General features: G+C 41.3%; 3 protein-coding genes and 7 long non-coding RNA genes across 11 annotated transcripts in view; 7 read left to right on the top strand and 3 right to left on the bottom strand.

Annotated features, from left to right (window-relative positions):
- Positions 1-17,082: 17,082 nt before the first annotated feature.
- LOC306715568 (glycerol kinase-like) lies at positions 17,083-23,729 on the top strand. Of its 2 annotated transcripts, XM_079185977.1 has the most exons (21): positions 17,083-17,215; positions 17,766-17,839; positions 17,939-18,045; positions 18,130-18,207; positions 18,300-18,379; positions 18,470-18,607; positions 18,706-18,815; positions 18,912-18,978; positions 19,189-19,206; positions 20,148-20,183; positions 20,272-20,339; positions 20,420-20,462; positions 20,546-20,626; positions 20,720-20,798; positions 21,026-21,122; positions 21,209-21,293; positions 21,503-21,623; positions 22,004-22,147; positions 22,239-22,325; positions 22,886-22,972; positions 23,145-23,729. In XM_079185977.1, exons 1-21 carry the CDS (start codon positions 17,123-17,125, stop codon positions 23,153-23,155), a joined length of 1,704 nt encoding a protein of 567 aa, XP_079042103.1. In that variant the 5' UTR covers positions 17,083-17,122; the 3' UTR covers positions 23,156-23,729. The 2 variants fall into 2 exon arrangements, with proteins under 2 accessions (XP_079042103.1, XP_079042104.1); XM_079185978.1 differs by lacking the exon at positions 19,189-19,206.
- A 2,764-nt stretch (positions 23,730-26,493) lies between these two features.
- LOC306715274 (nucleotide-binding oligomerization domain-containing protein 1-like) lies at positions 26,494-33,831 on the top strand (the record flags this gene model as incomplete). Its single annotated transcript, XM_079185589.1, has 7 exons — positions 26,494-26,602; positions 27,829-27,897; positions 28,857-29,294; positions 29,930-31,580; positions 31,845-32,108; positions 32,238-32,666; positions 33,393-33,831. The coding sequence occupies exons 3-7, from the start codon at positions 28,904-28,906 to the stop codon at positions 33,829-33,831; spliced, it is 3,174 nt and encodes a 1,057-aa protein (XP_079041715.1). The 5' UTR covers positions 26,494-26,602; positions 27,829-27,897; positions 28,857-28,903.
- A 1,292-nt stretch (positions 33,832-35,123) lies between these two features.
- LOC306715195 lies at positions 35,124-38,764 on the top strand. Its single transcript, XR_013767663.1, has 3 exons — positions 35,124-35,549; positions 36,778-37,206; positions 38,435-38,764. It is a non-coding gene; the product is annotated as an uncharacterized lncRNA (long non-coding RNA).
- A 1,336-nt stretch (positions 38,765-40,100) lies between these two features.
- LOC306715186 (uncharacterized protein) lies at positions 40,101-44,425 on the top strand. Its single transcript, XM_079185469.1, has 10 exons — positions 40,101-40,506; positions 40,637-41,065; positions 41,286-41,549; positions 41,649-41,903; positions 41,981-42,229; positions 42,326-42,583; positions 42,745-43,038; positions 43,125-43,394; positions 43,541-43,624; positions 43,707-44,425. The coding sequence occupies exons 1-10, from the start codon at positions 40,175-40,177 to the stop codon at positions 43,771-43,773; spliced, it is 2,502 nt and encodes an 833-aa protein (XP_079041595.1). The 5' UTR covers positions 40,101-40,174; the 3' UTR covers positions 43,774-44,425.
- A 3,175-nt stretch (positions 44,426-47,600) lies between these two features.
- On the top strand, positions 47,601-48,560 carry LOC306715520. Its single transcript, XR_013767683.1, has 3 exons — positions 47,601-47,705; positions 48,279-48,338; positions 48,471-48,560. It is a non-coding gene; the product is annotated as an uncharacterized lncRNA (long non-coding RNA).
- A 3,699-nt stretch (positions 48,561-52,259) lies between these two features.
- LOC306715168 lies at positions 52,260-53,204 on the top strand. The gene is made up of 3 exons (XR_013767661.1): positions 52,260-52,352; positions 52,923-52,982; positions 53,115-53,204. It is a non-coding gene; the product is annotated as an uncharacterized lncRNA (long non-coding RNA).
- Positions 53,205-56,917: 3,713 nt separating this feature from the next.
- On the top strand, positions 56,918-57,850 carry LOC306715557. Its single transcript, XR_013767690.1, has 3 exons — positions 56,918-57,010; positions 57,581-57,640; positions 57,773-57,850. It is a non-coding gene; the product is annotated as an uncharacterized lncRNA (long non-coding RNA).
- A 3,591-nt stretch (positions 57,851-61,441) lies between these two features.
- LOC306715541 lies at positions 61,442-62,964 on the bottom strand. Its single transcript, XR_013767687.1, has 4 exons — positions 62,872-62,964; positions 62,242-62,301; positions 62,021-62,109; positions 61,442-61,453 (listed from the first exon to the last, which is right to left on the bottom strand). It is a non-coding gene; the product is annotated as an uncharacterized lncRNA (long non-coding RNA).
- A 3,135-nt stretch (positions 62,965-66,099) lies between these two features.
- Positions 66,100-67,622, bottom strand: LOC306715136. Its single transcript, XR_013767657.1, has 4 exons — positions 67,530-67,622; positions 66,900-66,959; positions 66,679-66,767; positions 66,100-66,111 (listed from the first exon to the last, which is right to left on the bottom strand). It is a non-coding gene; the product is annotated as an uncharacterized lncRNA (long non-coding RNA).
- Positions 67,623-70,757: 3,135 nt separating this feature from the next.
- The window catches only part of LOC306715167, a 1,523-nt gene continuing 1,400 nt past the window's right edge, over positions 70,758-70,880 (bottom strand). Inside the window, exon 4 of the long non-coding RNA XR_013767660.1 lies at positions 70,758-70,769. This is a non-coding gene — a long non-coding RNA (uncharacterized lncRNA). The remainder of the gene's footprint in view (positions 70,770-70,880) is intronic.

Raw genomic sequence — 70,880 nt, 5'->3', positions numbered from 1 at the left:
GAGTTGAGCATCGTCGTGGAAACCTCTGAGGGAAAAAGGCCTGGAAGCCCCTTCTGTCAGCTGGGCTCTGCAGCGCTTCCCCTCGACTGCCTTCACACACACACACACACACACACACATTCTCTCGCGCACACACACACACACACACACACACACACACACGCACAGGTCCCTCTGGAGCACCAGATTAAGGTCTGAGTGAGTGTGAGCAGAACAATACCCCAGTGTGTGTTTGTGGAGCCGTGGTTAATTGTGTTCATTTGCTGCTCAAGTTGAGACAGCTAGGACACTGAAAGGGTGTGTGTGTGTGTGTGTGCACGTGTGTGTGTGTGTGTGTGTGGCAGATAGAGACAGAAAACAAGGATGAGAACAAGAAAGAGTGATAGGGGGAGGATATGGAACAAGGACAGATGAGCAACTGCACAAGTGTGTGTGTGTTTGCAATCGGATGAGAAGTGCAATGTGAGGCCATGCAGGTAATCCTCATTACGATGTGGAAGTGTTCACTTTTGCGAGGTGTGTTTGTGTTTGTGTGTGTGTGTGTGTGTTGATATGTGTGAGGTGAGGTGAGTATTTAAGAGAGCTCTGATTTCTCCCCGTACATCTGCCTGCCCTCGCACGCATCACACAGTAAGATGCACTCGCTTAGGTTCTTGGTAACACGCACATTTACAAACACATGCTCGCTGGCGTTTCGCATGACTTCACTGCTCATGCTTGCATACCACTTTGAGAAATTAAACCCCTATTTGCCTTAATCTTTGAACAACACGTACTCAACACGTGCCAACAAACAGAGAAGTTACTTTCTGTTGAGAGGCCTGTGTGGAAGCCAGTTAGACCAACTGAAAGGCTCTGAGACGTGCATGTATGTGCATGATGGAAAGCTGCAGATCTGTTCTCAAACATCCCTTTTTTATTGACTGGACAGAAAGAGGAGAAAGTTCTGATGTTGTAAATTGAGATGGCCGATGACAGTCACTAGGCAGCCGTTTTGGAAAGGAGAATCAGCACCTCGGACAGATCCAGGAGAGGCGAAGGCCGGGTGTCATATGATGCCTTCAGTACGCAACATAGTCACACAAGCCAAAAAACGTTTGATCATATTAGACACCTAAGACCAAAGGATCAAGATCTCAGGAGCACAACTCAACTCTAACTCAAATCTCACTATTTCTGACATTTTAAATAAATCTGCAATGTTGTAATGCCGGCTGTAGCCGAACAGCAGGACTCAAACACAAAACGATAAACTTGGAACATCACGTTGGAGTGTCCACACCAGCTTCCAACTTCCAATGACTTCCACCTTTATCATCCAAGTCATAATTATAACGAGGAAAGCTCGAACATTCTCTAGAAACTGGAAATGTATCCAACTTTGCGCAAAACAATACACAAGCTATTGTTCAAGGTGTTTAAATACTAATTCAGGATAAAGTGCAATTTTAAGTGTTTTTTCATTGTCACACAACAATCTCCAGTGAACGGGAGCAAGACATGACATTAACATGGTGGCTGCTCATACATTATTAACATGTCGGAGCGTTCGGAGCTCGTGAAGTACATTGTTCTAATTTGGGGGTTGAGTTTGAACAACAACACTTGGCCTTTGGTTTGGGTCAGCTTTAAATTCTCCACTGTTTCACCTTTTCCATGAGGGGACGTAGAGTCGCTGTTTGTCTTTAAAAACAGAACAATGGAGGGCGATTGTTGGCGCAGTAGTCCCAGTGAGACAAAATACGAAACAGAGGCAAATCAATGGCAAATAATGTCATCTTAGAAGGTCATACCTGGACCTTTCGGCTTCGTCGATACAAACACACGCACGTGCAAACACACTATAATTACAACAACATCATCAAATGCACACTAGCCCTCGGACATCTTTATAACATTTCTAATGATGAAATGACACACACGCTGCGACGCACACATAATAAACTTGCACACACTTGCACTTTGTCTTTCTGTGCCTCCCTCACATGTAAACTCTGCAGGCTACTAAGCAGCATTAAACCTCCCTGCCTGGCCGCGCTGTGGTTTCTCCAACGCTAAGTGTCCCTCTCTCCTCCCTGCCCGGGGCGAGCGAAGGAGAAAATAAACAACTAAAGAGACAAACAGCGAGAGCCACTTAGAGCCACTTAAAGCCAAGGCTCCTTCCCACAGCGAAGCACTTCCCTAGGGCTACTGATGTGCGCCTGGCACGCTGGGACACAGAGCGGCAGAGAGAGAAACAGGACTCAGGGAAAGAAGTGAAAGAGAGAGAGAGCAGCGTGGAGAAAAGGTAGCGAGGAAGTTTCAGTGCCGCATGAGACGCAAGGGAGAGGGAACGCTGCGTCGAGCTCAAAGAGGGGATCTGTCACTTTTGTTCTGCTCTAACATTACCACACGGAGCCTCCGGTAAGGCGAGGAGAGTCCGCCTTATGAGCAGTGGCAGTTACCTGTGGAGAGGAGACATTGATCTGAATACAGCCACGCTGACGAGTGAAGACACACAGCCGTCCCCGCTGTGGGCAGATGGCGCACATAATGCAACAAACTTTCTGCTTTACAGGTCTCTTCAAGAATTAGATTTTTTTATTTGCGTGCATTTTTTGTAAAGAGAGTTATGGATATCTCTTTGTATCACTCCATAAATCAGAAAGTACCATCAACAGCTAAATATAGATCTATTTTCACCATGTTTTCAGGAATAAAATGTTGTATAAATCAGACTATGAATGATATATGAGCAAACCCATCTGTAAAAATCTTCAAACTATAGAATAGAATGAAACTGGAAAGTTTGGCGTATGTAAGAGCAACTAAAGTAATGTTATGGAAGCAAAATAGCCCAAATATTCCAAAATTGACCAGTCAAAGAAATATTAAAAATCGTTTATTGTTTGTGAATCGTGAAGGATGTGAATCCCGGCTCACGCGTGTACATGTGCGTCCTTGTGAACATGCACAACACGAACAAAACACCTCTTCTTTCCTCCATCTCACCATCTTTCTCCTCATATTTCCTCTTCCTCTCCCTCTTCCTCTCTTCTTGTTCTATGCTTTTTCATTCCTCTACTATCGCTGCACTCAACCTCGTTCTCTCCCCTCGGCCTCCCCCTTCCCTCCCCCTTCCCTCTCCCTCCCCCCCTTTTTTCCCCCCTGACTGCGAACCCAAAGGTCACCTCTCCCCTGAGAGCCCTGTTTACCTGAACCGCTCCCTTTCTTTTTGACATTCGCCTACTTGGGGAAAAGGTAAGAACACATTTAGCTGCTCTCGGCCTGGAGGTCGGTCCCTCTACAAACCTTTACAGGCACAGAAAACAAAATGTCAGTTTTCTGCACAAAGCTTTAATCAGAGACACTTGACAAGTTCACAATGGATCTTAAAAAATGTCTCTTTTTCTTCCTCTTTTGCACCAATGTCAAGTAGTTACACAAGAAGAATCCACCACTTCACATGCTCCCACATGTTTAGGCTTCAGCCAAAATGCAGAAAAGTTCAAGTAAATTCTCTGGAACCTTTTTTTAGGCGTCTACAATACGTCCACATCAGTCCATCGCTCTGCTGCTGTGCTGCTACTACTGTCTGTTTCTACAAACTCCATCTACTGTCGGTAAAACACTGACTGTGGAGAAGTGCCTCATACAAACCCACTTCATAAAATTCAAACTATCCTTTTCATGATTTGAAAACACAAGTTTGAAATGTCCCGGTCCTTGAAATGCATTCACACCAAGCTAATTGATTCTCCTTTACACATAAGGAATTCAATTCAGACAATTTGCACTTGACGCATTTAGCTCTTTGTTCTGTTCTCTTGCAAACGGCTCCTGGGAGAGATAAATGCCATGACCACTTTAAAAAGGATGTAGTGGGTAAACCTACGAGATTGTATTTCATTCGTTTCCGTTTCCGTCACACGTTCAACAAGTCAAGTCTCTTTTTTTCCTTTTATAGAGGTGAGAAAAGTGGTTTCATCCTTTTTCTTTGAATCCACCACAGGTTTGAAGGAATAGAGTGTATAAAACGCTTTATCAATATGAAGTACTGCCACGTAGATATGTTCTGCTTAAAAATCATCATCATCATCATCATCATCATCATCATACTTTGCTTTTGTTAGCATGCGGTGTGTGAGATGTGAGCCTGCGTGCCTTCGCTGTCACTTACACTGCGAGCAGTGTGTGTTTATGTTGCGTGTTATGCATGCTGATGGTGACCCAGACCCCCACAGGGCCTCCCACCCCTCAGGCCCTCCCCTCCCCCAGGGTGAGGGCAGCAGGATGGGGGTCAAACAGACAAATCTACCCCCCTGCTCCATGGAGGCCTGCCCAGGGCCATTAGTATCCATTACCAGGAGGCACGGACAACCACAGCCTGTGGCGCTTAATTTCCACACGCAGACACTCTTGCATGAGCGGACTTGCAATAAAGACAGAAGTCCACATAATGCACATTAAGTGCGAGTGAAATTCCTGCTTTTACACTCATGTGGCTTCATAAGAAATGCATGCAATTAACCGCTCAGACAGTCATCAATATAGAAAAAGATATCTGCATAGGTATTTAGAAATCTACACACAGACAAACACACTTGACAGGCCTCCAGCAGCTCGCGACAGAGGTCCTTAGTTCAAACAGACATTCTCAGAGGGGATGACCTTCTGGGACGTGTGCGTGTGTGTGTCTATGGGTGTGGGTGTGTGGGTGATGAAGGTTTGAGTCGAGTACAATCAGCTCCTTCTGACGTGTCTCAGTCACACACAAACACACACACACCTTCCTAGCAAACAGGTGCGGGGCTAAATGGTTATGAATGGGCTGCTGGACGATGCAGCGCAAGTTTATACGGTCGGTAATGTCATTTTAATAGAAACGTCAGGAGCAGCAGGACGACCCATCTGTCTGAGAGAGAGACATGGAAGTGATAAAGTCCAACAAAACAAAAAAAAAGAAAGTGAAATAGGGACGAGAAGATGAAGAGAAAGCGATCAAATGTCGGAAAAGGAGGACGAAAGAAAGAGCCTGAGGAAAAAAGATTCAGTTATCACTGCATCCTTAGTTGCTGTGTGTGTGTGTGTGTGTGTGTGTGTGGTACGTCAGCTGTGTCTGGCTAACAAGCTGTACCCTCAACAGCCTATTATCTAGAGCATGGCAACTGGCCCATACCTGCAAGGTGTGTGTGTGTGTGTGTGTGTGTGAGATTCAGAGCGTGGCAGCTGTGGTCATACCTGCGAGCGTCTTTGGGACGCTCTCCTCGTCCATAATGGTGCAGAAGAGGGGGATTGTGGGAGAGGTGAAGGACAAAAACTGATATCTTCCGCCTCCCTCTCGTCTTTCTCTCCCCCCCGTCTCCTTCCCACGTGTGAGAGAGGGCGGCGTGGCGGACGTTTTCCTCGCCTCCTTTGAGGGCAGAGAGGAGACGGGGTGCCAGAGGCCATATACACACACATTAGACACACACACACACACACACTCAGACAATACACGCACAGCTGTAATGAAATCAAATAAGACAACAAAAGAAAGAATTCCGGGACATGCACAAATAAAATACGCGTATCAGTACACCAGTAATCACAAATGTTGTTTATAAGGTTTATAACTTTACGGTTAGAGAAAGGTTATAGTTGTATGTGGCAAATCCATTGTTACGGTATGACTGATGTTAACTAAAACATGCGTCTGTTAAGAAATGATTAAAATCATTAGAATTCATATTTTTTTGTACCAGATTTAGCTTCCTTTCCTTTAAATACATTGCATAGATTTAGATTTAGAAACTACCTCTACTTTTAGTACACTATTTAAAGTGACACAAGCCCAAATTACCACCGCAAACTGCCAACAACAATGTTCATTTGAAGAAAAGTAAATATAAGAGAGAAAACAATGATATAAAAGGCAAAGTAATCACAAACATTTAAGAGTGATTAAACCAGACCTACAGTTGAAAGGAAATGTCAGTATACGGCATCAGATATGTTTGATCTGTGTGTGTGAAGAATAATTAAGGTGACCGACAGACAGGTAGCGCTCCTTAATGCTGGAACGGATTCATCTCGGTCCTTCTTTTCTTTTGCTCTCTTTCCTCTTCCTCTTTTCTCTCGCCGTGACCAGAAGAAGTTCTTCTGCACTGGTGCCCCTCCATCCATCCTCCCAAGCAGAAAACCTGCACACACACACACACACACACACACACACACAGAGACGGACACTCGTCCTCCTCACACACACCTACGTCCCACCCCCACCACATGCATACACACTCACCACCGGCCACACCAGCGGAGGCCTTAGGGCTCAGCCATCTGCCGCCCACCCAGCCCATCTCCCCCCCCCTCTGTAGAGCCCACCTTCCCAACATATGCAGCCCTTGCCCTGGGTAAGGTGGCAGGGGCACTGGCCCCGGCCTCAGCCAAGAGATAGGGGTGAAGGAGCACATATGTAGCCCAGACGGTGTGAGTGAGAGAGAAGAGGATGGAGGGGGGGGTGGAGACACAGAGACGAATCAAGGATTAGATAGCTCTCTCCTTGAATCTCTACATCTATTTCTCGCTCTGTCTCACCCATATGGCTCGTTTCTTGCATGTTCACACCAGCTCAGTGGCCACCAAGGTCACACCCTGCAAAGGGCTAGTGAGGCCTCCAGCAAGGCAATTGAGACCGGAGCAGAGAGAGGGAGAGGATGAGATGGGGGGGGGGGGGAAGCGACGGCGGTGGAGTTGGCATTGTCACTGAGACACCACCTTTTTTTTTTTGTGTGTCCCTTTTTTTCCTATCCTTCACTTCCTCTCTCTATCTCTTCCCTCTGTTAAATCTCGCCTCGGGGCATTCTCCGCCACAGAAGGCAGGGAAAAAAAACAAACCGAGTGTGGCACTTTCATCCTCTCGTCATCCTCTCCGTCCATCTACCCGACCCTCTGCCTCTTCCGGATAAGATGTGTGCGTATGTGTGCGAAAACAAGCGCTGTGACAGCGGGGGTTGACGTTTTGTTTCAACGCTAACATTAATTACATTGACTATTCCAAAGTCTTCCATATTTCATGAGTGTTCTTTTGCATATACACGGGCGATGCGGCACTCTCCTATTCTCTTTAGTCTTCCTGTGCCTCTTTACACACGTTCCAGGAAACCCGGCGCTGCTGTCAGTATCAGGGCGGGTTAGGAATCCAACAGGGAATCGAGCCAGAAATACCTCGGAAAGTTCACAAAATGCAGTTGTGCGAACAGCGGCGGCAGTTTCCGCAGTTGTCCAACTAAGTTCAGGTTTGGCAAAGCTTAGAGATGTCTAAAAGAACAAATACAACATTGTTAATGCAAATACAGTGCAGGAAAAAAACTCAATTTTGTACCAATATTAATCTGAAAAAACTTTTTTTTTGGATGAGTGTAGTTGAGGCAATGTTTGTGATCGAAAATTCCCAAATGTCCTCAATATGTCAGGTTGTTTTATACAACAAAAGCCTTTAAAGCTCACTGTTGGCTGCACAGGAAACAATAACAATTTCCTCATTATACCTTCGCCAAAAAACCTGATTGGTCAAAGACAACATCCAAATGTGCTGATAATTCCCAAAATCACAGCGAATAACGCGCATCGTACTCTTAACAAAAAGTGTTCTTTCAACTCATCATCCCTTTAAAGTTTAGTGACTGTAAGTGAAAGTGAAAGCTATACTTTTATGTTATGATGATAATAAGAGCTCAATCTAAACACATGCATGTATTAAAAATACCATTAAAAATGGTATACATTAAAAAAAGGTTAAGATATCACCAGAATTTGGACAAATGATCCTGAAGGGAACATGAGTGTGTGGCAGTCCATCCAATAGTTTTATGCCTACTCTACTTCTGTATGAGATGCTGTAGTTTCTGCTTCATCTTTTATCTATATTTACTTAATCTGACAGAGATTAAGCTGTTACGCTTGTGTGTGTGTGTGTGTGTGTGTGTGTGTGTGTGTGTGTGTGTGTGTTTGTGTGTGTGAAAATGGTGCGTGGGAGATAATAAGTGTGTGTATGTGAGAGTAAATGTGTGTGCGTGTGCGGCGTGTGATGGATCAGTGATTAAATAAATAATGGTAACCTTTCCTGTAACCTTTCCCCCCTTCCTCCTCCTCCTCCTCCTCCCCAACCCCCGTCTGACCTTACAAGACCCATGCACATTAAAGACTTGTCTCTGTTCCTTCATCTCTCTTTTCTTCCTCTTCATCTTCATCTCTTTTACATAACTCTAGCATTCTCCGATTCTCAGCTGTATTCCTTCTCCTTTAATTCAGAAACAGTTTAATGTGTTTTCTCTAATCCTGGACCACATATAACTCACAGCAAATGTTGCACGAGTAGAGGAGAGTTGTCAAAAGTTGTACTCAAGTGAAGGTAGTGTTGCTTTATAACAGGAAGTACTCAAGTAGGAAAAAGAGCTCAAATGTGGCCAAAGATTTCACTTCTTTCAGCGAACTAAACCAAACTAAAAAGTTGAGCTGATTTCAAGTCGATGTGCACTCACTTATCTGAGGAAATGTAACTATGTAATATATTTTAAGTCACGATCAGCAACTCTTTTACTTTATTGGCCTAGTACTCGTCAGTGTACTTCTCACTATAGTTTTCTTTCTCCTCATCACTGTGATTATCTGATCTCAAACTAACTCTCTTCCTACGGCTCTCTGTCTCTGTTTCCCTCGCTTCCCTTTCACCAGTCAGAACCCTGAACCCCCATGAGCTAAAAAAGGTTCAACTGTTTCCTTCTTTAGCATTAATCTGTGTGTGGTTGTGTGTGTGTGTGTGTGTGTGTGTGTGATCTTTAAGATCTGCCGGTTCAAACGACTACTCACACCACGCCTTGCCACTGAACTCACCAAGAGGTCGCTGAGACACCCGAATGTGTGTGTGCAAGTGTGAGTGTGTTTATGCGCGTGAGCTGACTCCCTGATCTCCTGCTCTAATACCCTGAGGACCTTTGGTTCCTTAACTATAGGAGGTCCTAAGCAACCAGCCCACACACACACACACACACACACACACACACACACCCACACACACACACACACACACACACACACACACACACATATCTTCAGAGGATATCAAAGATTCGACATCAATCACTCTCCCCTCTTGAAGTCTTGAAGAACGAGCACCTCATATGAAAGGTCAGCGCACGCCTGCAGAGCTACGACAAAATCAATATGCAACGATGAAGGTGATGATGAGGATGAATTATAGAAGGAACGCTGGTGACGAAAACAAAGAGGGAGAGGATGTTGAGGGTAAATGGAAGAAGAAGAAGAACAGAGCTGCTGATTGTTCTATTGTCTTCAAAGATAGAATTTATATTTCACTTCACCTTTTAGTCATTGATCATGTCAAACTTTGTTTCCAGGGGACACTAAAAAGTGATGCACATGGCTGGGACGTGCTTGTTGTGGCCGTGGTTTGTGGCTCATCAAGTATTTTGACGTCTGCTTTCCGTCATTGTGATCGCATGATTCAGATTCTAAAGTACAAGAACAAACAAATCAATCAACAGACAAAGTCCCGGACGCGTGTAACACTTTTTAATGTCCTCCGGATACAATTTCCTTTGTGTTGTGAACTTCTTGCAGCTCATTTCTGTATTTGCAGCGCTTTTTGTGTCGTCAAGTTGGTGAAGATGTTTCTTCGTTTGCTTGTACGTGCCTTTTTTGTACGTTAAGTTGGTTTAGCGGAGGATTCATTTTCTTTCTTGTGGATGAAGCAAAAGAAAAGCTGTAAAGTGTGGCGTTCATATTTAAAACAGGTACCAGATCAGGTCTTAAAAATGCTCAGCCCAGCTTTGGGTCTCAGTTTTTTCTTACCGCATACACACATTACAAAATATTACATATTTTCCTCCTTTTTCCTCAAGGCCACCATAACTTTTCTAATTTTCAGATACAAGAATGACAGAGCGGTTCCTCTTCTGCTGGTTTGAACTTCAGTGCAGTTCTGTTGTGCTGAACTTTGCTTGGCCTGGAGAGCTGGGTAACCGATTGAGATAGGAGCAGGGGAGCTTATCTCTGAGTGCTTGGTGTTTGGATACGTATGATGTCAGACCAGTTCTCATAATGCTTTCTAGGCTGCGTGTACAGATAAGCTTTGGGATCTGGAGAAGGTAGAGACATATGCAGGTAGCAAACAAGACACAATTGAAATTGGAGCAAGAGAAAGGGCCCGTTTCTGTTTGTTTGTTCAAGTGTGTGCCCGTCAGTGTGCGTCTGATGTTCTTCTACGCCGAGCCTACTTTAGCTCGCCGTACTCCCTGAGCAGTGACCGGAGCAGTAAGCCCCCGTCCAGGCACTTGGAAACTGGAACGCCGGCGAGGAGAAAGAGGGGATGGATGGGAAAGAAAGAGAACGATGCGATGGGGGAGAAAAAGGATGGAGCGCAAAGAAAGGGAGGACAGGAGAAGAGCGGAGGCAGAGACAGACAGACACACATGGAACGGAACAAAACGGAAAGAACTGACGAACGAATGGAACCGAACGAAAGGAGGAGAAGTGTTGGATTGCGGGATGAGAGGGAAGGCGAGGCCACCTCTTCTTCTCCCTCTCCTCCTCTCGTCCCTCCTCTTCCCCCCCGTGAGAATGCCGCCTGCATGTGTGTATTTTCTTCCTCGTCAGATCTGCCGCGCTTTCATTCGCACACAAAGACGGGACGTGGACGTACCTGGCACGGGGGGGCGTGAAGGAGCTGGCAGAGGTGCGTGTGTGTGTGTGTGTGTGTGTGTGTGTGTGTGTGAAAGAAACAGATAAAGAGACACTGCCTCACCTGCCTGGCAGACAAGAGGGCCTGTGAGAGGATGGCCTGTCTGTCTGAGATGTCCCACTTAACAGTGACACACTTAACCCGCTCAACACCAGCATGCTCCTCTTTCTCTCGCTCCCAGCACTTACATTCATATTCACCTAAAACTCTGTGTTGACGAAAGGCCAAAACGTTTTTGAAAATGCGTACAGACAGGGCCTCTGTCCGTTTTTAAATCCTGTGAGCACCTCAAACTAAATTCAATTAATCTCCATGTAGCTAATGAGGTGAAGGCAGAAATATTAGAAATAGATAAATAAACACAGATAAATAAAACCAAAATCCTGCAGGGTTGGATACCACTATAACACGATCTTTTCTTCAAATTGGGTGAATCAACTGATGCATGTTGAGTATAATTGCTGTCGTATTTTAATTAGAAAAGACTCACAAGAGATTGCAGCACTTAACAATAACAGTTGGCCGTTTTCTCTAAGAATGTGGTATAAAAACACCAAAGAGTTAATTGATCCTTTTCACTGGATGAGATTAATTGTTTGTCATACAATTTATGTGCAGATAATTCTCTGTCCTATTTTATTGAGTTTAGCTGAGAAAAAAAACAATTGGCTAAAAAGTCAAATTACTGCCCAGCAGCTGCAGCACAATGAGTTTTGACGCCGGAATGAAAATGTGTCCACGCTAAAGACATTGGAGGGGTCTGCAATGCGACACAAACAAACAATAAACAAGGAAGCAAACAAATTGACGCATACATGAACACACACACACACACACACACACACAGCAACCCGCTATGCTGCAATTAGCTTGTTTTAAAGGAAACAAATAACAGTAATTTCAACAGAACAGCATCCATAACAATTCACCCCTGGAGGGGATCAGCTATTTGAGCACACAGGATACACTCATACATAGAGATGCTCACGTGCACGAGCACAGACTCACACACACACACACACACACAGTCGTATTCAAATAGACACACGAGGATGCACATACATGCTAACACACACACACACACACAGCTCCAGAGCAGCAGAAAGGGTCAGCTCAGTGTCTGAGTTATTATGCTACTTTGTTCTGCCTCAGTGGGAAGGCTGCACCCCGCGCACACACACACACAAAGCATTATTATCACCTATCAACACTCAAGGTGCAAATATAAAAGGGTTGGTTTGTTAATGGATTGAAAGAGATGAATAAAAGATTGGGTTGAAAAAAAGACATGGTCGGATGAATGGCGCTGTTTCTTTGCGCGTGTGCAGAAGTTTGGCGAGGAGAACCAGGCCTCTGTCTCCCCCTCTTTACGTGACCTCTCCGTCCATCTATCCGTCCCTTCCTTTCTGTCCGGGTTGTGCAACAATGGCGTGAAACATCTGCGGCTATCAGGTAATTATGGCTGAGCCAAAAGCCAGCGGGCAGTGGCACGTCGACGAGCTCCGGCACCCGGCAATTAGCCCGTCCGTCTCTCCCCCCCGATGACCAGAATATTATCAGACAGAGGAGTGTGTGTGTGTGTGTGGGGGGGGGTAAAGACAGATGAGGGACCTCAGAGGGACAATCACACCACCAAAACTGTCCATCTGAAGTCTTTTAGCAATAATTTCATGTATTTGCATCTATATGTTGCTACTTTTCAGCCTGTATTTGGTTTATGGATGAATGTGAACACCTGGAATGTATCTAGAAGAACTCCCATTCATTCCCTATCAACTGTTTTATACTCTGTTCAGTCTTTGTACTGGACACTAGCATCTTTGTGACTGATGAAAGTATAGTTTGGGGATTTGGGATAAAACATTCATCTTCGACAAGTCAGACGCAAATGTCCGTCTGGTTTTGTTTTGATTGTATCGTCTGAATTTGCTCTCGTATCAGATTTGACTCCCGGCGTAAAAAGCAGTAATAAATAAAGTTGTGACTGTAGGGAGGACCGGGAATGAAGCCAGCCAGCCACATTGAAGCTCACTAGTTTACCAATTCAAATTCAAATCCCAGTTTATTCACTGTTTCTTTTCCATGGGGGGCAGCTTCCCTCGCCTTCTCACATTCACCGTCCACTGTGTCTTCATTACGGGTGTTTGATTGGTAGGTGCACGAGTGTTTGTGCACACACGCATTTACACGTGTCCGTGTGTGTGTGTCTGCAATTGTTTGCTTATGCATGTGCACCCCGAGAGCGTGTGTGTGTTTCTGACTGCGGGTGCATTTTATGATGTGTACTTTTTTTCTCTTCCTGGTCCAGGAGTCCCCGTCAGGACCCTTAGGCGTCCCTGTGCCCGCCTGCCAAAAACGTCTGCATCTCCTGGACCCCCTCGAGGCAGGGGACAGCCAAATGTCACTTGGACCCTCTACAGAGTGGTGAGTGGAGGACAGGAAGAGGCGAAAGGGAGAGAGGGGGAGGGAAGGGAGGAAGGAGGAGACAGGGAATTGAATGCGAGGGGGCCAAAAGTTAAAGAAGAGATGCGAGGATACGTAGAGCGGCGAGATGACAGGTGGATGGGAGGAAACTGAGTCCCTTTAAATGATGTTCAGTTCTTACTTAAAGTTTGATTTGCTTCCTCTCAGGCAGCCAGCGGCTTTGGCAGGCTGCTGCATATATAGAATGAAAATGCTGAGACTTTTGTTGTTCAAGGGAGCTTCTAGCGTCTACAGAGAGACGGGATTTAGTGGAAGATGCTTGAAATCAAGGTTGATTTAACTCTTCCTTGGACTAAATGTGCAAACAAAGAACATTTAACATGTTTTTGTCAGGGTCACATGAAAATAAAGGTGAAGCTAGTTTAAAATCTCTGGAATGAATTGGAACGCTGGTTACTTTTAAATGTGAAGGGAACTAAAAACTGCATAATGTCCCTTCAGCTCCATCAACGGTAACATATTACATCCTGTGTGCTTTTCTGTCATACAGTAGTAACGCAAGTACGATTTTCACACAGATTGTTTTCTGCGTCCGTTCTAATTTGTTTTTGCTGTATAAGGTAATTAAATGTTAAAAGCAGTGCAACACACGTAAAACCACTCATCTAAATTACTTTCAGCGATGTTTCTATTGAAGTCAGTCAAGCGTACAAAACCCAATGCAGCTTTTTTTCCTCTGCTTCTCTTGCCCACCTCCCCCATCCATCTCTGCCAGTCCCACTCTGTGCATGTGAACGTGTCCCTTGCTCCTTGTCCTTGCACGGGGGACAAATGGAGGATGAGACGCATGGAACATGTAGACTGAGAATGATTAACTGTGGTCCTCCTTAATAGGAAACACTCACTTGAGCTTATGAGGGGTATATGAGAAAACATGAGGGGATGAAAACATGTCTTATTCTGGGTCACAGCTGCTGACACACACACACCTGTACAATAGAGCGGCCTTCAAGCTTTTATCCTCCAATTGAAACAACGTGAACATTTCTAATAAGATTTATGGGTCAAGTCCACAGAGAGAAAGACTCAAAAGATGATAAACAAGATGAAATTGTTCATCACAGACAAAAACAGAAGGTCTTATTTATCTTAATAGAAGCATCACATGCAGGCAGATCATCTCAACTGCTTTGATGCTTTTTGTTTAATTTATTCAAATAACTTTTGTTCCCAGATTATAGCGGCGGAAGCAAGTTTGTTAAAGTGCTGCAATAATGCCGCATTAGAGAGGCAGGTAACTTAGAATTAGCGGTAAGACGAGGTGTGTAATTAAACGGGTTGTCATTCATTTACAAGCCAATGCATAATTCAAGCAGCCGTGCACACGAGAAAGGAATGAACTGGCTGTAACTAGCAGCTCGCTCTCCAAACAGCACCTACACGGCAATTACAGACGAGAGATAGGTGTGTGTAGGTACATCCACTGAGTTAATGGCTGTGTGGACGCGGCAGTCTAAATGTGTTCATCTGTAACATTTTATCCCGGTTCACCTCACTCAGCCACACAAGTACACACTCAAGCACACACGTGAGCTCGCAAAGCGGGAAAGGGCAGAAGGGACGAGACACAGCAGCACAGAGACTGTTGCATTACTTCCCGAGCTTTGAATCTGAGAATCCTGTTCAAGAGGACAGAATAGTCTCCGTACTGTAGCACAAGACCACTGGTATGTGTGCACAGAATCTGGCCACTGACTTTTGAATTTGTGTAATACTGTAATTGGATTTTTTTTTTTAGTGGACCCCTGAAATTATTACTGCTCAAGCATTTATCTGATGCTTCCTACTGCTTTGTGGTGACTTGTAAAGGCCATCCTGCAAATACCATACATAAGCAATGCAATTGCAAATTCTGAACATGAGAGAAATAGTTTCCCTTCGGTGTCAGTAAAAGTGCATAAAATCAGCTTTTTGTGACTGGAATAGCATCACCTACAGACCTCAAAAACACACTTTAATCCTTATTCAGTGCAACATATTCAGTGTACACTAATAAAGGCTTGAATGGTGTTCTGGAATTCAATTAATCAACGTTTTGAATATGTTTTATGTTCATGAAAACATACACGGTTAATTAAAATGTACAAAGTCTTGTCAGCATGTTTATCAGCTATTAATACTTCATTCATTAAGAAGAGAGAGAGGGGGATCATTATTGGATGTTCACTTATCGCCCCCTTGTGGATATTTACTGTCACTACATCTTTGAGATGTGGACAACATATCTACAAACTGAGTCAGTTGTCTCCATCGCGAGGAAACCAGGATTTAAAGACATTGTTTGACATAATCCATGTTTGTTGTAGCCAGTGTCTGTCCCACCAAAATCCCCATGGGTGTATGTTAACAGAGGAAGAAGGAGACACTAAGAAATCCTTTATAATAACATTAAATTAGGAAATAAGTAATGAGTGACTAAAGAAAATGATATGAAAAAAATGTGTCTTGTGAAAGTGTGAGAAAGAGGAGTACAGAGTTTACAGGCTAGCTAATTAGCCTGCAGGCTAAAAATATACCTATTTATATTATTTTAATATTAATGTTAATGTACGCTTGTGTATAGAGGTTTTTATTTTCCTAATAAAATATAGAATAATGTTTTTGTGTAATGGTAAAACCCTAAATAACGCAATAGCTTTATAAATGAGTAATACATATTAATAAATGATCAATACTTTAAACTGCTAGGATAAAACAATTGCATATTCTTATCCGTTTTAAAACTGAGCTATAGTGAGTTAATGAAAATAATGATATAACTGACGCCAAATATAAAGAACAAAAGATAGAATACAATGCAGATACACGCACATTTCCACATAAATATATATTTACAAACACACGTAAATAAATCCGATTGAGGTCTGTAAACTACAAGTAGCCTACAGATCGGATCTAACAGGAAGTAACTGTATCTGTGACTTCCTGTTTTCTTTGTCGCAGTTTTTTTGTCAACGCCCCCTGCTGCTTCCGCCTGCGCAGTTCATCGCGAACGACAGCACTTGGTAATTTATACATTTATATATCAGAATTGGTAGGTAATCGGTCTGTTTATACTCTTTATTTACTCAATCTCACTCTTGGTTAGTGCGTACCGTCCCATATGGTCTAGCGGTTAGGATTCCTGGTTTTCACCCAGGCGGCCCGGGTTCGACTCCCGGTATGGGAACTACTCTTTTTGACTCTTTCTGAGGGGCAAACACATCCTGTTGCCAATATAATATATATAACAGCTGACGATTTAATTTAAATGGAAACTGTGTCACAAAACATCAACTCATAGAGCTAAGTTTGAGAGTGATACAATTACAGTAAATCCAGTGATACAGTAACAAATATAGATACAGCACTGAATTGGTATCTTTCGAAATGCTTGTGAGAATTATTATGTTTTTTATTGTTGCATTGAACAAAAGAGCATAATACAGAAGACTAGAAGAACAATAAGGGAATATACACATATATAGATCACAATATACAGATATTAAGTGTCTATGTATATTACATATTGCTCAACATCCTTCAGGAAAACAACTAAATCGTTTTTTTTTTATTGTTAAAATTACATTTATGAATATATTTTTCCTGCCAACATCATTACCAAATTGATTATAAGACATTATTTGTATTCTTTCTTGGATTTATGAAGAAACCAAACCCCAAATTCCCCCTAATAATGTTAAGTATTTAAAGATAATCTGCAATATACTTGCCAGAATGTCTTGGAGTGAGAAAAACTGCTGTTTTTCACTATCGCCCCAGACCTGGTACGCGTCATCATTGTGCGCCAGGACGAATATTGCGTAGCAACCCCTCGACGGACCACGCCCCCCCAGTCTCTCCTTTAGCTTGAGCCGCTTTGCCGGTGTTGATAATCGGTTTTCTAATCCAGTGGTGAAGCTCTTCGTGCTGCCCATGAACGGCGCCATGGCCGCGTCCTCTCACCGGATAACGTTAGGACCGTTGGTTGCAGCCATCGACCAGGGCACGAGCTCCACGCGGTTTCTGGTAATGTGTGGCTCACTGACGGTGTCCTTGGCTGTATTTGCCTGCTTCTGTTGTCATAAGTGAGCGTGTGGTTTTTGCCCTCTGGTTGTAGAGACAAACGGTGTAATCTGACCATACATAATGCCATTTAAAACGTATATCTTGCCATTAAAATGTGGCTAAACTAGCTTATTTAACCATTATTGATACATTTCAGTGTATTTAGTTTTTGCTCTGCAGCTAGAAGGAAAAGAACTCACTTGGCCAATATTTTAATTGAACTGTGACTTCTCATTAGAGTTGATTAAATTAACTGCCACTTGACGTATGCAGAGATATTTTTGGTTGTGCTAATTGTACCTAAAGCCTACACAACTGCAGAAAGGATTTTGTACTGTTAGCGTGTCTAATTATTGAAGGTGTGCGTTACATGTTCTCATGTCAAATGACAGCTGGTGTAATCTAACCATTCAGAATGCAGGTTCAGCTTTCCCTGCATGAATGCAGAATAAAGCGTGTTATTGGCTGAAAGCTAATGTCTTTCCCTTCTGCCATTTCTCTCTCTTTGAAGGTCTTTAATTCAAAAACAGCAGAGCTCCTCAGCCATCATCAGGTGGAACTCAAACAGAGCTTCCCCAAAGAAGGGTTCGTGAAAAGCTCCGATACAACTCCTTAAAGATGCTTACACAACTTAGAAATGTGTCGCTCTGATTTGCTGGGTTTTTTCTCCCCTTTTATTCTCAGATGGGTGGAGGAAGACCCCAAAGAAATTCTGCAGTCGGTGTACGAGTGCATGGACCGGACGTGTGAAAAGCTCACCCAGCTCAACGTAGACATCTCGAACATTAAAGGTATTTCATTCACACATTTTCATTTATTTCAAAGACGCGCTAACGATCTAAAATCGTAGGAAATTGTTGCTTGAATCTGTCCAGCTATTGGAGTGACCAACCAAAGAGAGACCACGCTTGTTTGGGACAAAGAGACGGGCGAGCCCCTCTACAATGCAATCGGTAAAGTTTTGATGTTGTGTTTCCTTCATTTCCATTCTGGATGTGGACACAAACAGCAGATTGCTCGTAATAACTTTGTGTCTGTCGTACAGTTTGGCTCGACCTGCGGACTCAATCGACAGTCGAACGTCTAATCAACAAAACTCCAGGAAAGAATAAGAACCACTTGAAGGTGAGTTACACTCTGCTCTCTCATTTGTCATTCCTGCATATTTGATCTTAACTGAACACCTTTGCTGAGTCGTTTGTTGTCGTCCCGCAGCATAAGACGGGGCTCCCGATCAGCACCTACTTCAGCGCGGTGAAGCTCCGCTGGCTGATGGACAACGTGGACGAGGTCCACGAGGCCGTCGTGTCTCACCGCGCCATGTTCGGCACCGTGGACTCCTGGCTCATATGGGTCAGTAACAGTTGCGAAGGTGTCATGATGGACCCGGAGCTGACAGGTGTAGAAACTGACTCTTTGTGTGTATTTTTTTTGTATTGGCGGGCACACAGTGTTTAACCGGGGGAAAGTCAGGCGGAGTCCACTGCACAGATGTGACCAACGCCAGCAGAACCATGTTGTTTAACATCCACACTTTGGACTGGGACCCAGAACTCTGCACGTACGCCATCCGTCTGTCATTTGCCTTTTCATTCATAAATATATGAAAAGCAGAATTGGCTCAAATCATTCTGCTACTGATGCTCTTCCCCGTCAGGTATTTTGGTATTCCCATGGAGATCTTGCCCCGAGTGAGGAGTTCTTCAGAAATCTACGGCCTCATGGTGAGCATTTAAAGCCAACTCTACTCACAATGTTCCTACAATGAGCCTATCATGTTAATGTTTGATCCTAATATTGCCATTGCTGTGTCTAGTGTGACTCGAGTGGTGCGTTGAAAGAGTGTTGTTCTGTTTTAAGTGCATGAAGTTGGACTGATACATTATTTTAGGCTTTTATCTTGTGTGCCATTGTCTCCCTTCTCTCACTGGTAGAAAATTTGTTCTAGCCGGGTAAGTAACACTCGCCATCACATCATTTTCCTCCTCATGCACAGCAACCTGTCCTGGTTTTCTGTGGCCAAGGCGGACGCGCCGTCACTGCAGTGCATTTCCAAGATTCACGTGAAGGCGTGTGCCTCAGTAGCTGAGCTGCATTATGTGAACGGAGCCTACCGTGCAAAACACTGATTCAGGGTGGAGCATTTAGCTGCTCAAGAGCCGGATATTTCACACAAGAGTTGGTGCAAACCCAAAACAGTTTAACCAAACAGACTGCAGGGACACAGCTTTATCACAGGCATTAGACCCAGCAACACACACACACACACACACACGGGTGCGTACATGTACGGTGTGTTGGAAATGCACTGGAGTCGCCCCGTCCCTCATTGCTTCTGTGGTGGCATGTCACTGGGCTGGTTGTCATTGACGGGCCGTGTTCCTCTGCAACGTCCCGAAATCTCTTCACTCTTTTTGCACCGTTTTTATTGACTCGACCGTTCTCTTCAAACATCTATAACTTAAACAGAGATCGCCTCACGTGTAGGAGTGAAGACATTTGAGTTAATACAGGTTGACGCTCACGTTAGACGGTAGAGTTAGAGTCTGTGTGTGTGTGTTATTTGGCCTCGTGTTGTCAAATAACGAGTAATTCCCTTTTGCTTTTTAGCGTTCGAAAAGTATCTCATACTAATTCAACTGGTGTTTGACTTCTGTTTAATGATTGCTATTGGTTTGATATTTTAGCTACAAATCCTCAGTTCATAAACAATTTCTCCACATTTTTCTTTTTAAAGTAGCAATGACATTTGAACAGTCCGTCCTATTAACAGGAATAGTTTGAACCTCCTTATTTGATATTCCATCGACGTCCAAGGCGCCATCGCAGCGTGGAATCAAAATGCTCTTTTAATGCGACTCTTATGAAACAAGTTCATCTTTTCTTTTGGCAGAAATCTGGAGCTCTCTCAGGTATCCCCATTTCAGGGGTAAGTTCACTTCTCTCCATCTAATCTCTGAAGTTTTTGAGGCATTCAATGGCGCCACCTGATGGATTTATGTGTGAATCAAACGCAGTGTCTTGGGGATCAGTCGGCAGCGCTGGTTGGACAGATGTGTTTTCAGGACGGGCAGGCTAAAAACACGTAAGTGGCTCTGTGTGTTTTTATTCTCTTCAGATGCGTCGGCTCTAGTATCGGTAGTTTGATGTATTTTGTGTTTTCAGGTATGGCACTGGCTGCTTTCTCCTGCGAAACACAGGAGCCAAGGTACAATACTACAGATTTTCATTGTAACGGTGACATCGGAGCACATCCTGCACACAGTGGCATTGTTCTTCTGTCGTTCGCAGCCTGTCATGTCCGACCACGGCCTTCTGACCACCGTGGCCTACAAACTCGGCCGAGACAAACCTGCCTGCTACGCGCTCGAGGTACAGTACCATAAATGCACTAATATTCCTTTCATTATGTTCCGTATAATCATTCTCATCTCAAAAGATGTTCTTTCGGGTGCTTCTTGCCAGGGCTCCGTGGCCATCGCTGGAGCCGTGGTTCGTTGGCTGCAGGACAATCTGGGGATCATCGGATCATCTGAAGAGCTCGGTATGTGCTGCTCTTTGAAGAAGAATCACACGTGACATCTTCAGGAGTGTGGTGTCATTTAATCTGTATCGCATCGTCAAGAAAATGATCTTTTATCCCCAAGTGTGCCTGAAGGGTATATGAAATAGTTCTGACGTTGCTTATAATTAAGGAAACACAGGTCTGTTAATGTATTGTGATTTACTTTTGGTGAACCCTTTTCTTTTTCTGCTTCTTTCCCGTTGCAGAGAAGCTGGCCGCGTCGGTCGGTACATCCTACGGCTGTTATTTTGTTCCTGCTTTTTCGGGTCTTTATGCTCCGTACTGGGAGCCCAGTGCTCGAGGGTAAGTCCGAGATCTACTCCGCGGCGTGGCTGAGAATGAAATCACCGTCTGAGGTTATTCACGCAGCCGTCCTCTCTGATTCACAGGATCATTTGTGGGTTAACTCAGTTCACGAATAAGAGTCACGTCGCATTCGCTGCTCTGGAAGCTGTGTGTTTCCAGACTAGAGAGGTGAGCTGCTTCTCCAATTGGTCATCAGAGAAAAGCACTGCAGCCTGGCACGTGATGCACAAGCTACATTTTTGTAAACTAATATAATACTCATTTCTAAGTTCATATAAAAATGTGACACTGGTGTAAAAATTGCCCTTAACACAACTTCTTATGATACGTATTCTATTAGATGCAGTAATAATTGTGATATTGTTGTTTGAATGCAGATACTGGACGCTATGAACCAGGACAGCGGCATCCCGCTGACTCAGCTCCAGGTGGACGGAGGAATGACGTCCAACAGGCTGCTGATGCAGCTGCAGGCAGACATCCTCTGCATCCCTGTTGGTAAGATTCATATCTTATCATGTGTGTCGCTGTATTCAGTGTGTCAAAACAGATCAGTGATCAGCTGGTACACAATACATAAACTCTGGTTCTTCAGTAGATCACCGTGAGGTCCAGTGTGAATCTGCACTCACGAGATGTTTGACATGATTTTTACAGAAAAATGTAAAAGTATTGCTCATGCTTGCAATTTTTCACATTTAGTTTTACATGAATGTGTCAATATGCAGTAAAAACAGTGTTGGTTTACAAAGCTGAACACCTAAAATGCAGAAATAAGTCCCTACAAATGCATCAATAATATGAGTATTGAGTATTAGAGTTTCTTCAAAGTATTGCAACATGATTGTTGTTCTTATTATCGTCCTGATTGTTTGCAGTGAAGCCGTCCATGCCTGACACCACAGCTCTCGGTGCAGCGATGGCAGCAGGATCAGCAGAGGGGGTGAGCGTGTGGAGTCTGAGCCCAGAGGACCTGAGCGAAGTCACCTCCGAGAAGTTCGAGCCTCAGATTAACCCCGAAGGTACGGTGAGCCGCCGCCGCCGTCTGGGAAAAGACACGTCCTCAGTAGCCGCCCGCTTTGAAACGTGAAAGGTCTGTCTGTGTGTTCTCAGAGAGCGAGTTTCGGTACGCTCGATGGAAGAAGGCGGTTCAGAAATCCATGAACTGGGAGACGACGGAGCCCGTCTGTAATGGAAACGGTAGGAAGTCTAGCGCTCACTGACGAGCCAAATTCAGACTCGCATGTTGTGTTTGTAGACTACAATATTATTAGAACCGTGAAATTAAAACTTGAACTTTTCCCAAGTATTAAAGGATGGGTTCACATATCTTCCTGGCAGTGAAAGGATTGTTTTGTAGCTCTAATAGTTGTTAAGAGACTCCTTCCTAAAGGATTTTTAATGTAAGTGATTAGCACCAAATTCCTCTTCTTGTCACGATGTCTTTGCTGAAGCTCTATCCTTTAAATCATTAAAGCGGCTCATACTTGAACATGTTTGAGGCTTAACCTGCAAGTAATGGACGTGTCTAATTCTTCTACTGTTTTGTGAATTGTTCATTTTATGTGACACCTTATTTTGGTCAAAATAACCAAACCTCACCAGGCGTTGAATAGTGAATATTGACGCACAAAATATCTCCTGATATAAATATGTGTGACCGTATCTGTCAGTAGGTTGGTGTCGTTGAATTCTGTCTTTTTCAGGGTGCGTTTGTTTTGTTGTATAATTGCTCTTCTCGTTGTTTAAATGACCAAAAGGTGAGACGAGTATCTTCAGCAGCGTCCCCCTGGGCCTCTACATCATGGGCAGCATGTTGATGTTAGTTGGTGCCAAATACCTCGCAGGTCAGTGTCTACTGGACGAAGCATAACACAAATAACTTTACTTTTAAGTGCGTGTGGTTATTACGGTTTGATGAGGAATAACAAAGCAGATACATGGAAGTGAATTGTCATTGATTTCTTTGTATTGCGTTTATTAAATGAACATAATGTTCCTGGTCTCTGTCGACATCAGGCCCCGACTGAACTCGTGAAGGCGTTGAAGCAAAGAGGGAAGTGAAACAAACGCTCTTCATGCTGGACCACCACTTCACTCTTTACCGAATACCAGCACGACTTTGAACTCGTGGGACAATTTCTCTATTATTTTCTTTTTTTTGATTGTATATTTCTGTGCAGCGGCATTGGTACATTAGAGATTAATTTTAGCGGGAGTTTGCATGCACTATTTCTTATTGATATGAATTTCTGATCTTGTTTATGTTGAAACTCTACCGATGGTAGTTCATGTTTTTGCAACTTGTCCAATCTGCGTTCCGTGTTGTTCCAAACCCTCCACGATGAGGCACAGAGCACTTTATGTTTTTGTCTTGTGGGAGCTGTGTACTAACAGAGTTTAATATATATTTTTTCTAACAGAAATTTTGAGTTTGTCGTGAAGTGAAAACAAAGAAGAGTTGATGAACCGACGAGGTTTTTTTCTTTTTCTTTGGAGAGAGTGACGCTCTTGTTCCTATAGTCATGTTCTTAAACTGTAACAATATGTATATTCTGTTCACACAGAAAATATGAAGACTTATGAACCTGTGAACATTAAACATTCTCCCAAAGTCAGAATCTAACTGCTAAGATCATTACGGTTCAAAAAGTGAAGCAGCTGTTTAGTGATTTATTTTGAAGACCAAATGTTCATCTAATCTCTTGTTTATTTCCTCTTACGGTTCAAATCTCCAGTTTTTGTCTTTATATGGTCATCAAAAGTTGATGTGATTATTTTTTAATAATCTGGGGAAACTGCACGTTTTAGAATCTGCCTAGCTACTCGTTATCAACCTTAATGCTCCAAAATGTTTAATTCTTGCACCATGCAAAATGTTTTTTGCATCCTCAAAGAGAACTCTCAATAAGATTTATTGCACTTAAATGTTCTGCATTTTTGACTGATTCAAAGGGAGATTTATGAATGCAGAGAAACCCAAATTGTTAGGTCAAATATGTAAAGAGAAGCGTCGTGTGTACTTGCACTGGCGCATGTGTCGGGTTCAAGACCTGTTCGGTACCAGGGTATCTGCAAACATAGATAAAATCTGAATAGCTGCGTAAAAAGGCAACAAAACAATCGTACACAGAACGTATGCATGGGTACAACAGATGTACTCAGTAATCGCTCGTACTAGGTAAAGATCTACATAAACCATGGAATGATTGAAAGATAGTCAAGGAAGGAAATATTAAAGTTAACGTTTAAAAAAAAAAAAGCTGTTAATTTTTATTTTATAAATACTATTTTTGAATAAAATTGAATTTTTTAAGGGACATTCTAAATTTGCAGGATTTTTTAAGGCATATTGTAAATTTTGAGGATTTTTTTAGGCATCATTTTTTCCACATACTATATTATGAGTCAGCAATGCATTGTGGGCTGGCCAATTTGAAGCAACAGCACAGATGCCCAAAACCGTATCCTAATGTATTAAATTACAGTACACTACAGTATTTCTGGTAAATTTGTGGTGAAAATACTCTCATTCCTGAAGGGACTTTTTCAGAAATGTCATTTAGAAAGCAGTTTTTCCAGAAGAGGATGCACTTCAGAGGACATGTGCTACACATCAACAAGAAGTCCTGCTTCATCTGCATCGATCCGGTTGTGTATCTACGAATTAGACGGTAATTAAAAATGATTTTCCTCTCACTATCTTATTCGTAACGTAGCATTACCAAAAATAGGGTTTGAAATCAAACTGATGCTCAGCAAGCTGTCTAGCTAGCCAGTCTATGATTTTAAAACGTCACTTATCAAGGAGGTTGAGATTTGAATAGCTCAAAAATACATATTTACTTGAATTTTAGAGTAGCTGTGTTTAAAAATTCTAGCCGTTTATCATCTGGGAATTTTCTTCCCAAGCGGTTGTTGCTAGCGAGCTAGCTGATAGCCTTTTGCGCCTTGTTAATAGCTTCAAATGCCCCAAAAACATTAAAAAACTTGAAGGTGGTAATAGTGAGGGGATCATTTCAAGTAGGAAGGTGGTTTATCTTTGAGAAGAGTGTGTGGACTGCTCTTTAGTGTTGAATATAAACTGCGGTTTGGTTTAAGATTAGAAATGTCAGTGCAAACATTGATACAGGTGGTACAGAAATGTAGCCAGTAATTATACTGGTCTTCTTCTTGACATGTTTTAGCCTAATTACCATGACACCTGATGTTAAAAAACCCGAAATTACCCCTTTAAGACTACAAAATGTTCCTAATAGTTTTTCATTAAGTCTCTGATCTTAAACTATTTTGATTTTAGACACTTCATTGGTATTAATCCAGAGAGAGGAACAAAGCCCATACGGGGCAAGGTTGTTTCCACGAAGACGTGTGTTAGTCCAGAAGAAGTCTACCACCATCAATACACACGTCTCCTCGCTACCGAAGAACCTTCTTGACTTTGAATGGAACTTCATATAGGTCAGTGAACTCTCACACTCTCACTCCATATCTTGTTTTGACAGACTGTGGTATTATCAGCTTTATACGCATTGTTATTGTACATTCCCAACTGTAGTTATTTTAATTCATTATTTATTTTGTTGCTGTATTACAGTGGCAACTCTGGAATAAATCTATGGAGTCTAACAACGACCAGCAAGGTGATAGTCATCTCTACCTGACCCAGAAGATTCCTCTTTGAATTAGGACTCTTCCTCATCCTTTAAGATGTAAAACACGAGCCTAATGTTGCTGATGATGCACATTTTTTAAACCTTCTTACTGATTTATATTTTCACAGACAGTGGAGACTAAATTGAAGTAAATTTAGATATTGGAGATATTTTAAAGTGCTTTTTGAGAGAATTTAAATGTGCCTCACATGATTTTTGTTATAGGTTAAACACTTATTTCCTCTGTATTAGTTGCCTTGGTAATCAGCCCAACTGTTTGATTCCAGATCAAGTTCGATTTTGAAAAGATAAGTCACTTATAACAATAATTAGGAGTTGCAACTTATGTTTCAGCTGTTTTCAAGTTTCAAGTTTTCAAGTAAGTTGCAAACGTGTTACAGTGTAGTACAGTAAAAAGTACAAGAAATACCTCTGAGGTGTAGTGCAGTAGAAGTACAATAAATACCTCTGAGGTGTGGTGCAATAAATACATTTGTGTCATTTATAACAGTAAAGATACGTGAATAAACACAAAACCAAAAGCCAATAATAACTGGAGGATTACTTCTGGTTTAGATCGTGGTTCAGAGTCTGGAGTTCATCTCTCAGCTTGTTGTCTGCTGGTCAATAGCGACATCTTGTGGCCTCGTGTGGCCTCTTCCAGCAGCGGGAGTGTCTGAGAAAGTGAAAGTAAAAACGGAGCAGGAAACGTTCAGACATCGTGCATGAAGGAGGCTGTTCGATTTGGACCTGCGGACACAGAGAGAAGCCCAGTCCACCTCCCCGAGGGACAAGAGGCTCCCACTGGGCCACACAGGAGAGGTAACTGCTCATGGACTGTTCTTGTAGAGCGCGTTTCTAGTGAGGAAGAAGAGAAGAACCGTGTTTTTAAAGGGAGATCAAGAGGAACAGACCACAGAGGCCTAGTCCAAAGACTAATCATTTTAGATAATAAACCTGTGATGATTACAATGTTTAGAAATATGTCCATTTCATGATTTTAGTAGCTCGTGTAAACCGCTTTATTTCAGATTTAGGACTGTTTGAGTTCACTAACACCCCAGTACTTCCTCAAAGTGTCACAGGTGTTAACACCAAGGTGGTAATCAGTGACGTGCGGTGAGGTTCGTGGCTGGTGAGGCAAATATATGGAACCCAATAGAGTAGCCCCTGGGTCCTAAGTCCCTCCATGTACAGCTTCTTATCACCCTCGACGTACCAACGTACATTTATTACAAATACCACACATATTACGGTAATCAGCGTTGCATATGTGTCTGACCAAAAGTTTTTAAAGTTTTTTTTGTTTGATATAAGCATATCATTTAGTTATCGCTACTGAGAATTTAACAAACGTAAAAAAAAAAAAGAAGTAGATAGGTTTGCAGCTTTCAAGGTGTATATTTCAAATTGCATCTCTTACACACATGAAAATAAAGTTGTGAACACCGGCTGAATATCTATTATCAGAATCATTATAAGTGTATTTTAACTGCTACTGTGTAACAGAAATACTGCTGTTAAAAAACACCTTATTTGTTTAAAGTGTTTGCAAACCAAATGTTATTGCACTTTTGTTCATATCGCAGTACTTTTTAAATAAAAGTGCGCAATACACTACTTTATAATTCATTATGGAACTTTGCGCATAACAATGCGAGTAAATGCCAAAAAATCATGAGATTACTCGCGATTAAAAATTGTAATCGTTGCCCAACACTAATATATATATATATATATAATCAAAGCTGTTTGTTTTGTGAAGGATATGTGACAAATTAGGTGTATTTGTATTTAAATGCTCAGCTAGTTACATTGACAGAAACTCATGTATTAAATAATGTTGTATATTTGCATGTTTATTGAAAAGAACACTGTCCTGTACTGTGTTATGTTTAGTTGATGTTCAATACTTTGTATTTTTTAGGAGAATAAATACTTAAAACAACATCTTAGGTTGTTTTATTCACTTGAAAAAAGTGCATAAGAGGTAAAAAAGTATGTTTTCATCTCAGGCTGCTTTAACTTGACTTTTTTCTTGTCATCAGGGAAATCACAACTAAAGGCAATGAAGAGCTGATGGAGTCTATCATCAGGAGGAACTTTGAGGCCACTCTGTAAGTGTGTCTAATATACAGCCTGCATGTGTTCAGTGTGGTCCACAACTATGTGTAAGTGTGTCAGATATACAACCTGCGTGTGTTCAGTGTGGTCCTCAATTATCACTTGTTTAGCTGTCGCTGTCTTCTTTGTTACTGCTGTATGTATGTATTTTTTCTAACCTTTAAAACTTTTTTTTTTACTTCAAAAGAATAATGAAACTATTTATAATAACATAGTTTGTGCAAAAACAATAATATGCCTCACAATATACAAGTAGGAAGATGCAAAATTAGAAACATAACTAACAAAAATGCAACAAATAAAAGCTACTTACTATAATAAAAGTAACAGTTAATACTGTAGGAGAGTAAAAGATGCAAAAGGTAAAAGTGATTATTACAAAATGTGTGTTAAGTTTTCTTTTAAAGGTTGTAAGATGTGCACCTTCTCCAATCTCAAAGTAGGGAGAAAGCATAGAAGCTAAATTGTCAAGGTTGAAAGATAATCAGTGAGAACAAATTACTTAAGATGATTGGGTCGAGAAATACTAATTAATTGATTAAATATGCAGCATAATTTTACATCCATGCCAACTCCTCCTGCCCTGAATATATTTTCATTACATATCAGTCAGGCACAGATTTCTTTAAGCATGTTTCAGTTAAAGGCACACCATTGAGAAAACGAGCGGGTTCAGCCAGGCCGTTTTCCTGTTCTGCAGACAGTATAGATGTAGTGTGGAGATAGATCTGTAAATATGAGACATGGATGTTTGGTTCCCCACCCTCTTATCTTGGGAAGCACATTCTTCAGACAGACATTTTGGAATTGATAAACTTTTAAATGTTGCATCAGCTGCATGATGTTTAGACACTCTGAAAGATTTGAGAGGTTTTACATAATAGTTCATACATCACAGTCAGACTCATTGTTGTAATTCACTTTTTATGTAAGCTTTTATTTTGTTCTCCAGATCATTGAAGTTGGATCCGTGTGCAGAACACACAGAAGTAAGGAGACATGGCTTGTACAACACAGTCTGCCTTAGAATACGTCAAAAATGCCAGAAGGTATCTCGTGGAAGAATTAAAGAATCTCTCAGTGATTCTGGAGAACTTGAATCAGAAAGGCATTTTGAGGGATGAGGAAGTTTGCGAAATAGAGGCAGAACGAAATGACTACAATAAACGCAGAAAAATACTGGACTCGGTGATAAGAAAGGGTGAAGCAGCCTGCTACCAGTTCCTCTGGATTGTTGATGTGACGAGAAAGAGGAACTCAGGGAGGACATCCCTTCTCCCGAAGAAAACGACTGCAGCTTCTCCTGAGACCAAGAACTTTGACCTTCACCACTGGATCAGCTGCTTTCCCTTCAACGAAGACTCACAAACAGATACGAGCTACTTAAAAGGTATGTGAAAGCACAGTTCTAACTGATAGTGTGTGGTTCTTCTTTATTATTTAGCTTTATGGGGCTTCTTATCTCCTTTAGCTTAGGATGCACTGCACCATCCTTTACCAAAGGAAAGGAGATCATGAAAACAAACAATATGCCTTTCGTGCATTATTTTAATACAGTCATATACTATTCATGCAGACAGTGACAACTATTTGTTCCACTTTATTTTCATTTATCTATTTTAAACACGTACCAAATAGGTAAGAAACAAAACAAGAATAACAAATACAATGGACAGTAACTATAGCTGTCAATAAACATTTTCTATGCAAATTTGAGATACTTAATCTTTATTTGAGTATTTCTATTTTCTAATACTTTATACTTCTACTCAGAGGTAAATATTGTGGTTTTTAATTCACTGCACATATCTGACATATCAGGGTACCCCCAGGGTTCTCTGATACTGGACCAATTCAAAAATATTGTCCCCATTAGTCACTTGGACACAAAAACATGGGAAAATATGCTCCAGGTAGAAAAATACCAAAGTTACCTTTTAATGTGTGTAAGTGCAAATACTGTGCTGTAGTATCATATATATATATATAGTATATTTATTTTACTCACTATTGTTTTTATTTTAGGCCCAATGCCGTGCCACACATATCAAGAAAAGTTGAAGTCAAAAGCACAAATACTATCAAAACAGTTTTGGACGGCAAACAAGAATCTGTTTGAAGGAAACAATAAGCCCGATCTGTCGTACACGTCACTTGTGTTAGACACACAAAACATTTCTTCTCCAGTTAAAGTCAAGAACTTCAAGAGCAGGAAAGGCAAAAAGAGTCGCCCTAAAAAGTTAAGGACATACATCCCCGAGAACAAAGCAGAAACTTCCCCCAGTGACCTGCTGAAGACAGGTAGAAACATACTGTTGGTTGGTAAACCTGGGATTGGAAAGACAGCAGTCACTCACCAAATGTTGAAACTGTGGGCAGAAAGAGACAATAAGGAGCTTGATTACATGTTTTACTTTGACATGAGAAAAAAATCCGACATCAAGAACTTGGAGGATCTTCTCTTCGGAGTGTACAGTGAACCAGAAGAAGGCAAAGAAGAGGTTTTACAGGACATAAAGAAGAACTCTGACAAAGTCACGCTCATTTTTGATGGAATCACAGATCTGTCTGACCATCCATCAGTGGTGGAGAGGATTGTAAAGAAGGACCTACTGTCTGAGGCCAAGATCATTGTGACTTTGAGGCCGGATGATGAAGAAGACTTCCCTTCTGAAGACTTTCACAGAGTGGAAGTGAAAGGCTTTAGTGAGCAGGCCATAAAAACATACTTATCTGCAATGCTCGGAGAGGAACAGAAGAAGGTTTTGAGCAACGTGGAGTTGTTCACTCTTTGCCATGTCCCAATGTATGCACTGATGGTGTCTGTCTGCTTTTCATCTGAGACACCAGAAGACTCTCCACAGCCGTGCAGTATAGCTGACATCTACATCAATATTGTTCGCCAGTGCCTTCAGATCAACAGCCAAACAAAAAACAAAGATCTAAATTCCTTCATCGACACCAAGAGGAATGAAATACTATCTTTGGCTGAGGTTGCTTTTCATGCAACTGAAGGAAAATCTGTGAACTTGACAGAACGTCCCTGTGAAGACAGCTGTGTCCTTTCCTTCCTGAATCCACTTGTTATCAAAGTCGCCCACACGGAGAGAATCACCACATATGCATTTCTCCATTACACCATGCAGGAGTTTTTTGCAGCGCTGTGGCTCTTGAAGAATCCAGATCAAATCAAAGATGTGTTTCAGCAATGCCTCACTGAGGAGAAGAAACACATGAAACATCTGATCCCTTTCATGTGTAGATTGTTAAATGTGAAGAGGTCTAGTTTGATGACTAAGAGCCCGAGTCTCATGACGTGTCTGATTCCAGCTCAGGAGCTCAAGAATACATCGAGCTGGTTCTTTGAGGAAATGATCGACACATTGTGTGAGAAAGATGAGGCCGGTCCTGAGGACAGTGGGCTTGATGTGGACATACTGTTCCTATGCCAGTGCTTGTATGAGTCCCAGTGTCCTGAAGCATGCATGAACCTCCTGGACAAGCTGGACTACCATCTGGATCTCAGTGGAGAGAGTCTGGACCCTCTCACATGCTGTGCTGTGGCCTATGTGGTCGCTCAGTCGACGGAGAGGAAAATATCGCTGAACCTTGAGGACGTCATGGTATCAGAACAAGGAATGAGACAACTATTTGGATGCCTTCAAAACATCCAAAGGTATGAGTGAGCATGTGTTTTAAGTGTCTAATGACTGTTAAGGTTACAACAAATCTAATTAAGTACAATTGAACTGTTCTTCTTCATTTGTAAACACTTATTTTCATTAATTAATACATGACGTATTGAGGATGAGGAAATAGAAATCAATTCAATTTAGCTGTAGCATCTGTGCGTAAACACGTTTTTATGATCCTTTACTGTTTCTCGACTCGGTTATTTTAATAATGAGGAAGTGTTCTCTGATTATTCTTCAAATTAAAGGTGTGACTCTCTGCTGCTGCAGCTGTGGAGGGTTTTGCTTCTGAGTGACGGGCAGATGGACCACATCAGCTTACTTGGCCTTGATGGAAATCAGTTGCACCTTCCAGTTGAGGGTCAAAGACAGCTGTTTGACAGAGCAGTGAGAGTCATGCAGAGGATTCCTATGAAGGTTAATGTCTGCCTCCACTGGGAGAGAGAATCTCCAGTCTGCCCGAGTCTGTGCACGTCTCTCTTAGAGGCTTTGCCACACATCAGCTCACTCAGGTATGGAGCTTCTGTTTTTACGTGATGCTGATTCCACACACTTTAAGTTTGATCCTTTTGTAAAACCGTTGATGCTAAAGAGTTTTACAGTACATGTACTGTTTGATACATCTGTTTGTTATCATGCAGCTTCAGGATGACACACAGAGGTCCAGCATTACAGGACCAGGAGCAACGGACACTGAAGAGGAAGAAGAAGCAGCTGTTAATGGATTTATGCCTGAATGCAGCACTTCATGAAGGAGAAAGCTTTCTCAATGAAGTGAAGACGCTCTTCTCATTGTTTTCTGTCACCACTGACTTAAATAACACCCTTCTTGACTTTTATCAGCATGTCGAGACTAAAGGGTTTTCAGCTGTCATTCCAAAACTGAGGCCACTTTTCCAGTCGGCTCCTTCAGTCTGGTCCATAGACCTCTCAGAGAGAAAGACCTCCATCCTCCTGGAAGTGCTGAAACTCCAACCAGAGAAGAAACAAGTGAAGCTGAGAGGCTGGTCACATGAAGAGAGTGAAGTGAGGAGTTTCCTACAGTGTCTGCCTTTTATCTCACAGCTCAGGTAACTCTGATGAATACTGGATATTTAATTATAACATGTGGCTTCTTCTTCAGAGGTTTGTTAGAAAACCTGTTTCATAATCTGCAGTGTTTCTAAAATAGTTAATTGTCATTCACAAATACACATAATGTAGATAAAGATGAATATAATGTCTCAGTTCAGTAATAATGTATCATCACAGTTATCACAGTCTTCTGCCTGTATGAGAATAATTCAATGAAGTGAATAATATTAATGGAACAATGTGGCTCTGAGACAACAACACAAAAATAAACCTTGAAACATAAAATATCTTTTGACACATTAAGTAACAAACATCTCTTTTAATTATATTTCACAGTAATGTTAAACATGAATGAATTAAACAGATGTCAGTCCTCTGAATCATCAACATGTAGTTGTGTTGTATAACTTCTGTCTCGCTGCTGTTGTTCCACTATTTATATTTATATATTGTGAATTTATTTTACACTCAAATCTCAAACATGAAATCAAATGATATGAAGTGAACTAAACCAGCAGGAAGCAAAGCTGCAGTAAGTCCAGAGACAGGATGAGTGTTTGTGTTGTGAGTCAGTCAAAGTCCAGACATGATGTTCAGTCAACATGTCATTAGATTGTTCACAGTACACACATACTGATGGACACACATGAGTCCATCAGTAGTGACTTGTTGTGTTTATGCAGATGAAACCAAATCACTAAATGTTTCCTTTATTATTTCAGTATTGATCCTCTCTGGTTAGATCGTTCTGAAGAAATCAAGTTCTTTGGGACTCTGTTCTGTGCAGCAGCAGAGAGAGAACAGAGAGGAGAGAAGATGCTGGAGCTGTTATCATCAGTGTGCTCACATGAAACATTCTCTTTATATTATGATGATGATCCCACATATCAGAATGATTTCCTGCTGGATCTGTTCTCTCACCTGAAGGACTGTGAGACTGAAACAGGTCTGAGTCTCCTTCCATCATTACAGTCAGTTGTTCTCCAGTCAGTTCCTTCAGTCTGGTCCATAGACCTCTCAGAGAGAAAGACCTCCATCCTCCTGGAAGTGCTGAAACTCCAACCAGAGAAGAAACAAGTGAAGCTGAGAGTCTGCTCACATGAAGAGAGTGAAGTGAGGAGTTTCCTACAGTGTCTGCCTTTTATCTCACAGCTCAGGTAACTGGTTACCTTTCTAACCATTTCTGTTTTCACTAGAAACTAGAAGTTTTATTCTACAGTTTTGAAAAATATTAAGTGTTGTTTGATACAAACGGTGCATCACATGTTTTTTTATCCTCGTTATTTCAGTTTTGTACCTCAGTCATCAGAACCTTCAGAAGAAATCAAGTTCTTTGGGAATCTGTTCTGTGCAGCAGCAGAGAGAGAACAGACAGGAGAGAAGATGCTGGAGCTGTTATCATCAGTGTGCTCATACAAAACATTCCCTTTATATGATGATGATGATTATGATCCCATATATCAGAGTGATTTCCTGCTGGATCTGTACTCTCACCTGAAGGACTGTGAGACTGAAACAGGTCTGAGTCTCCTTCCATCATTACAGTCAGTTCTCCAGTCAGCTCCTTCAGTCTGGTTCATAAACCTCTCAGAGAGAAAGACCTCCATCCTCCTGGAAGTGATGAAACTCCAACCAGAGAAGAAACAAGTGAAGCTGAGAGGCTGCTCACATGAAGAGAGTGAAGTGAGGAGTTTCCTACAGTGTCTGCCTTTTATCTCACAGCTCAGGTAACTCTGATGAATACTGGATATTTAATTATAACATGTGGCTTCTTCTTCAGAGGTTTGTCAGTAAACCTGTTTCATAATCTGCAGTGTTTCTAAAATAGTTAATTTTCATTCACAAATACACATAATGTAGATAAAGATGAATATAATGTCTCAGTTCAGTAATAATGTATCATCACAGTTATCACAGTCTTCTGCCTGTATGAGAATAATTCAATGAAGTGAATAATATTAATGGAACAATGTGGCTCTGAGACAACAACACAAAAATAAACCTTGAAACATAAAATATCTTTTGACACATTAAGTAACAAACATCTCTTTTAATTATATTTCACAGTAATGTTAAACATGAATGAATTAAACAGATGTCAGTCCTCTGAATCATCAACATTTAGTTGTGTTGTATAACTTCTGTCTCGCTGCTGTTGTTCCACTATTTATATTTATATATTGTGGATTTATTTTACTCTCAAATCTCAAACATGAAATCAAATGATATGAAGTGAACTAAACCAGCAGGAAGCAAAGCTGCAGTAAGTCCAGAGACAGGATGAGTGTTTGTGTTGTGAGTCAGTCAAAGTCCAGACATGATGTTCAGTCAACATGTCATTAGATTGTTCACAGTACACACATGTACAAGATGGAGTCCATCAGTAGTGACTTGTTGTGTTTATGCAGATGAAACCAAATCACTAAATGTTTCCTTTATTATTTCAGTATTGATGATATCTGGTTAGATCGTTCTGAAGACATCAAGTTCTTTGGGAATCTGTTCTGTGCAGCAGCAGAGAGAGAACAGACAGGAGAGAAGATGCTGGAGCTGTTATCATCAGTGTGCTCACACAAAACATTCCCTTTAAATTATGATGATCCCACATATCAGAGTGGTTTCCTGCTGGATCTGTACTCCCACCTGAAGGACTGTGAGACTGAAACAGGTCTGAGTCTCCTTCCATCATTACAGTCAGTTGTTCTCCAGTCAGCTCCTTCAGTCTGGTCCATAGACCTCTCAGAGAGAAAGACCTCCATCCTCCTGGAAGTGATGAAACTCCAACCAGAGAAGAAACAAGTGAAGCTGAGAGTCTGCTCACATGAAGAGAGTGAAGTGAGGAGTTTCCTACAGTGTCTGCCTTTTATCTCACAGCTCAGGTAAGGTCATTTTACTTTACATGATTTGATAAAACATGAGTTTTTATTATAGACTAAACAACCCAACAGTTATTAAACTAAAGTGGATCATATTTACTTCTCCACGACCAGCTGCAGCACTAAAACGCTTCAGTCAGATTTGTGGTGTTGTGATTCAGAATGCATTCTACATTCAGAAGTAGATCTCCATTCAATAAATAACAGAGTCAGTATAATCATGCTCTTACTCCAGTGCACCTCGTGTCAAACCATTCACTCATGCTTCTAGTCGTCTGACGTTCAACATGAAACATCACCGTCAGTAAAGCTAACGTGTCTGAATGAAGGTCTCTGTCTGACCGAACCAGTGAAGCAGAGCAAAGAGTTTGGGAGGACACAGCTTCTTATGTGACTTATTAAACTGCAACAAGTCTGGAAACATGTCACAGTCTGCTGCCTGTATGAGAATAATAAAGGATGTGAATATTAATAATAAGAACAGTGTAGCTCAGTCCTGCTAATACCTCCTCATACACACATAATAACACATCACACACACATGAAAAGACCTGCAGGTAAAACTGCTGTTGGCTTTATTTTATTTACATCTCAGCAGATTAGAAATAAAACCTGAAAACATAAGAAAATATGTTGTTATTATATAACATCAGTGTGTTATAAATTGTAACAATTCACCTCATTATATAAACCTAAAAAAGGGAAAAGTACATTAACCTAAAATGAAAGGTCACGGGCGGATCTGAGTTGGTGTACAGACACTACATCTGACTGCATTACATGGTTGAACACAAAAACACGCTGAAAGTTTCTCTCCGTCACAATTTATACAAACCAGGTAAAATAAAATAATAGCAATAACAGACCCTATTCATATCCTGTGTAATCATTACAGGCAGCTGATCATATTCATAAGCACTTTAAATATGTGAAGGAAAATAATAACCAACAGGTTCCTCATTCACAATTACCGTACACAAAGACAGACTTCAGCGATCATTACAAAATGATATGAAGTGAACTAAACCAGCAGGAAGCAAAGCTGCAGTAAGTCCAGAGACAGGATGAGTGTTTGTGTTGTGAGTCAGTCAAAGTCCAGACATGATGTTCAGTCAACATGTCATTAGATTGTTCACAGTACACACATGTACAAGATGGAGTCCATCAGTAGTGACTTGTTGTGTTTATGCAGATGAAACCAAATCACTAAATGTTTCCTTTATTATTTCAGTATTGATCATCGCCGGTTAGATCGTTCTAAAGGAATCAAGTTCTTTGGGACTCTGTTCTGTGCAGCAGCAGAGAGAGAACAGACAGGAGAGAAGATGCTGGAGCTGTTATCATCAGTGTGCTCATACAAAACATTCCCTTTAAATTATAATGATCACATATATCAGAGTGGTTTCCTGCTGGATCTGTTCTCTCACCTGAAGGACTGTGAGACTGAAACAGGTCTGAGTCTCCTTCCATCATTACAGTCAGTTCTCCAGTCAGCTCCTTCAGTCTGGTCCATAGACCTCTCAGAGAGAAAGACCTCCATCCTCCTGGAAGTGATGAAACTCCAACCAGAGAAGAAACAAGTGAAGCTGAGAGTCTGCTCACATGAAGAGAGTGAAGTGAGGAGTTTCCTACAGTGTCTGCCTTTTATCTCACAGCTCAGGTAAGGTCATTTTACTTTACATGATTTGATAAAACATGAGTTTTTATTATAGACTAAACAACCCAACAGTTATTAAACTAAAGTGGATCATATTTACTTCTCCACGACCAGCTGCAGCACTAAAACGCTTCAGTCAGATTTGTGGTGTTGTGATTCAGAATGCATTCTACATTCAGAAGTAGATCTCCATTCAATAAATAACAGAGTCAGTATAATCATGCTCTTACTCCAGTGCTCCTCGTGTCAAACCACTCACTCATGCTTCTAGTCGTCTGACGTTCAACATGAAACATCACCGTCAGTAAAGCTAACGTGTCTGAATGAAGGTCTCTGTCTGACCGAACCAGTGAAGCAGAGCAAAGAGTTTGGGAGGACACAGCTTCTTATGTGACTTATTAAACTGCAACAAGTCTGGAAACATGTCACAGTCTGCTGCCTGTATGAGAATAATAAAGGATGTGAATATTAATAATAAGAACAGTGTAGCTCAGTCCTGCTAATACCTCCTCATACACACATAATAACACATCACACACACATGAAAAGACCTGCAGGTAAAACTGCTGTTGGCTTTATTTTATTTACATCTCAGCAGATTAGAAATAAAACCTGAAAACATAAGAAAATATGTTGTTATTATATAACATCAGTGTGTTATAAATTGTAACAATTCACCTCATTATATAAACCTAAAAAAGGGAAAAGTACATTAACCTAAAATGAAAGGTCACGGGCGGATCTGAGTTGGTGTACAGACACTACATCTGACTGCATTACATGGTTGAACACAAAAACACGCTGAAAGTTTCTCTCCGTCACAATTTATACAAACCAGGTAAAATAAAATAATAGCAATAACAGACCCTATTCATATCCTGTGTAATCATTACAGGCAGCTGATCATATTCATAAGCACTTTAAATATGTGAAGGAAAATAATAACCAACAGGTTCCTCATTCACAATTACCGTACACAAAGACAGACTTCAGCGATCATTACAAAATGATATGAAGTGAACTAAACCAGCAGGAAGCAAAGCTGCAGTAAGTCCAGAGACAGGATGAGTGTTTGTGTTGTGAGTCAGTCAAAGTCCAGACATGATGTTCAGTCAACATGTCATTAGATTGTTCACAGTACACACATGTACAAGATGGAGTCCATCAGTAGTGACTTGTTGTGTTTATGCAGATGAAACCAAATCACTAAATGTTTCCTTTATTATTTCAGTATTGATCATCGCCGGTTAGATCGTTCTAAAGGAATCAAGTTCTTTGGGAATCTGTTCTGTGCAGCAGCAGAGAGAGAACAGACAGGAGAGAAGATGCTGGAGCTGTTATCATCAGTGTGCTCATACAAAACATTCCCTTTAAATTATAATGATCACATATATCAGAGTGGTTTCCTGCTGGATCTGTTCTCTCACCTGAAGGACTGTGAGACTGAAACAGGTCTGAGTCTCCTTCCATCATTACAGTCAGTTCTCCAGTCATTTCCTTCAGTCTGGTCCATAGACCTCTCAGAGAGAAAGACCTCCATCCTCCTGGAAGTGATGAAACTCCAACCAGAGAAGAAACAAGTGAAGCTGAGAGTCTGCTCACATGAAGAGAGTGAAGTGAGGAGTTTCCTACAGTGTCTGCCTTTTATCTCACAGCTCAGGTAAGGTCATTTTACTTTACATGATTTGATAAAACATGAGTTTTTATTATAGACTAAACAACCCAACAGTTATTAAACTAAAGTGGATCATATTTTCTTCTCCACGACCAGCTGCAGCACTAAAACGCTTCAGTCAGATTTGTGGTGTTGTGATTCAGAATGCATTCTACATTCAGAAGTAGATCTCCATTCAATAAATAACAGAGTCAGTATAATCATGCTCTTACTCCAGTGCACCTCGTGTCAAACCACTCACTCATGCTTCTAGTCGTCTGACGTTCAACATGAAACATCACCGTCAGTAAAGCTAACGTGTCTGAATGAAGGTCTCTGTCTGACCGAACCAGTGAAGCAGAGCAAAGAGTTTGGGAGGACACAGCTTCTTATGTGACTTATTAAACTGCAACAAGTCTGGAAACATGTCACAGTCTGCTGCCTGTATGAGAATAATAAAGGATGTGAATATTAATAATAAGAACAGTGTAGCTCAGTCCTGCTAATACCTCCTCATACACACATAATAACACATCACACACACATGAAAAGACCTGCAGGTAAAACTGCTGTTGGCTTTATTTTATTTACATCTCAGCAGATTAGAAATAAAACCTGAAAACATAAGAAAATATGTTGTTATTATATAACATCAGTGTGTTATAAATTGTAACAATTCACCTCATTATATAAACCTAAAAAAGGGAAAAGTACATTAACCTAAAATGAAAGGTCACGGGCGGATCTGAGTTGGTGTACAGACACTACATCTGACTGCATTACATGGTTGAACACAAAAACACGCTGAAAGTTTCTCTCCGTCACAATTTATACAAACCAGGTAAAATAAAATAATAGCAATAACAGACCCTATTCATATCCTGTGTAATCATTACAGGCAGCTGATCATATTCATAAGCACTTTAAATATGTGAAGGAAAATAATAACCAACAGGTTCCTCATTCACAATTACCGTACACAAAGACAGACTTCAGCGATCATTACAAAATGATATGAAGTGAACTAAACCAGCAGGAAGCAAAGCTGCAGTAAGTCCAGAGAGTGTTTGTGTTGTGAGTCAGTCAAAGTCCAGACATGATGTTCAGTCAACATGTCATTAGATTGTTCACAGTACACACATGTACAAGATGGAGTCCATCAGTAGTGACTTGTTGTGTTTATGCAGATGAAACCAAATCACTAAATGTTTCCTTTATTATTTCAGTATTGATCATCGCCGGTTAGATCGTTCTAAAGGAATCAAGTTCTTTGGGAATCTGTTCTGTGCAGCAGCAGAGAGAGAACAGACAGGACAGATGCTGGAGCTGTTATCATCAGTGTGCTCATACAAAACATTCCCTTTGAATTATGATGACATGTATCAGAGTGGTTTCCTGCTGGATCTGTACTCCCACCTGAAGGACTGTGAGACTGAAACAGGTCTGAGTCTCCTTCCATCATTACAGTCAGTTCTCCAGTCAGCTCCTTCAGTCTGGTCCATAAACCTCTCAGAGAGAAAGACCTCCATCCTCCTGGAAGTGATGAAACTCCAACCAGAGAAGAAACAAGTCGAGCTGAGAGGCTGCTCACATGAAGAGAGTGAAGTGAGGAGTTTCCTACAGTGTCTGCCTTTTATCTCACAGCTCAGGTAACTCTGACAAATACTGTCATTAGATTGTTCACAGTACACACATGTACAAGATGGAGTCCATCAGTAGTGACTTGTTGTGTTTATGCAGATGAAACCAAATCACTAAATGTTTCCTTTATTATTTCAGTATTGATCATCACCAGTTAGATCGTTCTAAAGGAATCAAGTTCTTTGGGAATCTGTTCTGTGCAGCAGCAGAGAGAGAACAGACAGGAGAGAAGATGCTGGAGCTGTTATCATCAGTGTGCTCATACAAAACATTCCCTTTATATGATGATGATGACACATATCAGAGTGATTTCCTGCTGGATCTGTTCTCCCACCTGAAGGACTGTGAGACTGAAACAGGTCTGAGTCTCCTTCCATCATTACAGTCAGTTCTCCAGTCAGCTCCTTCAGTCTGGTCCATAAACCTCTCAGAGAGAAAGACCTCCATCCTCCTGGAAGTGATGAAACTCCAACCAGAGAAGAAACAAGTGAAGCTGAGAGGCTGCTCACATGAAGAGAGTGAAGTGAGGAGTTTCCTACAGTGTCTGCCTTTTATCTCACAGCTCAGGTAACTCTGATGAATACTGGATATTTAAGAATACTGTATATAAAGAAGAAGTATTTGTCAGTATTTTGATCTAGTGTGATATTACAGCCAATACTACATCACTCTCTGTTTTCTCTAAATTTCACCCTTGATGACAGACATTGTTCATGAGATGGTTTATCATGCAGTGTGTCTCGTACTGTGTCTTTGCTGGTTTCACACTTCATCCATCTTGTTTCAGCTGTGATCCAGACTTCTTCCAGACAGTGTGTTCGTTGATCTGTGTCCGATCCAGAGAGGAGGCCGAGCAGTTGTCCTCTCTGCTGCAGCTGCTGGGCTTCAGCCTCCGGTTAACGGGAGACTTACCCAGGAAAACCTGCCGGTCTGTGGGGACAGTTCTCAGACGTTGTGGCTCTAAAGTGGATCTCATCCTCACAGCCAGAAAGATGTCTGTCAGAGGAGCCTCCCTCCTCTTCAGAGGAGCAACACAAGTACACAGTCTGAGGTACGCTTCATATCTTTACTGCCTTTAGTTCTTATGACTCCATCCTTTCCACTGTGAATGTCCAGTTAGTTGTGTGACTTCATTCCTCTTTATTTCCAGGCTTTCCAGCGACATGGCCTTGCTACTGTGTCGATGGGTGAGAAGAAGGGAAGCGGACCGTCGGCTGGCTGTGGAAGAGCTTTCTCTCTCCCCTCAGAAAGCCCAGCCGTCACACAGAGTGTTGTTGAAGGTTGTCAGTAGTTTGGCTTCCCTGCTGAGATACTGGACAGTCACACGGTTAGACCTGACTGAGTTCAGTGCTCCTGCTCTGGATCTCCTCCCACTGCTGCTTCATGATGGCCCTCTAACGATCAGGTAGAAGGATTCCATACTGATGTGATGTATTCATCCTGGACTCTTCTAACAGATATTCATACGTTTTCTATCTGCAGACTGAGTGAGAAGACTTTCCAGCAGCTGCTCTCCCTCCATGAAATCCAGGACAAGGTCTTGACCCGGTCCATCTTGAGTAAGGTTGGTGGAGACCTGAGCAGCTTCTGTCTGAACTGGGAGCTTCTTCACTATGTGCTTCAGAAGTCGTCATCATCTCACACCATCACGGTGAACCTGAGGAGGAACCGCTTCTTACAGGAGAGCGTCACACGTCTGCTTCCCTTTCTGGACAGGATTGTGTTCAAAGGGTGATCTATTTGGGTTTTTTATCATCCTGTTTAATCATGTCTATACGTGTTGTTGTGGCTTGATCTCACTAAACAGAGACCTCTGGTGTCTTTCAGGTTCTCTCCCAGCTTTGTGTTGACCGCCATCAGAGAGATCTATAAAGCTAGAGCCGCTCCTCTTGTAGCCGGTTTACTGAGGTCTTTGGATCACGAGATTGACCTGACCTGCAGAGGGATGGACTCGGTGGACTGCGCTGCTCTGCTCTTCACCCTCAGACACAGCGACGGAGTTAAACTGAACCTCCTGTGGACCTCCGTACCAGCAGAGGAAGTAGAGTCCATCCTCTTTATGCTGGACAAAGTTTCTCAAATCAGGTCAGACATTAGTATCAGTACGCTCCAACACTCCTCTGTGAACACATAGAGTTCACAGAGGAATATATATATATATATATTTGCAGATAATTTCGGTATCTGATCAATGCACCTTTATGCTCCTCTTATTTGTTTGATTGTTGGATGTATTTTTCCTCCAGTGTTGACAGGAAACTGCTGCTGAGGTTTGTCCACAGCTGTGCTGCCTCTGACGCCCAGCAGGGGGCGGCGGTCCACCTGCTCAGGACCGTGCAGCACAGGCTGGATCTGTCCTGCTCCTCCTGTGTGGAGCTGGATCTCAAGGAGACTCTCAGGCTGACTGCTGAGGACTGCAGGGCCGTCTCCACCATCCTGGGACGCAGCAGCCAGAAAGCAGAGCTCATCCTGCAGGACTGTGAGGTGGAGGACAGCGGACTGGACCTGCTGTTTCCTGTCCTAGACGGAGTCCTCCTCAGGTGGGAAAGACCACAGAAGGACCAGAGAAGAAGCTTTTTTTCCATGTTTCTTCATCCCAACAGTCTGCTCTGTTTCTCCTGTTTAGAGCCAGTAAAGCCGTCCTCCTCCAGCTGCTGTCCCTGCTTCCTGTGAACAGTGAGAGGGACACAGTGAGACGAGCAGTGTCCCTCTGTGGAGCCCTGGGTGGAGAGCTGGACCTCAGTCACACCACACTGGATCAGAGGGCCTGTGGAGCTTTGTCCCTGATGCTGGAGTTCTCTGAGGGGCTCACTGAGCTGGACCTCAGTCACTGTCAGCTCACGGACCAGATGCTGCTCAACCTCAGCACACATCTGCACAAAGTACAAGTCCTGGAGTGAGTGTCCATCTGTAATGTGTTCATGTGACAGAAATCTATGTGACGCAGGTAGTCAGCTGGAGTCAGCTCAAAGATACACAGTGACCCTACGAATAAACCCGAATCTCCACATATAAAGTCTCAAATGCTCCTCTGTGTTCCAGTCTGAGTCACAACAACATCACTGATGCTTCCACTGACAACTTACTCCAGCTGGTCTCCATCAACCCCTCCATGGTCACTGTGCGGTGAGTACCGGGCATTAATCCACACAGTTCTCACAGATCAGTGAACCCTGTTCCATCATATTCTCTCTCTCTCTCTCTCTAGACTCTTCATTAACCACTTCATGGACAGAACATCCTTTAAGAAATACAAGCGGTTTGAAATGTGGTGAATCCGTCGTCGGTGTGGCAGTGAAGTGCTGATGTCTTCTGTCTGCTGATGGTTAGATGACACTGTGATAACACTGTGTTTACAGTAGTCAGCTGGTGTGATGATACTTATGGAGGAACTACAGATTATTCTTCAAGCTGCTCATATTCATGATGGACACCCTGTGAGATTCATCAAATAGTTCTGTTGGGATCAGGATTCAATTATTTTTGTATTTTGGCAAAACAAGTAGAGGCCATAACTGTTCTATCAATGTCATGAGTCGGCATAATGTATGTATTGTGTAATAATGAGATGATGTTCTAGTTAATTTAAGGCTGAGAAGACTTTAATCATTTCAAAGTAATGATGCAATAACAAACAACAATGTAAATGTATTTTTGGTTGATCTTTTAAAGAGAGACAATGGTCATTGTCTCTGTTTGTTCTCTGTTCCTCATTAAAATACTTAATTTACTGTAAACTGCAGTAATTCTGGCTGCAGAGAAGTGAACATCTGTGTTAACCAGGTACCAGCTGACTGAGTCTGAAGTCTCTGAAAAGACAATAACTTGAAATGTACAGATCTAAATACACTCAAATACTTGAGATATTTATGTATGATTTCCCTTTATTACACTCATGTTGTGGAGTATTAAAAACACAATAAATCATCGTTTAAAACAGAAACCTACTGGTTTATATTTGAATGTAATATATTTATGTAATCCAACATTTGATATAATATTTGAAAACAGATGCACAGGTGGCAGCTTCTTGTGTCTCCAGTGTTTCTCCACACAGCGGTGGATCAGAGGAGACCCTGAAGAAGACCACATCCCTGAGAGGAAGAGGAGGGAGGAGGAAGTCCGGCTGGTTCCAGGTAGAGTAAACTCATCCTCTCCCAGTTCACCAAATTAAATCAGCCTCAAGCATAATGTTCAGGTGGAGGTGGAGGTGTAACCGCCCCTCAGTGTGAGGGGCGGCCTCACTCAAAGTGAGGCCAGAGTCATCCGTCAAACCTCCTGCATTCACACAATCGCTGACATATTTAAAGGTGCTTATTGCATCTGAGGAATCCCCCTCAAAATATTATAAATGTCAGTTCATGCATTGTATGTGAGCTGCTTGGGCTCTTATCATTTTGAAGCACATTATATTATACATGTGTGGAGTGTCTTAAAAAGTATACAACATGGGAGTGACATCATTATGATATATGTTATATGAACAGAAGGAATGTTACAGCCTGTTTCAGTCTACTACTGTTTTACAACAAACTGTGAACCAACCCTTTAATCTCTAAAGACACAAATCTGATTTGAACATCATGTTCTACTTCTGCAGCTTGTTGGGATGGTGGGACATGATCTGAAAACTTGGTTCCATAAAAGTTGCTGTTTGCTCCCATCTTGTGGCCTCATTGGATATTACATCTATAATTCATACTTGGCACTGTACTGAATATTGAATGCACATATTTCTCCACACGTGTCTGTTCTTAAATGCCTCAAACACAAACTGTGACATGGTTGTTTTGTGTGATCTCAGTGTTGGAGTGAACGGCTTCAGACTGTCCAACCTATATTTAAAAAACAAAAAGTTATGTGTAACCTGGCCATCTAAAAAACAAGTAAAGCCCAGTTTTTACTTACAGATTGCATTTGTTCTGGTTTTGTAAACGTTTTTTCTCCACTGCAAAGTCAAAATAACAGCTCCCACAACCCCTTGCCCCCGTGACCCTCCTCTCCAGTCGAGCGTTTAGGCGCGACACCCAGAGAGTTCGCAGCATGGGGTTTGAAAATGACAGGATTTTGGGGGAGAAAAATGTGATGAGACCCCCTTTTCCTCCCTCCTCACCCGGCTGTACATTACACACACGAGTTAGCCGACAGTCCTCCTTCACCAATTAACACCTACTTTATTATAACGTTGACTTCTCCCTAATGTTCTTGCATGTGTTTATGCACTATTACCTTGACGGATGCCTATTCCTCGATTAGACATAATTGGCATATCAATATGCAAAACCTAAATGGATTAACCTTCTTTAAAACTAATGAGCACTTGCATGCCCAGCTGGGGGAATGGTCCAGAATGAGCATTTGTCATCTTTTAGGAGTGATGTGGGAATAAATAATTGAAAAGAGGCTGGATATTGTCTTTCCTTGGGCTACTTGTGCGTAAAGTGACTGTAGAAGAGGGAAATCTGCAGATTTACTGTCTTAACGACGGCTGTGGGCTCGCTGGTTTGTCTGAGCAAAAAAATACAAAGAAGGTGTGTCTCTGAGGAACATTTTTAATGAAAGGGGAGCGAGTAGAAAAAAGGTAAATCCTCATGAGTTTGATTGGAAAACGATATTTAGATCAGAAGTGACAAAGGAACAAAGAGGAGTAAAATCTTCTATGAAACTATGTTAAAGTGTCGAAGGTGAGTTAGCTTATAGTGATATAACACGGGTGCTAGAGGTTGTGTGTTCAAACCCTATGTGGTTCAGTTACTTTTAGGTCCAAATCTGAAAATGAAAAGGTCAAATATGCAAAGAGAAGCATCATGTGTGTACTTGTGTTGGCGGCGCAGGAGGTTTGTTCACGACACGAAAGGCGCCAGTGTCGGGTACAAGTCCTCCTCGTTCACCAGTGTATGTGCAACCATAGATAACAGGAATAGATGCTAAAATAGCTGCGTAAACAGAATAAATAGCTGCGTTAATAGTTGCGTGAATAACGGTGAACAAAACAAAATTAACAATCGTAAACGGCTACATAAACCATGGAAAAAATGAAAGATAATCAAGGAACTAATTATCAAAGTTAACATAAAAAAATTAATCAAACTTTTTAAAATCAATAATCTGAACAGGAGCTACGCACTTATTCTGGTGCAGCAGGTGACGTTATAGTTACAGGCCACAAAAAGTAAAACTTATAAGAATAATTGTTTGAAATATTCAATCAACCGTCTTAAATTAAATACAGAATATGTTTGAAAAAATAGTTATATTATCTTTTCCTCTTTTGGTGTGGATTAAATCAAAACCACACAGCACTTGAAGCTGCTCCATTGTTATATGAAAGAATTAAAAGAATAAAGTCCCATGAATGCAAATGTTTCTTAAGCCCTTTATTGATCGGTAACCAGGGTGAGGACAACAGCGTATAAAGATTGTGGAATTTAAGAAACTAGTTTACTTAAACAATGAAGCTGCTTGCAGTTAAATTACCAATTCATTTCCTTTGCTGTGTGATGATGCACTGTATAGTATTCATGCATGATTCTGTCATTGCCTAACATTACCAACTGCTTAAATACTGCTATAAACATAATGATCTCGTTACATGTGTAAAACAGAGGTGAGACTTGTGGACAGATGTACATAATATAGCGCATGTTGGAGAGTTTTGAGTGTATTTCAGTGCTAAAGACTGAAAAAACATGACTAACGTAGAATAAAGTCTCATCCATTCTTCCTCAATAAGAGGCTCACCGGTGGGACAACATATTTAGTGATAGAAGTTGGAGCTGTTTTTACCTGAGTTGGTTTCTTGATTAACAAACATTTACCCCTCTAAACGCTGTCAAACTTATGTCATGAGAAGAAATAATTCCTGTAGGCCTTATATGACAAGTATGCTACTTTTCCTTTTCAATATTACTATATTGACGATTTATTTTCCGTTTCATCTCATAGATGGTTGCAAGTTGACTGGTGTTTACACGGTCCGTGGGAACTATGGTGGAGTCTTCCGGTTTGTGAAGAAGAGGAACGTTACACAGACCAACTGAATGACGCGCGCTTCCTGTGAGGTCATCACTATTTAGCTCAGGTGGACGAGCTCACCTGATGACGCATCCAAGATGGCGGACAACAACCTGAGCGGTCACTGCTCGCGTGTCGACAGTTTGTGAATGGAGGACCAGAGGAAAAGGGAGACCTGCAGCTAAAGTTACCTGTGAGTTACGATGACATTCAGGGGCTTTTGGTTATAGTCGTTCTGCTGTTGTTGTTGTCAGAGGTGATGCTAACCTTAATCAAGGCACCTGTGGACTGTGTGTGGACTATCTTGCTGTGTGATAATGTACGGTATATTTGCATGTTATGCTAATTTCGTCTTGATTATTGGATACAGTTATATATTTCCGTTTGTTTGCAAGTGAAAAGTTGGACGGTTTAATATTTGTTTTCTTATTTCGAGTTGGCTTTCTAACCATCCACAGAGATGCACTTCCTAGCGTTGAACACTAGAGGGCGTACTTCATAAATGATATGGAATAATAGAGTGTTGCAGGGATGACGCGTTTTTGTAGGCCAGCTAAGGGGAGTTAAGAGGGGATGTCAATCTATCGTGGGGGTTCAACACATGCACAGTAGAATCTGGTCTCTCTAGCTGGCTGCGATCACAAGACACGATATTGATCGATCGCTCGTCTACCGTGACAGCCTCCCTGTGGACTGAGGCGGACTTCAGAATACCTCAAGCTGACATTACAGCCCATTTTATTTGTCTTCTTCTGTTGGTTCTCAGAGAGAAGACTCAAGGTGTGGGGCGAGGAGCAGCAGACTGGATGGAAACGAGGACATCAAGGTGAGGAGAGATGGACCTGAGAAACAAACCACCATCTGTACACGGCTGTAAACCGCAACAGTCGAAACACATGCTTCTTATATATGAACGGTTGTGTGTCTGTGATGTGTTGTTTGTGTCTCCATCCTCCAGAAAGTGCTGGAGTAGCAGCTGGAGAAGCTGCTCAGCCGCCTCCGAGACGAAGTCCAAGACAATCAGAGGATGCTGGACCAACCTGCAGAGTAAGGAAACACCAGTAAAGCAAAATCTTCTCTTCATCTTGATCTTTTAAATGTTTTAATTGCATTTTTGCCTTTTTTAATAATAGTTTGTGTAGAATGAAACCAGGGGAATTACATAGAATGTTATGAAATATTTCTTTCAAAAATGTCAAGAGATTTGATAGTGTGTCACAAAAAAGTAATGGTAAAGTATATATCATTTAAAATCACAAAAAGGCAAAGTATAGTATGTCATAAAGATTTTCATAAAAAGTAAGAGTATAGTATATCATAAATAAATGGCAATGTATTGTATGTTGTAAAGATTTTGGTATAATATCTCATTCAAATATGGTAAAAAATCGTAAAAAGTCCTCAAATTAAAATTGTATTGTATGTTATTAAAAAAATCAACATAGTCCGTCATAAAAATGTCATTGTATTCATTGAAAATGTCATGTTTTTAATAGTCATAATATAGTTTGCCATAAAAATGTACTGATATAAAACGTTGATAACTTTTGCAGTAGTAATAATACATGTATGTGATGTCATTTCTAATGTTGTCTTCTCTTCTTTTGTCCTCAGATGAGTGCAGACTTTCCAGACCTGAGGACGACGGGGTTTCTGCTCTTCATCCACGTCGTCGTCTTGACGTGGATGAAGAGCAGAAACCCCGTCGTCTTCTGCTGCTGTGCGGTTGCTCTGAGATCTAAAATGAGAGAGTGGGGGGTGGTTGAAAAGTTGGAAATTTGCTGTGCAGCTGACTTTTCAATAAACAAAACTTCCATAACCCTCTCCGTTCACTTCTCTGAAAACCCGGGAGGAGACGGACGTCTCGACTCAACCGGGGTAGTGGACATTGACGTCCTCACAGGAGGAGCGAACCCGCGAACCCGGGATCCAAACCGGGAACTGTGTCACAACACCATCAAGTCACTCACGCTTTGAACTGTTCTCTTGGTATATTTGACTTCTTCCTTTGGCTGTTAGACCTCAAAAGCCACTGCACCACATAAGGATTGAACCCACAACCTCCTGTCTTCTAAGCAGTCGTCCATCACTTTGCACTATCTGATCTGACACCCATGTGTGTGTTTTTCATTGCATATTTGTCTCCTCTGTTTTGACTGGTTGACCTAAACATGTAACGCACTACTGAAGGTACAAACTCATAACCTCCAGTCACTCATAACCCAGCCTCACTTGCGTCAAGTCGTACATCTTCATAGAATATTTGACTTCCTCATCTTTGCTGTTGGACCTTAAAATTCACCGCACCCCGGGATCGAGCCCACAACCTCCAGACTCCTGATCAGTCCTCTATCACCCTGAGCCATCGGATCTGACACGCTGACCTGCTGCAGCGTCACACTTTCATCTGCAAAAATAAATGATCACTCTTCTCTATAAAGCTCCTTCAGTTTTGTTGTTAGTGTTTCACATGTGTGGAGGAAACAGACTGGACCTTCCTGAAACACAGTTAGGGTTTCATCCTTTCACCTCATGTTGTCACGCACCACTCGTGTCGGCACTTTCACTCAAAAATCTCTGCACCTCACAAGGAGCGAGCTCATGAACTCAGGTCTGAGCAGTCTGCTAACTGACTGAGCTGTTTGGTCACACCGCCTTCACTCAGCTCTGAAACACAGAAAACCTCTGAAAAATACTAACATTTAAGCTACTTTCCAACAATGAGAGCTTGTTCTGCACATTTACAAATAAAACACCAGCTCACATTATGAGTCATCTTCAGTTGCGGTGTCTCTAATCGGTGGTGGAAACAGACCGGACCTTCCTGAACCAGAGTCTGGATTTGATCCCTTCTCCTCAGGGTGCCACGCGTCACTCACTGTCAGCTGCTTATCTCGGTGAGCTATCCCTGAAGCTCGAGGCCCGTTCGTTCTGGGCTTTGTTCTCCACACTGCTGCTGTATGAGCTTCTTCAAATCAAACTTCCAGACCGTGAGTCGAGAACCGGGCAGCATGAGAAAACCAGGAATCCTTACCGCTTGACCATCTATGACGTTTTTAACGCTAATGCTAACCTATACTAAGTAAACGATGTGAAACATGCAAACATTTAAAGAAACACAAGGTTTGATAAAATACAACATTATATACACAGTTAGTAAGAATAATTTAATATCTAATATCTTTAATATCTTAACATCTAAATTATTATTTTAAAATATGTATTCTATATGTAAAATAAAATATGTATAGACTCGCGGTCTGGAAGTTTGATTTGAAGAAGCTCATATAGCAGCAGTGTGTAACGTTCCTCTTCTTCACAAACCGGAAGACTCCACCATAGTTCCCACGGACCGTGTAAACACCAGTCAACTTGCAACCATCTATGAGATGAAACGGAAAATAAATCGTCAATATAGTAATATTGAAAAGGAAAAGTAGCATACTTGTCATATAAGGCCTACAGGAATTATTTCTTCTCATGACATAAGTTTGACAGCGTTTAGAGGGGTAAATGTTTGTTAATCAAGTAACCAACTCAGGTAAAAACAGCTCCAACTTCTATCACTAAATATGTTGTCCCACCGGTGAGCCTCTTATTGAGGAAGAATGGATGAGACTTTATTCTACGTTAGTCATGTTTTTTCAGTCTTTAGCACTGAAATACACTCAAAACTCTCCAACATGCGCTATATTATGTACATCTGTCCACAAGTCTCACCTCTGTTTTACACATGTAACGAGATCATTATGTTTATAGCAGTATTTAAGCAGTTGGTAATGTTAGGCAATGACAGAATCATGCATGAATACTATACAGTGCATCATCACACAGCAAAGGAAATGAATTGGTAATTTAACTGCAAGCAGCTTCATTGTTTAAGTAAACTAGTTTCTTAAATTCCACAATCTTTATACGCTGTTGTCCTCACCCTGGTTACCGATCAATAAAGGGCTTAAGAAACATTTGCATTCATGGGACTTTATTCTTTTAATTCTTTCATATAACAATGGAGCAGCTTCAAGTGCTGTGTGGTTTTGATTTAATCCACACCAAAAGAGGAAAAGATAATATAACTATTTTTTCAAACATATTCTGTATTTAATTTAAGACGGTTGATTGAATATTTCAAACAATTATTCTTATAAGTTTTACTTATGCAGCCTCTATGGAGGTGTCTTAATGCAGTTTATTCAACAAATATTCAAAGTGTATTCTTAATAAAAGCACACTTTACTCCCCTGTTTCTACCTTATGACCCAACATGGAAATGCAGTGAGAAAATGTTCCTGTTATGCATTCTTGTCCTGTCCTCTGTATCCATGTCCACCTAAGAAATGATCTGTTTTATTTTTGCACAGTTTAAAACATATCTATCTCAAATCCATAGAAACACACTGTACCACACATGTCAAGGTTTTAAGTCTTTGGGCCATTGAACTGTTGAATCTGAGTTCCCTTTAAATGTAATGTGTTCGTCAAATGATGTCTTCTTTGTGCAAAGTTAGAATAAAGCTATACAGTATATCAGAATATTTCTAAAATATCTAAATAAATGGATATTGTTTACAATGTTGTTCAGCTTTCTGTCCATTTCTAACCGTGGAGAAGTCAGTAACAGTAAAAGTGTACATTAAGAGTGACACGTTCAAGTTTTTTTGGCGACGTAATGAATGACGCGCTCTTCCTGTGAGGTCATCACTATTTAGCTCAGGTGGACGAGCTCACCTGATGACGCATCCAAGATGGCTGACAACAACCTGAGCGGTCACTGCTCGCGTGTCGACAGTTTGTGAATGGAGGACCAGAGGAAACGGGAGACCTGCAGCTAACGTTACCTGTGAGTTACGATGACATTCAGGGGCTTTTGGTTATAGTCGTTCTGCTGTTGTTGTCAGAGGTGATGCTAACCTTAATCAAGGCACCTGTGGACTGTGTGTGGACTATCTTGCTGTGTGATAATGTACGGTATATTTGCATGTTATGCTAATTTCGTCTTGATTATTGGATACAGTTATATATTTCCGTTTGTTTGCAAGTGAAAAGTTGGACGGTTTAATATTTGTTTTCTTATTTCGAGTTGGCTTTCTAACCATCCACAGAGATGCACTTCCTAGCGTTGAACACTAGAGGGCGTACTTCATAAATGATATGGAATAATAGAGTGTTGCAGGGATGACGCGTTTTTGTAGGCCAGCTAAGGGGAGTTAAGAGGGGATGTCAATCTATCGTGGGGGTTCAACACATGCACAGTAGAATCTGGTCTCTCTAGCTGGCTGCGATCACAAGACACGATATTGATCGATCGCTCGTCTACCGTGACAGCCTCCCTGTGGACTGAGGCGGACTTCAGAATACCTCAAGCTGACATTACAGCCCATTTTATTTGTCTTCTTCTGTTGGTTCTCAGAGAGAAGACTCAAGGTGTGGGGCGAGGAGCAGCAGACTGGATGGAAACGAGGACATCAAGGTGAGGAGAGATGGACCTGAGAAACAAACCACCATCTGTACACGGCTGTAAACCGCAACAGTCGAAACACATGCTTCTTATATATGAACGGTTGTGTGTCTGTGATGTGTTGTTTGTGTCTCCATCCTCCAGAAAGTGCTGGAGTAGCAGCTGGAGAAGCTGCTCAGCCGCCTCCGAGACGAAGTCCAAGACAATCAGAGGATGCTGGACCAACCTGCAGAGTAAGGAAACACCAGTAAAGCAAAATCTTCTCTTCATCTTGATCTTTTAAATGTTTTAATTGCATTTTTGCCTTTTTTAATAATAGTTTGTGTAGAATGAAACCAGGGGAATTACATAGAATGTTATGAAATATTTCTTTCAAAAATGTCAAGAGATTTGATAGTGTGTCACAAAAAAGTAATGGTAAAGTGTATATCATTTAAAATCACAAAAAGGCAAAGTATAGTATGTCATAAAGATTTTCATAAAAAGTAAGAGTATAGTATATCATAAATAAATGGCAATGTATTGTATGTTGTAAAGATTTTGGTATAATATCTCATTCAAATATGGTAAAAAATCGTAAAAAGTCCTCAAATTAAAATTGTATTGTATGTTATTAAAAAAATCAACATAGTCCGTCATAAAAATGTCATTGTATTCATTGAAAATGTCATGTTTTTAATAGTCATAATATAGTTTGCCATAAAAATGTACTGATATAAAACGTTGATAACTTTTGCAGTAGTAATAATACATGTATGTGATGTCATTTCTAATGTTGTCTTCTCTTCTTTTGTCCTCAGATGAGTGCAGACTTTCCAGACCTGAGGACGACGGGGTTTCTGCTCTTCATCCACGTCGTCGTCTTGACGTGGATGAAGAGCAGAAACCCCGTCGTCTTCTGCTGCTGTGCGGTTGCTCTGAGATCTAAAATGAGAGAGTGGGGGGTGGTTGAAAAGTTGGAAATTTGCTGTGCAGCTGACTTTTCAATAAACAAAACTTCCATAACCCTCTCCGTTCACTTCTCTGAAAACCCGGGAGGAGACGGACGTCTCGACTCAACCGGGGTAGTGGACATTGACGTCCTCACAGGAGGAGCGAACCCGCGAACCCGGGATCCAAACCGGGAACTGTGTCACAACACCATCAAGTCACTCACGCTTTGAACTGTTCTCTTGGTATATTTGACTTCTTCCTTTGGCTGTTAGACCTCAAAAGCCACTGCACCACATAAGGATTGAACCCACAACCTCCTGTCTTCTAAGCAGTCGTCCATCACTTTGCACTATCTGATCTGACACCCATGTGTGTGTTTTTCATTGCATATTTGTCTCCTCTGTTTTGACTGGTTGACCTAAACATGTAACGCACTACTGAAGGTACAAACTCATAACCTCCAGTCACTCATAACCCAGCCTCACTTGCGTCAAGTCGTACATCTTCATAGAATATTTGACTTCCTCATCTTTGCTGTTGGACCTTAAAATTCACCGCACCCCGGGATCGAGCCCACAACCTCCAGACTCCTGATCAGTCCTCTATCACCCTGAGCCATCGGATCTGACACGCTGACCTGCTGCACTTTATCACTTTATATGAACTTTCATCTGCAAAAATAAATTATCACTCTTCTCTATAAAGCTCCTTCAGTTTTGTTGTTAGTGTTTCACATGTGTGGAGGAAACAGACTGGACCTTCCTGAAACACAGTTAGGGTTTCATCCTTTCACCTCATGTTGTCACGCACCACTCGTGTCGGCACTTTCACTCAAAAATCTCTGCACCTCACAAGGAGCGAGCTCATGAACTCAGGTCTTCTGAGCAGTCTGCTAACTGACTGAGCTGTTTGGTCACACCGCCTTCACTCAGCTCTGAAACACAGAAAACCTCTGAAAAATACTAACATTTAAGCTACTTTCCAACAATGAGAGCTTGTTCTGCACATTTACAAATAAAACACCAGCTCACATTATGAGTCATCTTCAGTTGCGGTGTCTCTAATCGGTGGTGGAAACAGACCGGACCTTCCTGAACCAGAGTCTGGATTTGATCCCTTCTCCTCAGGGTGCCACGCGTCACTCACTGTCAGCTGCTTATCTCGGTGAGCTATCCCTGAAGCTCGAGGCCCGTTCGTTCTGGGCTTTGTTCTCCACACTGCTGCTGTATGAGCTTCTTCAAATCAAACTTCCAGACCGTGAGTCGAGAACCGGGCAGCATGAGAAAACCAGGAATCCTTACCGCTTGACCATCTATGACGTTTTTAACGCTAATGCTAACCTATACTAAGTAAACGATGTGAAACATGCAAACATTTAAAGAAACACAAGGTTTGATAAAATACAACATTATATACACAGTTAGTAAGAATAATTTAATATCTAATATCTTTAATATCTTAACATCTAAATTATTATTTTAAAATATGTATTCTATATGTAAAATAAAATATGTATAGACTCGCGGTCTGGAAGTTTGATTTGAAGAAGCTCATATAGCAGCAGTGTGTAACGTTCCTCTTCTTCACAAACCGGAAGACTCCACCATAGTTCCCACGGACCGTGTAAACACCAGTCAACTTGCAACCATCTATGAGATGAAACGGAAAATAAATCGTCAATATAGTAATATTGAAAAGGAAAAGTAGCATACTTGTCATATAAGGCCTACAGGAATTATTTCTTCTCATGACATAAGTTTGACAGCGTTTAGAGGGGTAAATGTTTGTTAATCAAGTAACCAACTCAGGTAAAAACAGCTCCAACTTCTATCACTAAATATGTTGTCCCACCGGTGAGCCTCTTATTGAGGAAGAATGGATGAGACTTTATTCTACGTTAGTCATGTTTTTTCAGTCTTTAGCACTGAAATACACTCAAAACTCTCCAACATGCGCTATATTATGTACATCTGTCCACAAGTCTCACCTCTGTTTTACACATGTAACGAGATCATTATGTTTATAGCAGTATTTAAGCAGTTGGTAATGTTAGGCAATGACAGAATCATGCATGAATACTATACAGTGCATCATCACACAGCAAAGGAAATGAATTGGTAATTTAACTGCAAGCAGCTTCATTGTTTAAGTAAACTAGTTTCTTAAATTCCACAATCTTTATACGCTGTTGTCCTCACCCTGGTTACCGATCAATAAAGGGCTTAAGAAACATTTGCATTCATGGGACTTTATTCTTTTAATTCTTTCATATAACAATGGAGCAGCTTCAAGTGCTGTGTGGTTTTGATTTAATCCACACCAAAAGAGGAAAAGATAATATAACTATTTTTTCAAACATATTCTGTATTTAATTTAAGACGGTTGATTGAATATTTCAAACAATTATTCTTATAAGTTTTACTTATGCAGCCTCTATGGAGGTGTCTTAATGCAGTTTATTCAACAAATATTCAAAGTGTATTCTTAATAAAAGCACACTTTACTCCCCTGTTTCTACCTTATGACCCAACATGGAAATGCAGTGAGAAAATGTTCCTGTTATGCATTCTTGTCCTGTCCTCTGTATCCATGTCCACCTAAGAAATGATCTGTTTTATTTTTGCACAGTTTAAAACATATCTATCTCAAATCCATAGAAACACACTGTACCACACATGTCAAGGTTTTAAGTCTTTGGGCCATTGAACTGTTGAATCTGAGTTCCCTTTAAATGTAATGTGTTCGTCAAATGATGTCTTCTTTGTGCAAAGTTAGAATAAAGCTATACAGTATATCAGAATATTTCTAAAATATCTAAATAAATGGATATTGTTTACAATGTTGTTCAGCTTTCTGTCCATTTCTAACCGTGGAGAAGTCAGTAACAGTAAAAGTGTACATTAAGAGTGACACGTTCAAGTTTTTTTGGCGACGTAATGAATGACGCGCTCTTCCTGTGAGGTCATCACTATTTAGCTCAGGTGGACGAGCTCACCTGATGACGCATCCAAGATGGCTGACAACAACCTGAGCGGTCACTGCTCGCGTGTCGACAGTTTGTGAATGGAGGACCAGAGGAAACGGGAGACCTGCAGCTAACGTTACCTGTGAGTTACGATGACATTCAGGGGCTTTTGGTTATAGTCGTTCTGCTGTTGTTGTCAGAGGTGATGCTAACCTTAATCAAGGCACCTGTGGACTGTGTGTGGACTATCTTGCTGTGTGATAATGTACGGTATATTTGCATGTTATGCTAATTTCGTCTTGATTATTGGATACAGTTATATATTTCCGTTTGTTTGCAAGTGAAAAGTTGGACGGTTTAATATTTGTTTTCTTATTTCGAGTTGGCTTTCTAACCATCCACAGAGATGCACTTCCTAGCGTTGAACACTAGAGGGCGTACTTCATAAATGATATGGAATAATAGAGTGTTGCAGGGATGACGCGTTTTTGTAGGCCAGCTAAGGGGAGTTAAGAGGGGATGTCAATCTATCGTGGGGGTTCAACACATGCACAGTAGAATCTGGTCTCTCTAGCTGGCTGCGATCACAAGACACGATATTGATCGATCGCTCGTCTACCGTGACAGCCTCCCTGTGGACTGAGGCGGACTTCAGAATACCTCAAGCTGACATTACAGCCCATTTTATTTGTCTTCTTCTGTTGGTTCTCAGAGAGAAGACTCAAGGTGTGGGGCGAGGAGCAGCAGACTGGATGGAAACGAGGACATCAAGGTGAGGAGAGATGGACCTGAGAAACAAACCACCATCTGTACACGGCTGTAAACCGCAACAGTCGAAACACATGCTTCTTATATATGAACGGTTGTGTGTCTGTGATGTGTTGTTTGTGTCTCCATCCTCCAGAAAGTGCTGGAGTAGCAGCTGGAGAAGCTGCTCAGCCGCCTCCGAGACGAAGTCCAAGACAATCAGAGGATGCTGGACCAACCTGCAGAGTAAGGAAACACCAGTAAAGCAAAATCTTCTCTTCATCTTGATCTTTTAAATGTTTTAATTGCATTTTTGCCTTTTTTAATAATAGTTTGTGTAGAATGAAACCAGGGGAATTACATAGAATGTTATGAAATATTTCTTTCAAAAATGTCAAGAGATTTGATAGTGTGTCACAAAAAAGTAATGGTAAAGTGTATATCATTTAAAATCACAAAAAGGCAAAGTATAGTATGTCATAAAGATTTTCATAAAAAGTAAGAGTATAGTATATCATAAATAAATGGCAATGTATTGTATGTTGTAAAGATTTTGGTATAATATCTCATTCAAATATGGTAAAAAATCGTAAAAAGTCCTCAAATTAAAATTGTATTGTATGTTATTAAAAAAATCAACATAGTCCGTCATAAAAATGTCATTGTATTCATTGAAAATGTCATGTTTTTAATAGTCATAATATAGTTTGCCATAAAAATGTACTGATATAAAACGTTGATAACTTTTGCAGTAGTAATAATACATGTATGTGATGTCATTTCTAATGTTGTCTTCTCTTCTTTTGTCCTCAGATGAGTGCAGACTTTCCAGACCTGAGGACGACGGGGTTTCTGCTCTTCATCCACGTCGTCGTCTTGACGTGGATGAAGAGCAGAAACCCCGTCGTCTTCTGCTGCTGTGCGGTTGCTCTGAGATCTAAAATGAGAGAGTGGGGGGTGGTTGAAAAGTTGGAAATTTGCTGTGCAGCTGACTTTTCAATAAACAAAACTTCCATAACCCTCTCCGTTCACTTCTCTGAAAACCCGGGAGGAGACGGACGTCTCGACTCAACCGGGGTAGTGGACATTGACGTCCTCACAGGAGGAGCGAACCCGCGAACCCGGGATCCAAACCGGGAACTGTGTCACAACACCATCAAGTCACTCACGCTTTGAACTGTTCTCTTGGTATATTTGACTTCTTCCTTTGGCTGTTAGACCTCAAAAGCCACTGCACCACATAAGGATTGAACCCACAACCTCCTGTCTTCTAAGCAGTCGTCCATCACTTTGCACTATCTGATCTGACACCCATGTGTGTGTTTTTCATTGCATATTTGTCTCCTCTGTTTTGACTGGTTGACCTAAACATGTAACGCACTACTGAAGGTACAAACTCATAACCTCCAGTCACTCATAACCCAGCCTCACTTGCGTCAAGTCGTACATCTTCATAGAATATTTAACTTCCTCATCTTTGCTGTTGGACTTTAAAATTCACCGCACCCCGGGATCGAGCCCACAACCTCCAGACTCCTGATCAGTCCTCTATCACCCTGAGCCATCGGATCTGACACGCTGACCTGCTGCAGCGTCACACTTTCTTCTGCAAAAATAAACTATCACTCTTCTCTATAAAGCTCCTTCAGTTTTGTTGTTTGTGTTTCACATGTGTGGAGGAAACAGACTGGACCTTCCTGAAACACAGTTAGGGTTTCATCCTTTCACCTCATGTTGTCACGCACCACTCGTGTCGGCACTTTCACTCAAAAATCTCTGCACCTCACAAGGAGCGAGCTCATGAACTCAGGTCTTCTGAGCAGTCTGCTAACTGACTGAGCTGTTTGGTCACACCGCCTTCACTCAGCTCTGAAACACAGAAAACCTCTGAAAAATACTAACATTTAAGCTACTTTCCAACAATGAGAGCTTGTTCTGCACATTTACAAATAAAACACCAGCTCACATTATGAGTCATCTTCAGTTGTGGTGTCTCTAATCGGTGGTGGAAACAGACCGGACCTTCCTGAACCAGAGTCTGGATTTGATCCCTTCTCCTCAGGGTGCCACGCGTCACTCACTGTCAGCTGCTTATCTCGGTGAGCTATCCCTGAAGCTCGAGGCCCGTTCGTTCTGGGCTTTGTTCTCCACACTGCTGCTATATGAGCTTCTTCAAATCAAACTTCCAGACCGCGAGTCTATACATATTTTATTTTACATATAGAATACATATTTTAAAATAATAATTTAGATGTTAAGATATTAAAGATATTAGATATTAAATTATTCTTACTAACTGTGTATATAATGTTGTATTTTATCAAACCTTGTGTTTCTTTAAATGTTTGCATGTTTCACATCGTTTACTTAGTATAGGTTAGCATTAGCGTTAAAAACGTCATAGATGGTCAAGCGGTAAGGATTCCTGGTTTTCTCATGCTGCCCGGTTCTCGACTCGCGGTCTGGAAGTTTGATTTGAAGAAGCTCATACAGCAGCAGTGTGGAGAACAAAGCCCAGAACGAACAGGCCTCGAGCTTCAGGGATAGCTCACCGAGATAAGCAGCTGACAGTGAGTGACGCGTGGCACCCTGAGGAGAAGGGATCAAATCCAGACTCTGGTTCAGGAAGGTCCGGTCTGTTTCCACCACCGATTAGAGACACCGCAACTGAAGATGACTCATAATGTGAGCTGGTGTTTTATTTGTAAATGTGCAGAACAAGCTCTCATTGTTGGAAAGTAGCTTAAATGTTAGTATTTTTCAGAGGTTTTCTGTGTTTCAGAGCTGAGTGAAGGCGGTGTGACCAAACAGCTCAGTCAGTTAGCAGACTGCTCAGAAGACCTGAGTTCATGAGCTCGCTCCTTGTGAGGTGCAGAGATTTTTGAGTGAAAGTGCCGACACGAGTGGTGCGTGACAACATGAGGTGAAAGGATGAAACCCTAACTGTGTTTCAGGAAGGTCCAGTCTGTTTCCTCCACACATGTGAAACACTAACAACAAAACTGAAGGAGCTTTATAGAGAAGAGTGATCATTTATTTTTGCAGATGAAAGTGTGACGCTGCAGCAGGTCAGCGTGTCAGATCCGATGGCTCAGGGTGATAGAGGACTGATCAGGAGTCTGGAGGTTGTGGGCTCGATCCCGGGGTGCGGTGAATTTTAAGGTCCAACAGCAAAGATGAGGAAGTCAAATATTCTATGAAGATGTACGACTTGACGCAAGTGAGGCTGGGTTATGAGTGACTGGAGGTTATGAGTTTGTACCTTCAGTAGTGCGTTACATGTTTAGGTCAACCAGTCAAAACAGAGGAGACAAATATGCAATGAAAAACACACACATGGGTGTCAGATCAGATAGTGCAAAGTGATGGACGACTGCTTAGAAGACAGGAGGTTGTGGGTTCAATCCTTATGTGGTGCAGTGGCTTTTGAGGTCTAACAGCCAAAGGAAGAAGTCAAATATACCAAGAGAACAGTTCAAAGCGTGAGTGACTTGATGGTGTTGTGACACAGTTCCCGGTTTGGATCCCGGGTTCGCGGGTTCGCTCCTCCTGTGAGGACGTCAATGTCCACTACCCCGGTTGAGTCGAGACGTCCGTCTCCTCCCGGGTTTTCAGAGAAGTGAACGGAGAGGGTTATGGAAGTTTTGTTTATTGAAAAGTCAGCTGCACAGCAAATTTCCAACTTTTCAACCACCCCCCACTCTCTCATTTTAGATCTCAGAGCAACCGCACAGCAGCAGAAGACGACGGGGTTTCTGCTCTTCATCCACGTCAAGACGACGACGTGGATGAAGAGCAGAAACCCCGTCGTCCTCAGGTCTGGAAAGTCTGCACTCATCTGAGGACAAAAGAAGAGAAGACAACATTAGAAATGACATCACATACATGTATTATTACTACTGCAAAAGTTATCAACGTTTTATATCAGTACATTTTTATGGCAAACTATATTATGACTATTAAAAACATGACATTTTCAATGAATACAATGACATTTTTATGACGGACTATGTTGATTTTTTTAATAACATACAATACAATTTTAATTTGAGGACTTTTTACGATTTTTTACCATATTTGAATGAGATATTATACCAAAATCTTTACAACATACAATACATTGCCATTTATTTATGATATACTATACTCTTACTTTTTATGAAAATCTTTATGACATACTATACTTTGCCTTTTTGTGATTTTAAATGATATATACTTTACCATTACTTTTTTGTGACACACTATCAAATCTCTTGACATTTTTGAAAGAAATATTTCATAACATTCTATGTAATTCCCCTGGTTTCATTCTACACAAACTATTATTAAAAAAGGCAAAAATGCAATTAAAACATTTAAAAGATCAAGATGAAGAGAAGATTTTGCTTTACTGGTGTTTCCTTACTCTGCAGGTTGGTCCAGCATCCTCTGATTGTCTTGGACTTCGTCTCGGAGGCGGCTGAGCAGCTTCTCCAGCTGCTACTCCAGCACTTTCTGGAGGATGGAGACACAAACAACACATCACAGACACACAACCGTTCATATATAAGAAGCATGTGTTTCGACTGTTGCGGTTTACAGCCGTGTACAGATGGTGGTTTGTTTCTCAGGTCCATCTCTCCTCACCTTGATGTCCTCGTTTCCATCCAGTCTGCTGCTCCTCGCCCCACACCTTGAGTCTTCTCTCTGAGAACCAACAGAAGAAGACAAATAAAATGGGCTGTAATGTCAGCTTGAGGTATTCTGAAGTCCGCCTCAGTCCACAGGGAGGCTGTCACGGTAGACGAGCGATCGATCAATATCGTGTCTTGTGATCGCAGCCAGCTAGAGAGACCAGATTCTACTGTGCATGTGTTGAACCCCCACGATAGATTGACATCCCCTCTTAACTCCCCTTAGCTGGCCTACAAAAACGCGTCATCCCTGCAACACTCTATTATTCCATATCATTTATGAAGTACGCCCTCTAGTGTTCAACGCTAGGAAGTGCATCTCTGTGGATGGTTAGGAAGCCAACTCGAAATAAGAAAACAAATATTAAACCGTCCAACTTTTCACTTGCAAACAAACGGAAATATATAACTGTATCCAATAATCAAGACGAAATTAGCATAACATGCAAATATACCGTACATTATCACACAGCAAGATAGTCCACACACAGTCCACAGGTGCCTTGATTAAGGTTAGCATCACCTCTGACAACAACAGCAGAACGACTATAACCAAAAGCCCCTGAATGTCATCGTAACTCACAGGTAACGTTAGCTGCAGGTCTCCCGTTTCCTCTGGTCCTCCATTCACAAACTGTCGACACGCGAGCAGTGACCGCTCAGGTTGTTGTCAGCCATCTTGGATGCGTCATCAGGTGAGCTCGTCCACCTGAGCTAAATAGTGATGACCTCACAGGAAGAGCGCGTCATTCATTACGTCGCCAAAAAAACTTGAACGTGTCACTCTTAATGTACACTTTTACTGTTACTGACTTCTCCACGGTTAGAAATGGACAGAAAGCTGAACAACATTGTAAACAATATCCATTTATTTAGATATTTTAGAAATATTCTGATATACTGTATAGCTTTATTCTAACTTTGCACAAAGAAGACATCATTTGACGAACACATTACATTTAAAGGGAACTCAGATTCAACAGTTCAATGGCCCAAAGACTTAAAACCTTGACATGTGTGGTACAGTGTGTTTCTATGGATTTGAGATAGATATGTTTTAAACTGTGCAAAAATAAAACAGATCATTTCTTAGGTGGACATGGATACAGAGGACAGGACAAGAATGCATAACAGGAACATTTTCTCACTGCATTTCCATGTTGGGTCATAAGGTAGAAACAGGGGAGTAAAGTGTGCTTTTATTAAGAATACACTTTGAATATTTGTTGAATAAACTGCATTAAGACACCTCCATAGAGGCTGCATAAGTAAAACTTATAAGAATAATTGTTTGAAATATTCAATCAACCGTCTTAAATTAAATACAGAATATGTTTGAAAAAATAGTTATATTATCTTTTCCTCTTTTGGTGTGGATTAAATCAAAACCACACAGCACTTGAAGCTGCTCCATTGTTATATGAAAGAATTAAAAGAATAAAGTCCCATGAATGCAAATGTTTCTTAAGCCCTTTATTGATCGGTAACCAGGGTGAGGACAACAGCGTATAAAGATTGTGGAATTTAAGAAACTAGTTTACTTAAACAATGAAGCTGCTTGCAGTTAAATTACCAATTCATTTCCTTTGCTGTGTGATGATGCACTGTATAGTATTCATGCATGATTCTGTCATTGCCTAACATTACCAACTGCTTAAATACTGCTATAAACATAATGATCTCGTTACATGTGTAAAACAGAGGTGAGACTTGTGGACAGATGTACATAATATAGCGCATGTTGGAGAGTTTTGAGTGTATTTCAGTGCTAAAGACTGAAAAAACATGACTAACGTAGAATAAAGTCTCATCCATTCTTCCTCAATAAGAGGCTCACCGGTGGGACAACATATTTAGTGATAGAAGTTGGAGCTGTTTTTACCTGAGTTGGTTACTTGATTAACAAACATTTACCCCTCTAAACGCTGTCAAACTTATGTCATGAGAAGAAATAATTCCTGTAGGCCTTATATGACAAGTATGCTACTTTTCCTTTTCAATATTACTATATTGACGATTTATTTTCCGTTTCATCTCATAGATGGTTGCAAGTTGACTGGTGTTTACACGGTCCGTGGGAACTATGGTGGAGTCTTCCGGTTTGTGAAGAAGAGGAACGTTACACACTGCTGCTATATGAGCTTCTTCAAATCAAACTTCCAGACCGCGAGTCTATACATATTTTATTTTACATATAGAATACATATTTTAAAATAATAATTTAGATGTTAAGATATTAAAGATATTAGATATTAAATTATTCTTACTAACTGTGTATATAATGTTGTATTTTATCAAACCTTGTGTTTCTTTAAATGTTTGCATGTTTCACATCGTTTACTTAGTATAGGTTAGCATTAGCGTTAAAAACGTCATAGATGGTCAAGCGGTAAGGATTCCTGGTTTTCTCATGCTGCCCGGTTCTCGACTCACGGTCTGGAAGTTTGATTTGAAGAAGCTCATACAGCAGCAGTGTGGAGAACAAAGCCCAGAACGAACGGGCCTCGAGCTTCAGGGATAGCTCACCGAGATAAGCAGCTGACAGTGAGTGACGCGTGGCACCCTGAGGAGAAGGGATCAAATCCAGACTCTGGTTCAGGAAGGTCCGGTCTGTTTCCACCACCGATTAGAGACACCACAACTGAAGATGACTCATAATGTGAGCTGGTGTTTTATTTGTAAATGTGCAGAACAAGCTCTCATTGTTGGAAAGTAGCTTAAATGTTAGTATTTTTCAGAGGTTTTCTGTGTTTCAGAGCTGAGTGAAGGCGGTGTGACCAAACAGCTCAGTCAGTTAGCAGACTGCTCAGAAGACCTGAGTTCATGAGCTCGCTCCTTGTGAGGTGCAGAGATTTTTGAGTGAAAGTGCCGACACGAGTGGTGCGTGACAACATGAGGTGAAAGGATGAAACCCTAACTGTGTTTCAGGAAGGTCCAGTCTGTTTCCTCCACACATGTGAAACACTAACAACAAAACTGAAGGAGCTTTATAGAGAAGAGTGATAATTTATTTTTGCAGATGAAAGTTCATATAAAGTGATAAAGTGCAGCAGGTCAGCGTGTCAGATCCGATGGCTCAGGGTGATAGAGGACTGATCAGGAGTCTGGAGGTTGTGGGCTCGATCCCGGGGTGCGGTGAATTTTAAGGTCCAACAGCAAAGATGAGGAAGTCAAATATTCTATGAAGATGTACGACTTGACGCAAGTGAGGCTGGGTTATGAGTGACTGGAGGTTATGAGTTTGTACCTTCAGTAGTGCGTTACATGTTTAGGTCAACCAGTCAAAACAGAGGAGACAAATATGCAATGAAAAACACACACATGGGTGTCAGATCAGATAGTGCAAAGTGATGGACGACTGCTTAGAAGACAGGAGGTTGTGGGTTCAATCCTTATGTGGTGCAGTGGCTTTTGAGGTCTAACAGCCAAAGGAAGAAGTCAAATATACCAAGAGAACAGTTCAAAGCGTGAGTGACTTGATGGTGTTGTGACACAGTTCCCGGTTTGGATCCCGGGTTCGCGGGTTCGCTCCTCCTGTGAGGACGTCAATGTCCACTACCCCGGTTGAGTCGAGACGTCCGTCTCCTCCCGGGTTTTCAGAGAAGTGAACGGAGAGGGTTATGGAAGTTTTGTTTATTGAAAAGTCAGCTGCACAGCAAATTTCCAACTTTTCAACCACCCCCCACTCTCTCATTTTAGATCTCAGAGCAACCGCACAGCAGCAGAAGACGACGGGGTTTCTGCTCTTCATCCACGTCAAGACGACGACGTGGATGAAGAGCAGAAACCCCGTCGTCCTCAGGTCTGGAAAGTCTGCACTCATCTGAGGACAAAAGAAGAGAAGACAACATTAGAAATGACATCACATACATGTATTATTACTACTGCAAAAGTTATCAACGTTTTATATCAGTACATTTTTATGGCAAACTATATTATGACTATTAAAAACATGACATTTTCAATGAATACAATGACATTTTTATGACGGACTATGTTGATTTTTTTAATAACATACAATACAATTTTAATTTGAGGACTTTTTACGATTTTTTACCATATTTGAATGAGATATTATACCAAAATCTTTACAACATACAATACATTGCCATTTATTTATGATATACTATACTCTTACTTTTTATGAAAATCTTTATGACATACTATACTTTGCCTTTTTGTGATTTTAAATGATATACACTTTACCATTACTTTTTTGTGACACACTATCAAATCTCTTGACATTTTTGAAAGAAATATTTCATAACATTCTATGTAATTCCCCTGGTTTCATTCTACACAAACTATTATTAAAAAAGGCAAAAATGCAATTAAAACATTTAAAAGATCAAGATGAAGAGAAGATTTTGCTTTACTGGTGTTTCCTTACTCTGCAGGTTGGTCCAGCATCCTCTGATTGTCTTGGACTTCGTCTCGGAGGCGGCTGAGCAGCTTCTCCAGCTGCTACTCCAGCACTTTCTGGAGGATGGAGACACAAACAACACATCACAGACACACAACCGTTCATATATAAGAAGCATGTGTTTCGACTGTTGCGGTTTACAGCCGTGTACAGATGGTGGTTTGTTTCTCAGGTCCATCTCTCCTCACCTTGATGTCCTCGTTTCCATCCAGTCTGCTGCTCCTCGCCCCACACCTTGAGTCTTCTCTCTGAGAACCAACAGAAGAAGACAAATAAAATGGGCTGTAATGTCAGCTTGAGGTATTCTGAAGTCCGCCTCAGTCCACAGGGAGGCTGTCACGGTAGACGAGCGATCGATCAATATCGTGTCTTGTGATCGCAGCCAGCTAGAGAGACCAGATTCTACTGTGCATGTGTTGAACCCCCACGATAGATTGACATCCCCTCTTAACTCCCCTTAGCTGGCCTACAAAAACGCGTCATCCCTGCAACACTCTATTATTCCATATCATTTATGAAGTACGCCCTCTAGTGTTCAACGCTAGGAAGTGCATCTCTGTGGATGGTTAGGAAGCCAACTCGAAATAAGAAAACAAATATTAAACCGTCCAACTTTTCACTTGCAAACAAACGGAAATATATAACTGTATCCAATAATCAAGACGAAATTAGCATAACATGCAAATATACCGTACATTATCACACAGCAAGATAGTCCACACACAGTCCACAGGTGCCTTGATTAAGGTTAGCATCACCTCTGACAACAACAGCAGAACGACTATAACCAAAAGCCCCTGAATGTCATCGTAACTCACAGGTAACGTTAGCTGCAGGTCTCCCGTTTCCTCTGGTCCTCCATTCACAAACTGTCGACACGCGAGCAGTGACCGCTCAGGTTGTTGTCAGCCATCTTGGATGCGTCATCAGGTGAGCTCGTCCACCTGAGCTAAATAGTGATGACCTCACAGGAAGAGCGCGTCATTCATTACGTCGCCAAAAAAACTTGAACGTGTCACTCTTAATGTACACTTTTACTGTTACTGACTTCTCCACGGTTAGAAATGGACAGAAAGCTGAACAACATTGTAAACAATATCCATTTATTTAGATATTTTAGAAATATTCTGATATACTGTATAGCTTTATTCTAACTTTGCACAAAGAAGACATCATTTGACGAACACATTACATTTAAAGGGAACTCAGATTCAACAGTTCAATGGCCCAAAGACTTAAAACCTTGACATGTGTGGTACAGTGTGTTTCTATGGATTTGAGATAGATATGTTTTAAACTGTGCAAAAATAAAACAGATCATTTCTTAGGTGGACATGGATACAGAGGACAGGACAAGAATGCATAACAGGAACATTTTCTCACTGCATTTCCATGTTGGGTCATAAGGTAGAAACAGGGGAGTAAAGTGTGCTTTTATTAAGAATACACTTTGAATATTTGTTGAATAAACTGCATTAAGACACCTCCATAGAGGCTGCATAAGTAAAACTTATAAGAATAATTGTTTGAAATATTCAATCAACCGTCTTAAATTAAATACAGAATATGTTTGAAAAAATAGTTATATTATCTTTTCCTCTTTTGGTGTGGATTAAATCAAAACCACACAGCACTTGAAGCTGCTCCATTGTTATATGAAAGAATTAAAAGAATAAAGTCCCATGAATGCAAATGTTTCTTAAGCCCTTTATTGATCGGTAACCAGGGTGAGGACAACAGCGTATAAAGATTGTGGAATTTAAGAAACTAGTTTACTTAAACAATGAAGCTGCTTGCAGTTAAATTACCAATTCATTTCCTTTGCTGTGTGATGATGCACTGTATAGTATTCATGCATGATTCTGTCATTGCCTAACATTACCAACTGCTTAAATACTGCTATAAACATAATGATCTCGTTACATGTGTAAAACAGAGGTGAGACTTGTGGACAGATGTACATAATATAGCGCATGTTGGAGAGTTTTGAGTGTATTTCAGTGCTAAAGACTGAAAAAACATGACTAACGTAGAATAAAGTCTCATCCATTCTTCCTCAATAAGAGGCTCACCGGTGGGACAACATATTTAGTGATAGAAGTTGGAGCTGTTTTTACCTGAGTTGGTTACTTGATTAACAAACATTTACCCCTCTAAACGCTGTCAAACTTATGTCATGAGAAGAAATAATTCCTGTAGGCCTTATATGACAAGTATGCTACTTTTCCTTTTCAATATTACTATATTGACGATTTATTTTCCGTTTCATCTCATAGATGGTTGCAAGTTGACTGGTGTTTACACGGTCCGTGGGAACTATGGTGGAGTCTTCCGGTTTGTGAAGAAGAGGAACGTTACACACTGCTGCTATATGAGCTTCTTCAAATCAAACTTCCAGACCGCGAGTCTATACATATTTTATTTTACATATAGAATACATATTTTAAAATAATAATTTAGATGTTAAGATATTAAAGATATTAGATATTAAATTATTCTTACTAACTGTGTATATAATGTTGTATTTTATCAAACCTTGTGTTTCTTTAAATGTTTGCATGTTTCACATCGTTTACTTAGTATAGGTTAGCATTAGCGTTAAAAACGTCATAGATGGTCAAGCGGTAAGGATTCCTGGTTTTCTCATGCTGCCCGGTTCTCGACTCACGGTCTGGAAGTTTGATTTGAAGAAGCTCATACAGCAGCAGTGTGGAGAACAAAGCCCAGAACGAACGGGCCTCGAGCTTCAGGGATAGCTCACCGAGATAAGCAGCTGACAGTGAGTGACGCGTGGCACCCTGAGGAGAAGGGATCAAATCCAGACTCTGGTTCAGGAAGGTCCGGTCTGTTTCCACCACCGATTAGAGACACCACAACTGAAGATGACTCATAATGTGAGCTGGTGTTTTATTTGTAAATGTGCAGAACAAGCTCTCATTGTTGGAAAGTAGCTTAAATGTTAGTATTTTTCAGAGGTTTTCTGTGTTTCAGAGCTGAGTGAAGGCGGTGTGACCAAACAGCTCAGTCAGTTAGCAGACTGCTCAGAAGACCTGAGTTCATGAGCTCGCTCCTTGTGAGGTGCAGAGATTTTTGAGTGAAAGTGCCGACACGAGTGGTGCGTGACAACATGAGGTGAAAGGATGAAACCCTAACTGTGTTTCAGGAAGGTCCAGTCTGTTTCCTCCACACATGTGAAACACTAACAACAAAACTGAAGGAGCTTTATAGAGAAGAGTGATAATTTATTTTTGCAGATGAAAGTTCATATAAAGTGATAAAGTGCAGCAGGTCAGCGTGTCAGATCCGATGGCTCAGGGTGATAGAGGACTGATCAGGAGTCTGGAGGTTGTGGGCTCGATCCCGGGGTGCGGTGAATTTTAAGGTCCAACAGCAAAGATGAGGAAGTCAAATATTCTATGAAGATGTACGACTTGACGCAAGTGAGGCTGGGTTATGAGTGACTGGAGGTTATGAGTTTGTACCTTCAGTAGTGCGTTACATGTTTAGGTCAACCAGTCAAAACAGAGGAGACAAATATGCAATGAAAAACACACACATGGGTGTCAGATCAGATAGTGCAAAGTGATGGACGACTGCTTAGAAGACAGGAGGTTGTGGGTTCAATCCTTATGTGGTGCAGTGGCTTTTGAGGTCTAACAGCCAAAGGAAGAAGTCAAATATACCAAGAGAACAGTTCAAAGCGTGAGTGACTTGATGGTGTTGTGACACAGTTCCCGGTTTGGATCCCGGGTTCGCGGGTTCGCTCCTCCTGTGAGGACGTCAATGTCCACTACCCCGGTTGAGTCGAGACGTCCGTCTCCTCCCGGGTTTTCAGAGAAGTGAACGGAGAGGGTTATGGAAGTTTTGTTTATTGAAAAGTCAGCTGCACAGCAAATTTCCAACTTTTCAACCACCCCCCACTCTCTCATTTTAGATCTCAGAGCAACCGCACAGCAGCAGAAGACGACGGGGTTTCTGCTCTTCATCCACGTCAAGACGACGACGTGGATGAAGAGCAGAAACCCCGTCGTCCTCAGGTCTGGAAAGTCTGCACTCATCTGAGGACAAAAGAAGAGAAGACAACATTAGAAATGACATCACATACATGTATTATTACTACTGCAAAAGTTATCAACGTTTTATATCAGTACATTTTTATGGCAAACTAT

The sequence above is a fragment of the Pholis gunnellus genome (genome assembly GCF_910591455.1).
Source record: "Pholis gunnellus genome assembly, chromosome: 24".
NCBI classification, from domain to species: Eukaryota; Metazoa; Chordata; class Actinopteri; order Perciformes; family Pholidae; genus Pholis; species Pholis gunnellus.
Note: the sequence above shows the minus strand (reverse complement) of the source record. Positions and strands in the feature narration are given on the sequence as shown.

Bases quoted from the DNA above. Each gene is read 5' to 3' on its own strand.
- LOC306715186 (XM_079185469.1), top strand. From the start codon at position 40,175: ATGCTGGAGCTGTTATCATCAGTGTGCTCATACAAAACATTCCCTTTG. The intron at 42,584-42,744 runs GTCAGACATTAG...TTTTTCCTCCAG, and splicing joins GACAAAGTTTCTCAAATCAG to TGTTGACAGGAAACTGCTGC. The intron at 43,625-43,706 runs GTGAGTACCGGG...CTCTCTCTCTAG, and splicing joins CCCTCCATGGTCACTGTGCG to ACTCTTCATTAACCACTTCA.
- LOC306715568 (XM_079185977.1), top strand. From the start codon at position 17,123: ATGAACGGCGCCATGGCCGCGTCCTCTCACCGGATAACGTTAGGACCG. The intron at 18,380-18,469 runs GTGAGTTACACT...GTCGTCCCGCAG, and splicing joins AGAATAAGAACCACTTGAAG to CATAAGACGGGGCTCCCGAT. The intron at 22,326-22,885 runs GTAGGAAGTCTA...AATGACCAAAAG, and splicing joins GCCCGTCTGTAATGGAAACG to GTGAGACGAGTATCTTCAGC.